We start from the raw sequence: 72,089 nt of genomic DNA on the forward strand, positions 1-72,089 counted from the left end.
CCTGGAGGTCTTGTACTTGTGAAAGGTTCCTACACAGCCCTCTTACCTTTGCCACACACTCTTTCACTATGCATTGCAACTTGATATGGAAGAAAAGCCAGGATGTCAGCAACGGAATCACAGGTTTGATATATTTTTATTTCAAATGTCTGTTACTTACCTATTTTCAAATATCTTCATCTTACTCACTCACAATTTAGTGGTCACACAACAGAAATTATACTTTTGTTATCCTTTCATATTATTTGTATTTTTTTTTAAAATTATAATGAAACATAAATCGTTTCTGTTTTATTCACTTAAAATTCATTTATAATTGCTTTTATAATTGAAATATTTTCAGAAACATGCATCAATATCCCTTGTTCACCCCCCTTTTAAAAGCCACAATGACTTTGATGTACATCTCCATCAATATAACAGAAGCACATGTCAAATAAACAATATTTGCTTGTCCAGGAAATAGAATTGACCCATACTTTTTCTAAATGTAGGATACCTAAACATGTGTATGTGGTGGTAATAAGATGTAACAGTTATAAAAAAATTGTGCATATGTTTACCGATATTAGCTTAAAATACATTAACATGTTTTATTTAATTATTTTTCAAATTATTATGGCATACTGCTTTATACTTCAAGTTTGTCTCCTCCTTAACTTATCTTGGCCTCTATCAAACCTTTAGGAGCCGATTCCGATCCTGTAAAAAGGCTGTACGAATCGTTGTACGGAGCGTTTACACCGTACGACTCGTACCCGGTAAACTTTCCGTACAACCTAGGAAGTACGATTCATACAGAAAGCCTATTTCCGTACGTTTCGTAAAAACGCCCGTATGGGTCAAAAAAATCTACGATTCTGATCCGGAACAGCTTGTACGTGACATCCAGACGTATTCAGGCAGCGGATTCCGGCCCAGTAAATACGAATCGTCCCTACGTCACTCCGTACGAGTCAAACACAGCTAGAAAAGCAGAGTCCGACGCGAACCGCTACGCAACGGAGCCCTGGTACGTGACGTACATGCTATGAACCCCATCGTACGTGTCATCCCGGTCCTCTTGGCCTATGACCTGGTGCACCGCACCCGACGCACACGCCACAGAAGGTGAGAACAACACCCAGGGGCCAGGGGGGGGTGAGGTGCAGGAAACAAACCCTGTACTCAAAGCCAAACCTACAATATGGAGGCCATACATTACCACCAGGGTCTGGTCACTTGGGGGGGCATGGCCATCAACCCCTGCGTACCACAACAACGGAAGTGGACGTGTGTGGTGAGTTGCACACGTACCCCTATGGCACCATTAGAACAGTGGTACATACCATACACACGCAATGAATGCATGGGAACGGTGCGTACCACACGTACCCCTACAGCACAGTAGAACTGTGATACGGACCGTACACACGCAATGAATGCGTGGGTACGGTGCATGTCACACGTACCCCTACGGCACCATTAGAACAGTGATACGGACCGTACACACGCAATGAATGCGTGGGTACGGTGCGTGTCACACGTACCCCTACGGCACCATTAGAACTGTGATACGGACCGTACACATGCAATGAATACGTGGGTACGGTGCGTACCACATGTACCCCTATGGCACAGTAGAACTGTGATACGGACTGTACACACGCAATGAATGCGTGGGCACGGGGCGTGTCACACGTACCCCTACGGCACCATTAGAACAGTGATACGGACCATACACACGCATGAATGCGTGGGTACGGTGCGGACCACACGTACCCCTACGGCATAGTAGAACTGTTATACCGACCGGACACACGCAATGAATGCGTGGGTACGTTGCGTACCACACGTACCCCTACGGCACAGTAGAACTGTAATACGGACCGTACACACGCAATGAATGCGTGGGTACGGTGCGTGTCACATGTACCCCTATGGCACCCTTAGAACAGTGATACAGACCGTACACACGCAATGAATGCGTGGGTACGGTGCGTACCACACGTACCCCTATGGCACAGTAGAACTGTGATACGGACCGTACACACGCAATGAATGCGTGGATACGGTGCGTGTCACACGTACCCCGTTATGGCACCAGTATATTTGGGATACGAGGCGTACACACGCCAGGAATGTGGGCTTAGAGGACTGGCCTGGCATGTTACCTTCATATTGGTGTGTGTGTAGGTCCAGGCCAGCAGTGTACTGCTCCAAGGGGGTGCATGGGTGGCTGCATATGACTCCCAGTAGTGGACAGAGATATGAGGGGTGGGTGCATATGACTACCAGCAGTGGCCTGCAATATGAGGGGTGGGTGCATATGACTCCCAGCAGTGTCCAGACATATGAGGGGTGGGTGCATATGACTACCAGCAGTATCCATACATATGAGGGGTGGGTGCAGAGGACTCCCAGCAGTGTCCAGACATATGAGGGGTGGGTGCAAATGACTACCAGCAGTGGCCTGCAATATGAGGGGTGGGTGCATATGACTCCCAGCAGTGGACAGACATATGAGGGGTGGGTGCATATGACTGCCAGCAGTGTCCAGACATTTGAGGGGTGGGTGCATATTACTCCCAGCAGTGTCCAGACATATGAGGGGTGGCTGCATATGACTCCCAGCAGTGGACAGAGATATGAGGGGTGGGTGCATTTGACTACCAGCAGTGGCCTGTAATATGAGGGGTGGGTGCATATGACTCCCAGCAGTGTCCAGACATATGAGGGGTGGCTGCATATGACTCCCAGCAGTGTCCAGACATATGAGGGGTGGGAGCATATGACTCCTAGCAGTGTCCAGACATATGAGGGGTGGGTCCAGAGGACTACCAGCAGTGGCCTGCAATATGAGGGGTGGGTGCATATGACTACCAGCAGTGTCCAGAAATATGAGGGGTGGGTGCATATGACACCCAGCAGTATCCAGACATATGCGGGGTGGGTGCAGAGGACTCCCAGCAGTGTACACACATATGAGGGGTGGGTGCAGAGGACTCCCAGGAGTGTCCAGACATATGAGGGGTGGGTGCATATGTCTCCCTGCAGTGTCCAGACATATGAGGGGTGGGTGCAGAGGACTCCCAGCAGTGGACAGAGATATGGGGGGGTGTACATCATCATCAGATGACCACACCTACATGGTGGTATGGACGCATCCCTAACTTTGGACTATGATTTTAGTGCTATTACAACACATCACTGACAGCAGTGTCCCACTCCCAGGAGGATGGATGTCTTTCACACACTGCATGACACACCACATGTGGGTGTGAGGACATATAACACATGCATACCCACCCATGGTGGATGCAGCACAATACACACCCTGATTTCCTGTCAACAGACTGTATAGTCATGTAACTGCATACATAACTAAGATAGCCAAAGGGAACACACACTGTCACGCACATCCCAGGACTGATAGGAGTGTTCAGCTGCTGGTCCAGCCACCAAGATGTTGTCTCTCATGGAAGGAATAGGGTTCAATTCCAGCAGATACAATGCCCACAATTGTGAGTCAGGTGCCCAAATACCCTGCATAACAAGTACCATTTGTGTGGTAGGCCGTCATTACACACATGCATAGTGCTGAAAAGGGCCAATTTGTCCCTGAAGGCATTCCTACATACCCAAAACACAAGTACAGTGACTAGCAAGGATGGCACAGACGATTCAGCAGGAGACATCGGTGAGCAGGAATGGCCATTGTTGAAGGGATCCGTCACCAACAAAGGAAATGTGGACACAGGTCAGCACAACAATTGTGCAACTGTTTGCAGGGAAGATGTCAGGTGCCACAGAGGAAGGAACACTCCTTGGGACAATGTCTCCAAACTAAATGAACACACACTACAAATGATTCTTTGCAGAGACATTGTGATGGCACACAGATACCATGGTCCACCTCATGACCATCATACAAAAAAAATTCTCAGAACCCTAACACATTACCAGAACACCAACTCCATGAGCCTCAGCACCAACATCAAGTACCTGTGTTGAAAGTAAAAGAAAAGGCTTTATTCAGCACCCAAAAAAATTGACTATGTACAAAGGCCAATGGCCAGTCCATTTCTCAAGTCCAAGGGTGGACGTAGAGGACCGCGTCCACCCCTACCTTGCCTGCACAAAGGAACCTCAAGGTTTGTCGACCGGGGGGGGCATCATCTATGGCAAGACCAGGCACCGCAGGGACATGAGGGGGATGGGTAGGTGTGGTGGGTGCAGGGGTGGACGTCTCCACCACAGGGGGTTGGGCAGCGCCAAAGGTGGAGGTGAGCTCGGCACTGCACACTGCTGCTAGGGCCTCCATCCTAACCCCTGCACCTGAAGATACCCCAAGGCCAACGGAGGGTGTGGTGGGCGAGGGATAGGGTGCAGTGCTCTTGGGGGAGGGGGTGGACATGGTGGGGGACTCATCTCCCATGCCCGGGGACTTCCTCTCCCGCTTGTAGGGTGGTGGCTCAGTGGGGGCGAGGCCCAGCTCAACCATATAGGTCTCCTTGGGTGAGAGTTTGGCAGGGGAGCTAAGGGGAGTGGTTTTGGAGGAACAGGGTTGTGAGGACTGCGGACTGCGACTGTGGCTGCGTGTATGTCGTCTGCCCCAGACCCTGTGGGTCTGCCTACATCCCCCTGAGTGTGCGTGCCAGGAGGTGTGCGCTGTGCCTTACTTGGGGGTGTGCTGGATGTGTCTGGTGGGGTGCGTGCCCGTGACTGTCTGGGTGTGCGTTGGGCAGGCATGGGAGAGGGCAGTGTGGATGGGTCCGGGGTGGGGGGGACGGAGCGCTGCAGGAGAGAAACTGCTGCCGTCAGGGAAGAGTCCATGGACCACAGAAACCTGCGTTGGTCAGACATCGTTGCTGACATGCCCTCCATGAACGACACTATCTGTGTGAGCAGTTTAGTGTGTCCATGGAGGACATTCAGCACCGATGCCTGCCCAACCTGCAACTGCTGCAGTATGTCCACAGACTCTTCACTGAGGGCAGCAGGGGTGACAGGGGCAGGGGGTGCGGTGCCTGGGCCGAAGGAGACATGGTGGGACTCTGCACGGACAGAAGGGACGGGAGCAACTGGGGGGGCGGAGATGGTAATGGAGGAGGCGGGGACAGATGTGGGGATGATGCCAGTTGGTGTTGCAGCCTTCGCCTCCTCAGCGAGGTCAGCCTCGGACCCATCGGTGTCGTAGCTGCTCTCGCCTCCAGGCAGGTCCTCCGACTGACTCCCCTCACCCTCCGTGCCACTGGCTCCTTCTGACTCCCCAGCACTGATGGCACTGTCGCTGGGTCCCACCTCCAGGTCCATGCAGGTGTCTCCCTCGGTTGCGGATGATGATGCTGTGGGCAAGGAGAAGAAACCGAAATGCATCAGTCACCTGTATACATCTGACACATGAGCACAAGAACAATTGGTCACAGTGCATATCAGGCAATGCATCATGAGTAACAGCTAGATTACTCCGCACATATGTAAGCCCTGTAATGCCCAGTTGGTAGACCCACTATGCCACTTGGACACCAGGAAAAAAAGAACACAAAAGGCCACAACTTGAATGAGAAATACACTGAGAAGCTAGTGTCTGTGAACCGGTGAGCACAGCAATACAATGAAGTCATGCCACCTCTTGTTTACCCTGAAAGAAACAGCAGTGGTGCACCCAACGTAAACTGACACACCTCAATACTCAAGGTGTCACCACACTCAGAGACCTGTAAGTACTTTGGAACACAAAAAGAAAAAATTTTGCTACCTTGGGACTCACAATACTTTACACAATCTACATGTTTTGAATGTGCCAATTCGCCATTTCGTGAAAAGAACACTCATGTGCCTGCATGAAATATGTTGCACAAGGCAGTGCACACAAAAGTACATTTACATTGTCATTGAAGAAGCTGGCACCTTTTCTAAGAAGCCACTGTTAGAAATTAATGGTGTTGCAGAAAGTACATATACATGGGCCCAGGGAGGTCTTGATGTCTTGAGACTCGTCAGTTTGTATCACCAACAACAAAGGAGTCTCACAAAATCAAGAGCACTGTGGGAACATGTATATGGAGAATCCGCAACACCATTTAATTCTAACAGTGGCTTCTTAGAAAATGTGCCAGCGTGTTCCATGAAAGTGGAAATGTCGTTTGGTGTGCCCTTCCTTGGGAGACTTTTTTCATGCAGGCACATCAGTGTTCTTAACACAAATCATCAAATTTCCACATTTAAAACATGAAGAACTGTTGACAAGTGCTGTGAGTGCCAAGGTACAATTTTTTAAGAGTAACAACTTGAATTAGGTCAGCTGTCACATGGTCGTCCGTCACCTGATTACACAGTTGGCTACACATATGACCTACTGCCTGTCATCTGGAGTGGCACACATGTCTACACCCAGGACAATGCATAAGCTAATGGGCCTGCAATTGGGTTGAAAAAAAGCCTAGCTGTACTGTGGGGACACCCTCATGGCAAGCCAGAATGTACACTAGGGGTGGGCGGAATTTGCGAAATTCACTTTTGCAAATTATTGCGAAAATGTTAAAAATCTCCGCAAACACGCGGAAATATCGCGAAGATGCGGAAGTTTTTTTCACGCCCGTTCGCGGTATTTTCTGCGTGGTCGCGGCTCGCCAACTTACCCATGCGGTTGCTCGCGGGCACGGCCATCTTGTTTTCACTTGTCTCGCGGTGCATGATCGCGAGAAGAAAGACGTGATCGCGCGACGCATGACGTTACTGCGGGCGTGAACTGTCGCGAGACAGCGCAAATGGCTACCAACAATCCAACATCTCGTGGAGAACGCGACCGGATCGGGAAAACTTGTCGGCGAACGCGGAGATTCAGGTAAGGCGATCGTGCGCACGCGAGAATGTATTATTTTACAGCGCGAGCAAGAAAAAAATTATCATTAAGCTGCGGAAATTTTGACATTTTCGCGCTTTCCGCGGAACTCGAAAATGCCAAATTATCGCAATTTCCACGAACGGAACGAAATTTTGGCCCAGTTCTAATGTACACACAGATGTCAGCACACAAAGTCCAAACAGAGTTGCATCTGAACTACACACAGGTGCTAAAAATGTATGAGCAGGAATCATGTTTTTAAAAAACTGACACAGGCTGCAAAGCACGAACATTAAGCACTGGCCAGCATCACAGGGGCACTGCACAGTAATTCTTTGTACAGCCAAGTCTCACATACAAGTCAGACCTGGCAATGAAAAATCAGGGTTGCACATGTATGCCTCTCCCGCACACCCCACCCCATGCCTGAGTCAATGTGATTGATACAGATCAAGAAGTGACACCTCTTATTCAGGGTTACAATAACTGTGCTGGAAAAATAGCTTCATTTACACAACATCACCTTGTGGGGCTGGCAACACATATTGGTGACAAACAACCATCAACAGATTGTTGTGAATAGCCACACAGGCATTGCCCAGTGTGATTATGCACAAGCAAAATGGTGTATCCCTGTCCAGTGGACACATGTAGCACACATTTGCAAAATACTAACTAGGCCAGGGAACAATACCACAGAGGCAGACCTATGCTGAACCCACAGAGAATGTGCACAGTGTTGGATGACACACATGATGAGGAGGCCAGGGTGTCTCAGGGGACTGTAGTGGGCACACTGCTCCGTGGTCCTGGAATGAACTGACTGTACCATGTTCAACCGTCATGGCAATATGCATATCTCCCACTCATGCATAACATGTCTGAGGTCACAACACTGGTCATGCATGCTGCAAGGGTGTTCAGTTGAAAGCTCACACTCCTATGTTGAGAATCATCATCAGTGACAACAAATATGGACCCCCAACATAGTGAACAGGTCATGGCACAGGCAAGGTACCAACACAAGTCACAGACCACCCTCCCACATGATGCAGAAAGCAATGTGCATGTGAGAGGGAGGATCGAAGGGAAAAGTGAGGAGGCCGAATTCGATGAGCAATGGTGATTGAGTTTTATTCAAATGAAATTAATCGTTCCACAAAACAGGTCTAGGATGGTATGATGCCTTCTCTATTCGGGGATCGTCCTCGCTTTTTTCCGGCTGGTGATGGGTTCCTGGCATGGTCGGACTTCCTCCCCAGGTTGCCTCGGAAAGTAAAAAAGGAGAGAAGGCTGTAAGTTTCGCGGTTCACGCTTTTCTGATACGAACCCTTCACCAGTAACGAAAAAAACACCCGTTGTGAGGCACGACACAAAGATACAGGTGTGGTGGTTTTCTATAGATCAGGCGTGGAACAGGGATAAGGGAGTCAGGTTTACCCTGGCAGGTTTAGGAACATACACACTATCGAGGAGTAGACAGGGGATAATTGCAGAGGAGCTAAGCTAGCGGACAACAGTGCTCCTAATAACGCGGCTGGGTTGTGAAGGGGTACAAAGGGAGGTGCGTGCTATGACAACCGCTCTCACCCGAGGTTTCCATGCATTTGTAAAACCCGGTATTCGACTAGCTGGACCCCGCTTATCCCTTCCCTTTCCCGTGTCACATACCGCGTTGGCCGCAACTCTCCTGAGTTGCGGCAGCTTATCAGCGTCCTCCTGGGGGCGTCCACCACTCTTCGGACCAGGTCTCAGCTTCTCCGGCTTCGGGTGAGTCCTCCGAGTCGACGGCTGGCCTCGGTTCCTCGTCTCCTGTGATGGTGGTCGAGTGTTCCTCTACGCACTTCTCTTCCTCTCGGCGTGGCTGTTCTCTCTGCTCCGCTGGTTCCACACACCGTCGCTGTTCTTCCGGGTTCTCTTCATACTCGTCAGTTCCCGCCTCTCTCATATTCCATTGGCTCCTGCTCAGTCCGGGCGGGGTTCCTCCCTGCACACAAGAGTCAGTGGAAAGGATTAACTCATTCCCTCCCAGCCTTCGCGTGCCGTTGTCATTCTGTACAAGGGATGATAGGAAGGGTTTACCGGCTATGGAGGCCACCTCCTCACAGTGCACTTAGATTTACTGGCACCCTAGATGACCATGTGCAAATGTGATTACACACAGACCGGGGGACACATGTCAAGGAGGGGAAGGGATGAAAAAGAGCACCAGGTGACATTGGGGAACAGAAAATGCACTGCACATATTAACTCTGGGAGTGTATCCAGGCTACAGAGCACTTACAAAAGCTGGCGACACATAACACAACAAACAGCCATGTACCTACCTCCTCCTTGCTGCAGTCTCTCCTGTAACTGCCTATGGAGCTCTGGGAATACCACCGCCAGGACACGTCTAATGTGTCAGGCATCAGCGGCCGCCGTGGGGGCGAGGACAGTCGAGCCCCAGCTGGACCCGGGCGATCTGCCGGGTCCAGCACCGGATGTCCTGCCACCTCTTGCGGACCTTTGGCAGCTGCCGACTACGCTCCCCCTCAGATCTCACGGCCCTGACAATGTTCTTCCAGATCACCCCCTTCTCGTAGGCAGTTACCTGTCAGGATGACAAAGTGAGACAACATCAATACAACTGCTCCATGTCTCAGAGACACACATTTGAACATCATTGAAATGTTGAACAGGGCATAGGATGCAGACAGGAATTACATCATACACAATAAGAAATTGGCCTGTGTGCAAGCCCCAATGCACTACATGGCATTGAAAGTCAACAGGTTGGCATGAGGGGTGCGACACACTCACTGATCATGCCACACACTGTGCAGCACATGCAACAGCAGGCTGAAGGCCAGCACGTGCCAAGCAGTCACATGTCCCACTCCACTGACGCACCATCAGCATACTAGACAGGCACACCCAAGCACAGATCACTCGCCTGTCATTGACAACAGCGGATACAACCCTCACTCTGCACATGTGTAGGGGTGGGCGGAATTTGCAAAATTCACTTTCGCAAATTATCGCGAAAATGTTAAAAATCTCCTCAAACATGCGGAAATATCGCGAAGATGCGGAAGTTTTTTTCCCGCCCGTTCGTGGTATTTTTTGCGTGGCCGCGGCTCGCCAACTTACCCATGCGGTTGCTCACGGGCGCGGCCATCTTGTTTTCACTTGTCTCGCAGTGCATGATCGCAAGAAGAAAGACGTGATCGCACGACGAATGACGTTACTGCGGGCGCGAACTGTCGCGAGACAGCGCAAATGGCTACCAACAATTCAACATCTCGTGGAGAACGCGACCGGATCGGGAAAACTTGTCGGCGAACGCGGGGATTCAGGTAAGGTGATCGCGCGCACGCGAGAATGTATTATTTTACAGTGCGAGCAAGCAAAACATTTCCGGTAAAATGCGGATTGCGGAAATTTTGACATTTTCATGCTCTCCGCGGAACGCGAAAATTTCAAATTATTGCAATTTCCGTGAGCGGAACAGAATTTTAGCCCAGGCCTACACATGTGCCACTTGCCAGTGGGGTGTCACAGGTGTCATGCTAGCTCTGCAAGTCAGATACACAGCACGGCTTACTTGTCACATCAGATGGGTTGATCTGTTGCCTCCTCCATGCAGCTGTGGTGCAACACTTCACATAGACACTCACCCACATGACAAGGAACATTCACACACATCAATGTCCATGAGGTCGTACACATCATTTGGACACTCTCACCACAGGGCCACTCAACTCATACATATCTGTGGGTACAGTCACCTGTCACACCGGGGGGACCACTGAATCACCTCAGGACAATTGGAAAAAAATCCACCAAGGATTTGCCAGGCTGAAAGTGTCATGCACTATGCAGTGAAAGTCACAACAAGCACAATGCAAGTGAGGAGTGCACACAGGAACTACATCATGCTCTGCATGAGAGACATCAGCATGTCCCCCCTGGGACCCACTCTAAACAACATTGCATGTCTGTCCCACCTGGACACAGTATTGACAGTCACACAATAGGTGCATAGGCAAAGGTAGTGGACTCAGCACTCACCTGCTCCCCTGGTCTCCCATACAGCTTGGTGTACTGTGGGAGGAGGACGTCCAGCAAGGCCTCATTCTCCTCCTGGGTGAATGGCTGGGCCCTCTCCACAGTACGTGACATGGTCCAGAGGAAGCAGAGACAGCAGCAGTGTGGTTGACTGGAAAGTTGTGCAGGCAAGTGCCCTCTCATGGGTTCTGGCTGCCTTATATCTGTCTTGCTGAGGGGCATTCATTTAGAGGAGTACATAGTGATTGGTCAGACTCATTCGCATCCTACGTTTACTCCAATCCCTTTACACATACACCAATGACTTTAAACATACACCAATGGCAGCATTCGCATCGTTCAAATTTTGAGCATCATGTCAAGTCAACAACCACTTTGCAACATTGTATTTAGTGGCCAACTGACTGTTTTTTCCAGGACACATGATCGACACTTTTCAACTGAAAACTCTGTCTCCATGACAACCAGCATGCATTTAGGGCCTAATACTTGTCCCTTATGTGTCCCCTATGTAATTTTGAAATCAACACACAGGTACGGTGTGTTTCACACGTACCCCTACGGCACAAGTACAATGGTGAAACGAAGCGTACACACGCGATGATAGTGGGTGTACGGTGCGTTTCACATGTACCCCTATGGCACAAGTACAATGGTGAAACGAAGCGTACACACACGATGATAGCGGGTGTACAGTGCGTTTCACACGTACCCCTACGGCACAAGTACATTGGTGAAACGAAGCGTACACACGCCATGATAGCGGGTGTACGGTGCGTTTCACATGTACGGGTACGCACTAGTAGTACAGTGCTTTTGACACCTACGGGTACGCACTAATTCTTACGTGTGGGTACGCACTAGTAGTACAGTGCGTTTGACACCTACGGGTACGCACTACTTCACACGTATGGGTACGCACTAGTAGTACAGTGTGTTTGACACCTACGGGTTCGCACTAGTTCACACGTACGGGTACGAACTAGTAGTACAGTGCGTTTGACACCTACGGGTACGCACTAGTACACACGTACGGGTATGCATTTCACACGCTTACAATGGTAATACAGGCGCACACATGCCAGGAATGGAGGGCTACGAGTCGCACAAGGATCTCCATCAAGTACTTGTCATTGTATACTGTTATGTGCAGGCCCTAGGTGTGGCAGCCAGTGATATTGCACAGGTCATCTCATCTAGTTGCACAATTGATGTGTGATGACCTGTGGACACATGTCATGTGTGATGGGGCACTATGTGGCATACATCACCTTGACGCTTGCCATGTGTGTCTGTAGTCCAACTGTGTCATGCACAGCAGCAGTGGGATGGCACAGTCATCACCACCCGCACCTGTCTCCTGATGCTAGGGACAGGGACACTCTATCAACTGACATGTCACGATCTGCGTGCCCCTTTGTGACTATGTCAGGTGTGTGTCATGTGTTCCCATGAGCTTGATGTCAGTGTTCCGTCAACTGCATCTGCTGTTGGTGCATCCAACATGGGTCTGTTTGGAGATGGGCATGGGACACATCTACGCACACCATGCCACATGTGGATTCCCACCGCTGTAGGGTCTGTGTGCATCGGACATCATATTTTCCCAGTCATACATGTCTGCGTTGTCTCATTGGCTGTGTCTTTCTTTAGTCACGTGTACCCCTTCCTCGCAATGTGTTTGATATGTACATTTGACATTCCTTGTGACCTGTGCGTGTGCCTTGCAGTCAGCTGTGTGGATGAGATGACATCCTTCCAATGCAGCTATGTGGTTGTGTGTCACTCCGGTGATATCTGTGGATCTTCACTCAGACTGGCCACCAACTCATTTCAGGGCATGTCATGTAGACTTGCCAATCAACAGGTGTATCTGGCTTTTTGTAGGAGTGCCAGGAAGATGGCATATGTGTCCTGTATGTATTGCACACACCCAACTCCATAGTTACCTGATGTGTATCAGCAGTGTAGCATGTGCTATGTTCATTGACATTGATATTGGCAGACTCTCAATCTTCATTCTTACAAACAATGTCTTGCAGGGCACCGCCTGTCCCAAGAACAATGCCAGACTGGGGTGCCATGAGGGAACGTGCCTGCATCCGACGTTACTGACACCTCTCCGCAACCCAAGAACAGATGCAGATCACCGGTACAACATTGCACACGGGCAGACCAGGCGAGTGATTGAGAGGATGTTTGGACTCTTGAAGAGCCGATTCCGGTGCCTGGACAAGACAAGCGGGTCCCTCCCTTATGCCCCAGAGAAGGTCTGCCGAATCTTCCTCATGTGCTGCATGCTGCACAACACGGCAGTTGAGAAGGCAGTGCCACTCATCCTGGATCCGGATGAGCAGGAACATCCACCCATGGAGGATCAAGGGCTTGTTCACGAGGCTAGTGATGAGGAGGAGGAGGAGGATGATATCCGGAGTCAGCTCATACGCATCTTCTTCTCATAATGGTGAGTCACTGGGTATGAGTGTGCAAGCTTATAGCATTGAGTGGCATGTGTTGCAATGTGTGTGTCCAGCTGACTGAAGGCAAAGTGACTTTGATGTGTGTTCTGATGTGTCACTCGAGTGATGATGTCATGCCACACAGTTTTGCAGAGAGACTTTCTTTGAAATTTACATGTGTCCAACATTGTTCATGTTTTGTAAATGTCCATTTGTGCGGTGTGAATAGTTTTAGGTGACTTCTTGTGTGTCTGTCATTCCCAGGTTTTTGCGCATGTTGTCTTCTCGTGTCATCGTTGTCCTCCTGCCAATCCTCATGAGGATTACAACGTGTGCTGAATCAGCGTTCCATGCACGGACATGTGGAAATGTCAGTTTGGGTAAGGATTGCAGCAAAGCTTTTTGGTTGTGGTACAGGTTGGGAATGTGTGGGCCTGCTTCTGTGCATGTTGTGGTACCATGCATACATGTCTTCTCACCATGGAGCATATAACATGTAGCATCACTCCCATGACATGATAGTCACCCTTCTTGACTGTCATCTGTAGTGGAGTGTGGCATCTGATAAAGGCATCAATGTGTGTAAACCTTGCCTCTGAAACATTGCGGATGCTACGGGTGGACATAGTGTGGGACATCACAACAACAGGCTCTATGGGGAATTGCAGCCTCTCCGTGTGCAGCAGGATGTGTTTGTCTCATCCCCTTGACTTGTGTGCCAGTTCATTGGGATTGACATCATCCGTGTCGTGAAGGGGGGGTCCAGCGTATGTCCCACATGTTCTGTCAACTGACCTGTGAGTCTGTTCACATGGATGCATTTCCCTTTATGTGTGTATGTGGAATAAAGGTGTTTAGCACAATCCAAAGTGCCTCATCTCTGTCACTGCAGCTCTCTTGCCAGTTTGCATGCGTCATCTATGGCATACTTGTCAAATATTGAACATATGTATCGGCAACATGCATGCAGTTCTTCATGGCTAATAATATATATATTGTGCAGGAAGTCCCTGGTTGTGTATGTATTTGTGCAGGTTGCTCCCCACAACGGGACGTGAACACATGCTGATGGTGTGTCTCCTGTGCGCAGCTCCGCATTTTGTTGCCTGACCCTGTGAACGTCATTTTTGGTGACTGGTCATACATTTTCTCGTAGTGACCCATGAGTTACCTGACACTCCTTCCTTTACATACACCTGTTGCACTGTGCCTTTCTGACCTCCTTGTCTTTGTGTGCTACTTTTTGCCTAGTTTCTCACCCCTTCCCCCTGCTGCTGCGTCACCTGCGGCACCGCCCCACCGAGTGCCCTGATTCTGCAACCCACATGCCTCCAAAATGCTCCTCCCTTTCCCCCTCCACCCATTCTTAATGCAGCCAGCAGCTTGTCTGTGCCACTGTTGCACAGTGCACAAGCCTCTGGCCTTTGCATGACCCACGTCACACAACAGGCTCATGCTGCAGCCAACCTCCAGGCAATGTCCTCCGGACAATCATCCGCCTGCTATCAGGCAACCCCTAAGTGCACACACGACACCTTCGCATGCTGAGTGCAACTCCAACTGCCTACACAGCGCTGCCCAGGCTACCAGACCCTGTCATAACAACCAGGTCATGTGCCTCCTACTCCACACCCGCTCCGTACACCAGCACGCCATTGGACTCTGTTACCTCCTCAACACAACAGCCCCACACATCACCTTCATGACAGTAACTTGGACATAAGCATTATCAGCACACAACTTCTTCATTGCCATCTCAGACGGATACAAGATCCCCCGCAGGGACGGCACCAACAATCCCGGAGGATGAATTGTAATTTATTCACAAGTACACCCTCAGAGTCACAAATCCGGGTTTACAGCAACTCCCTGGCAACCCTCAGAGTAACACTCATCTACAGATATCCAGGCCTACATCCACAATTGCACTAAGCCATCAACACGTACATCTGCACGCATGCCCTCGCCTCCACAGGCTACATGTGGCTGGGGGCCAGTAACTTCTGGCTGGAGGAGAACCACACCATCATCCATCATTGGTCCATCAACATTTTAATCGACCCTGCTACCGATCCCCCAAAGATGCTTGATGTAAGTCACCACAGACAAGCTGTGTGGGACACTCAAAACAACACCAACGCAACACCCTGAAACCTCACGCACTGGATCAGCAACTGATCCAACAATCTTGCCACATTGACGGACTTTGCTGTGAAGCACAACAACAGTTAAGGCACCTGGGACAAGGCAGACCTACTGGACTCCTACAGACCTAGCCGGACTCTTGTGCACACCTTGCAACACAAAGAGCCATCATTTACCTTACAGGCCTGGAAAAGACCACACACAGACATCACCATATCATCAGCAAGGACAAGTGGAGATCCTTCAGATAGTGCAGAGACACCAAAACACACGACATCAAGGAGCTCATCAGCATTGTGAGTGAACTGACAGCAGATCTCCATCCAAGACACCCCACCCTTGCAAGGCAAATCACATCCCTTGCAATTTTGTACCACTGCTAGCTCATGGCCATAAACAACAGCCTTGGCACACAGAGGCAGACAGCACTATTATCCGCAGGACAAACCCCCCTCAGGTTCTGGACTCCCATCAGCAGCAATTAAACCACCTGGCTCATGTGCACCATCCACCCTGGCTCTCCATCAGGCCCCTTCCCACACAACATCTCAACCACATCATTCCCCATCCTTGAAGCCCACGTCCAGCGCGTCCTGAATGTCTCCTTTGAGTTAGCCACATTCCATGGGTGCTGGAGGCATGCAGAGACCCAGGCCCTTCTTAAACAATGGAGGGCAGTACCGCAGGATCTCATGGTACATCACCCTGCTTCCCTACCCAGCAAAGTATCATCCGGAAGACACTCAACAAGCAACTGACAAATTTCCTCCACACAACCAGCTGCAGGCAACTGGCACCAGACCATATTCCACAGTAATCACACCACTGCAACCGTCATCATTGCCACCACCAACAACAACTTTGCCCAGCTCAACAATGGTGAGCCCACCCCCCTTGACCTCTCAACGGCATTGTACACCATGTGCTACCACACTGTCAGCCCACACATCTCCAACACTGGTATCCAGAGGAGGGCCCAGGATTAAATCAGAAAGTAGCTCACCAGCAAGGCCCAGGGACTCTGCCTCCACCCTGCAGCATGTAGTAAACTGGGGTCAGCGTGATGATCTTCAATGTCTCCATGACCCCCCTCTCCACAATTACATGCGGACACGACCTCATCATCATCTCGTATGCCATTGACACCCAGCTGCTCCTCAAACTCACCAAAGAGCCAGCCATTGCCAGATCCAAACTTCAAGAAGGCATGACATCTGTTGACGAATGGCTGAACATCAGCCACCTAAGGCTGGACTTGGACAGGACTGAGGTCATCATCTGAGGATTGTCCCCTTACGGCTGGGTCAACTCCTTGTGTCCCACTGGTCTGGGCACCGCACCAGCACCCAGTGGCCAAGCACGCAAGCTGGTGTTCATCATGGACCCATCGCTCACAATTACCATGCAACTCACCACCATCTGTACCTCATGCTGCAACACCCACCGCATGCTGTAAATGATACACAGATAGATCCACTCCAAGGCAAGACAGACCGTCCCCCAGGTCCACAACACCAGCCGGATCAACTACAGCAGCGGCCTCTACGTAGAACAACAGCAAAACTGCAGGAGAACTTGTCCGCATCAGCACACCTCATCTTCAACATCCCCAGCCACATCACCGTCCACCTGAGATAGCCAGAATGGCTCACTGTCTGCTGCAGGATCACCTTCAGACTCCTTAACCAAACTCAGGAGGCAGTCCACAATCCCAGACCCAAAACAAACCTTGGACGTCTGTCATCCAACATCCCGTTGGACCATCTCCATGCTGCCCACCTTGCCCTGGCCACCATTCATCACATCCACATAAAAACTGCATGCAGGAGATAGTTCTCCCACCTCGCCAAACCGACCTGGGACTCCCTCCCCGGGCACATCAACATGGCCCATGACCTCTACACCTTCATGATACTCTTCCAAATTGGTCTGTCTGAGCAGTATTGCAAGCCCCCCCTCAGCAGCTTGAGGCCATCATGGGTGAGTATTGGGCTCCATGTCTTTTTTTGGGTGATACATTGAGACACATGTGTGTCCTTGACCGGACTCAGATCCAAGTGTATGGATGGCTGGAGTTAGTTCCACACTCAGGCATACTTTGACATATCCCCACACATATGTTGTGGACTCATGCTAAATGACTGCAACATAAAATTTCACGTATTAATTATTTAATTATAGCTCTATGGCGTTATTTGTGCACTGAAAAAGGTGCAATGCAGGGACCATAGAATCCAAAGTTCACAGGGGGAGATGGGATCCTTGCCATTTGAAGTCATCAGAGTCCAGACCACAGTGTTTGGCATCATTAGTCAGACTGTGACCAGCAGGTCCATGTGGCAGATGATGTCAGTCAATGAGGTGATGCTGACACACATGAAGGCCAGGTGACCTGGGAGATGTGGATGTGCCGCTGCCTCTCACGGTCTTTTCCGTGGACGACCCACCTTCCTCCGGGGACCCTCAGATGCAGGCCTTGACGATGCTTGGGACGCTCCGTCGGACGAATCCTCCTCCTCCTCCTCCCTCCCTGTGGTTGGTGGTGGTCTTCGCCTGGTGGAACAGGGAGGGTTGGCCATGTTGTCGGCGATCCGACGGAGTGAATGGCTTATGTCCCTTTGCACCACCAGGAGCTCAGCCAGTCTTGCCTCCATCCGTCCTTGGTGTTCTTGTTGACTGGCGTGTTGCTAGGCCTGTTGGTTCTTGATCTCTGTGAGGGTCAGCACTACCTGGCTGAACTCCCTGGTGTCACGCCGGTATGCCTCCATGATGTTGTGTATGTGTGACATACCGTTCCCTTCACCTGGCTGGTCAGGTTCTCTCCTCCTCCTGCCTCCACTCCCACCACCCCTGCCCACACGAGCCTGGCCTGCCGTTGTGGGCACATCTGGTCTAAGGGACCCCTGAGGGATGGCAGTGGCAGTGTTGTCTGCCTCCTCCTGGGTGCCCGGAGCTCCTTGTCCCTCCTGGTCAGACTGGCTCAGTTGTTCACTACGGGCAGGGCTCCTCGGTGTCTCCTGGGATGTGGCAGGAATTGGGGTGGTGGTTGGCACAGATGGTCCTGAACCAGGTTCTTCAGGGGCTTGGACACCCGAGGGTCCAGGTCGATCGGGGTCATCTGCGGAATGTTGAGAGGCATTGCTGCCGGTGGGATCAGGTTCCTCCCGGCCCAGGGACTGTGAATCTTCACCCCTATTGTTGGGGGTAGATTCATCACGTTGCCCTGTGTGTGAGAGACATACAATGTTAATGCTGTTTCATGCAACATGCATGTATCATACACATTCAAGTTGGCACTGTTCCTCCAGGTAGTTGTATGTGCCTAGCATTCTCCTCAATGTTCACTTGTGGATGGGTATATTGCGGGGGACAGATTGATATGTTCTCCTGAGTCTTTGACATGTAGATTTTTGGCTTGGATGCTTCTTTGGCTATGTATTGGTGTTGTTGTGTTACATGTCCATTGTGACAGTGGGTAAATCCATTGCCTGTCCCGGGGGTGTCTGCTTGTGTAAGGGGTGTGTGTGACAGGGCCTGCTGGTGGGTGTAGTGTGATTTGGCAGTGGGGCTCCCAGGTGATGTAGCTGTCCCCCGATGGAGCATGCTGCCATGACAGTGAGTGTGAGTTCCTGTCCTAGATATCTGACCTTGTTGACTTGGTGTTTGTGTTTGCACTGGTCACAGGAGGGCCTTGTGCTGCCTACATCCAGGCCGAGTGTGACCTATCTTGTCAGTACTTTCCCAATCCCTGTGCATTGCGCATGGTGCATGGGTATGTACCTGGGCAATATGGGATGAGGGCAATTGTGTCTGATTTGGAGTTCAACAATGTGCTTTGTGCCACCCACCCACCCAGCATACCGGACATCCATTCTTGGGTTGCTGCTTCATGTAGCATGGGACATAGCATGGCCTTGCTTTCTCAATGGAGCATACACATGTTAGTGGCATTAGCGTTATTTTTGACTGTGGTTGTGGCCAGTGAGGGCTTGGGTGTAGTTGCGTGCATTTGGTGTAGTTGGGGTGTGGATGCCATTACCCCCTTGTTACCTCAGTTGGTTGTGTACTCACCAGGCTCTGGAAGTCCTTGCAGTCCATGTACTCCCACCGGCGGAAACAGGGCCATCACCTTCTCCTCCCAGGGATGGAAATGTACTGGTCTGCGGGGCGCACCACCTCCAGTGATGTTGCTCTGGGCGTAGTCATCATTCATTTTGCGCTTGACCGCCCTCCGCAGATCAAACCACCTGGCTTGGCATTCATTCCTGGTCCTTCTGATGGGTGCAACAGCATTCACCCTATCGACGATCATCTGCCACAGGCGTGATTTTTCAGCTATGCTGGTCTGTCTGACCAATGTTCCAAACAGCTGTGGCTCGACTCTGATGACTTCATTGACAAGGATGTCCAGCTCCTCCCTTGTGAACTTTGGATTCTTGTCTGTGGGCATGGTGTGGGGTGAGGGTGTGGATGGTTGTGGGTGTGTGGGTCTGAATGTGACGGTGTGGGTGTGATGTGAAGAGGGGGTATATGTGAAGGAGGTTGTGTGAAGGTGTATATGTTAAGGTGGATGGGTGCAGTTGTTGGTGTGTGCTCTCTAGCTGCAGTGAGTCTGTTGCAAAGGCTCATGGTTTGTGTGTGGTCGCCCTTTTTATTGGTCCATTTGTGGGTGGGCCTCAGTTTGAATTTTTGGTGGGTGTGTTATAAGGGGTGGTTGTGAGTTTTCCCCTCTGTTTGCCTGTTTGGATGTGTCCAGGTCAGTCATTTTCATTTTTAGTGCACAGTAGACGTGTTTTGTGGTGTTGTGCGAGTCGAATAGACCCTCCTTGTGCTGTTTTACAGTGTCCGTGGTTCTGTACGGTACAGGGGTACGAGTCGTACAGGCACACACCCCCATGCGCTGTGTATGTGCGGTGCGTACACAGACATTGCTATGTACGGTGCATACACCGCCACTGCTATGTATGGTGCGTACACTGCCATTGCATATGTACGGTGCGTACACCGCCATTGCTATGTACGGTGCGTACACCGCCATTGCGTATGTACGGTGCGTACAAGGCCATTGCATATGTAAGGTGCATACACCGTCATTGCTATGTACGGTGCATACACCGCCATTGCGTATGTATGGTGCGTACACCGCCATTGCTATGAACAGTGCGTACACCGCCATTGCTATGTACGGTGCGTACACCGCCATTGCGTATGTACGGTGCGTACACTGACATTGCTATGTATGGTGCGTACTACTACATTGGTGTATACAACAACATTGCGTATGTACGGTGCGTACACTGCCATTGCGTATGTACGGTGCGTAATACAACATTGGTGCGTACAACAACATTGCGTATGTACGGTGCGTACACCGACATTGCATATGTTCAAGTCATTCCCCGTGTACGGGACATTTCCGTATGATTTGTACCGATCGGGCCGATCCGTATGTACTTTTTCCCATACGAATCGCACTTCACGGGTCGGACTTGACTTGTACCATTCGTACGGAAAAAAATACGGATACGAGTCGTACGGGAAAAAAAAATACAGGATCGGAATCGACCCCTTAATATTTTTTTTATTTCATTTTTCACGTAAGAAATGTAAATACAACCAGGGAGCAATTTATGAGAGCCTTGCATCATGTTTGCACAATGCAAAGTGGTATATGTATGATGCAAGGCTCTGAGTCAGATTTAGGAAGCCACGCAAAGCTACATTGCGTGGCATTGAGTGGCCTCATTAATCTTGAGCAGTCTTGAGTAATGCAACAAAGCAAAAATCACTGCGTCCCCATACTCTGAGTAAGGGAGGCGTTCAATGGGCATGGCGGTAGGTGTTCCCTTGCAACTCCCATAGGCTTTTATCCATTCTCAGATTTACAAGGACTTGTAAACCTGAAAATGTGTCAAAATCTTACACCTCCCCAGGGCAGGATAAATCGATGTCAAAAATATCTACATCCTATACGTATAACTGTAAGTACAATAATATCTGAGCAAAATATCAATGTCATAAATATAGTTGTACAAAATATCGTTTTTTATATATACATATAAAATACATTAATAAATATTAAATATATTATAGAATAAAATAGATTTAAAAAAATAGATTTATTATACATTTTAACAAATATAACAAAGGTAACAAATAAGCTTAATTGAAAAAGTTAAACACCTATATAATAATGAATGCATATATTTATATACACTGAAAAAACCATAGGTTTCAGGGGCGTTATAGTTAGCTGGACATTTCCCTCATACAAAACCCTAGAAATTCCCCTGTTATAGTTAGTTCAGCTAACTATAACTCGCGCCCCCGCAATGCACTGCTGATGACGTCACATATTACATCACTCATGACATGGTCAGTGACATCACTGATGACATCACTGATGACATCTCAAATGACATCACTGATGACATCACTGATGACGTCATCCATGTGATAAATTAGTGCATCTTCTCACACCCTAATATAACCTTTGATACACAGACTCAAAATTTCAAACGGCCATTTTGACAACCATAGATACTCCAATACCAATAACTACACACCCACTCATTGACTTTTAGGTCTACATACATGTTCACTCACTCACCTGTACAGTCACTCATGCTTACAGTCACTCTGTGCATTTATACACCTATATAGACACTCACACACCGCCAATCATCCATTGAGGCACTGACACATCTAGTCAGTCATGCAAATAATTAATCACAGTCCAATTTACTCACATATACAGGTAAACACACTCAAGTTCACTTACGCATAAAAATACTAACAAATTCTGTGTCTTCCTGCAGAAAAACAAACAGCACATGACACAGATATCATTGCTCTCACATATTGATAGTTATATACTCTTACACACATATACACTGCGTTTCACATATGTAGTTACTGACAAATGTACAACTGAGATATACATTCAATCACTAACACACCCATACATACACTCACCCAACCATACAGTCCATCACAGATGCACTCTTAAAACCATGCACCCACTGAATCACCCACTCACACATCTAGTCACAGAGTCACACACACCCTACCCACACAAACACTCAGGCACCCATACAGATACTCAGACAACCAATCAATAACCCATATAGACACTCATATAGCTATTCACAAAACCATGCAGCCACTAATACACCAACACACAGACACATACAGACATTCACACAGTTTAGTCACTAGTCTGCAGTAAGATACATTTAATGACTCACTTATAGAGTCAGTTACACACCTAGAAAATCATCCATTCACACACTTGTACACCCACTTATTTTTCAAAAGGCCTTTCCCTATATATATTAAACATATTAAAACTGTTCAGAAACACATACTCAATGGATGATGTCATCAGTGATGTCATTTGAGATGTCATCAGTGATGTCATCAGTGATGTCACTGACCATGTCATGAGTGATGTAATATGTGATGTCATCAGCAGTGCATTGCGGGGGCGCATGTTATATTTAGCTGAACTAACTATAACAGGGGAATTGCTAGGGTTTTGAACGAGGGAAATGTCCAGCTAACTATAACGCCCCTGAAACCTATGGTTTTTTCAGTGAATTTCTAAGGTTTTTTAAATGCTAATTCCTAACTACAACGTGCCTGAAACCTATGTTTTTTTCAGTGAATTTCAAAGGTTTTTTAAATGCTAATTCCTATCTATAACTTATTTCTAAAGATATCATGAAAAGCATTCTTTTTTAAAAGTAGGGTGCACATTAGTTTTGTGGAAAAGCTTCTTTGTGATTGGTTAAGAAAAAGCAGTTTCAACGTGGAGTACATATCATAGGATAAAATTCGCTCAGCTAAACCACACCTGCTACTTGCATTTGGAAGGCACTGTTGGAACTTAAAACAATTGTGAACTTTTAACCTGCACGTGTCGTTAAATGTTCAAGAAAATGTTGCAAAAAAATATCGTTAAGTTTTAAAAAATTGATGAACTTTTAACCTGCACGTGTTGTAGAATGTTATAGAAAGTGTGTTGATAGAATACGTTGCACTTCTGACTTCTATGTGTTGTTGAATATTAAAAAAACGGTTCATATGGAAAATTAAAAAGAAACCAATAGAGAAGTTTTGAAACCTAAAAGAATGAAGGAACTATTCTAATTTATTCTTTACATGTATTTATGTGTGCAGCAACAAAATTATAGACACAACAGCACTAGGAAGAGGAAGAAGCAGGGAGTGGGGGAGGGGGGAGATGGGCAGAATGGCACACATGCACAATTAAGTACAACACACATATAGACTAACAATGGCCAAAATGAAACACACCAACAAGGAGCACAAGTCACACAACCCACCAACATCACACCACTAAACGAGCATAGAAGTGAAAACCACGCTGCATTCATACAGGATGTGTGCAAAGGCCAGTCGTTTGTGTTGTGGGATGTCTGCGACCGTGGTCATCATGGATGAGATGCCCAGCATGTGGCACATGGTCGAGTTCACTGCGTGTTATATTGCCAAACGGCTGCTCCTCCCTCCCACGAGCCCCCACACTTTTGTACGGTGCGCTGTTGTATCTCATGCACTCGTACGGCACACCATTGTAATGCCTATTTGCGCATGTCCTGTTACATTCCAACTACACCATCACAGTGCCGTTTGGAGGTGGTGCATGCCACTTTACAACATCGACTGCTGCAGCTCTTGTAGCAGGCCACACCAGAACACAGAGACACACTTACTGCACTTCCTGTACACGGACATGTCCGAGACACCCCGTTCCCCTTGCCGGATAGGCACACCCCTGCACTGACCCGTGACCCCAAACCAGCACACGCCAGTTGTGCATGCAGGAGGATGCGTGCGTAGCTACACGTCCAGGCTCACTGCCAACGCTGAGGTGACAGCACACTGTGATGTTGCAGGGCTCGTGACGATCATGCTAAGACAATGACTACAGGGACACACTTACTAAGATGTGGGTTTGGGGGGCATTGGCGGTCCTGGAGTTGTTGAGATGAGTCTTCTGGTCCTCATGGGTATCCCTGTATCATGCTCATTGACTGTATGGCACCTGTGGGTGTTCTGGTGTGGCTCTTGGCTGTGTTCCCTTTCATGGTGCAGGTAGTTGTCCTGCTTAACACCAGCAGAAAGCAGGTTTAAAATCCCTGGTGCTAACGTGTGTTATCGCCGGAATTTGTTTCGCATTGCAATTGGAGTAAAAGTTGTGATGTGATTTTTTTCGTGTGCAGAACAATATACGAACTGAGCAGTGTATCTCGTCAAGATCCAGCACCTGACGCACTATTCCCAATCAATATAAATACAATGAGATTTCTTAATAGATTCTGTGTGTACACTGTAAGTACAGTCAATACCTCAATACAATTCAATACAGGATTTTAGTATTTAGAATAAATCGGAAAGGTGCACCTCGTGTCTTTTTGCACGAGAACGGCTACTCTCCATTTCATTATCAGCACTTTAACGGAAGTAAAGTTGAGATAAATCTAACACACTATTCACCAGTATTCCAGCGATAAGTGCTCCAATATTTAACACCATGGTGGACTCCATCAAATAACAGTAATAAGAACAAGAAAGAGCAGTTAAGAGAACAACCAAACACGTTATTATTATTTTTTTCAAACTTTATTTTTTATAATCATAAATAAGTAAACGATAAACTATTTTCAAACTTTATTTTTTTATTAACATATATATGAATGATAAACTAATAAACAAAATGTAACAACAATAATACAAAACAACAAGGCGGAACACTCCTGTGGACACCATGGATGTCGACGACAGACCTGGAAAATCAGAAAGATTGTTAAAAAAAACATGGTATTCTCAACAAAATACCACAAGAAACAAATCACAGATATATAAAATGCATACAGCTGACAAAACTTTATAAGTTTAACTTACAAAAACTGTAAATGTTGCAGCTTTAAAATATTTACCGAATTTGAGGAATTTTTTATGCAGAAGGCACCACGCCCACGTTTTTCTTCAGTGGTGAGGACATTTTTAACTTTTCCCAAGGGGCAAACAAAGACCAATGCCACCTTGATCATGCACAAGATTTTCAAAACAGTTCTGTTTCGAGGGGTTCCTAACAAAAAATACTCATGCGGAATGGCAAGTATGATGAAACACCTAAGGACCCTTCATCCGAACAATCTTGCACGAGAAGAGTGCAAACAGATGAGAAACACTCCTATTCTGTATCTGTAAAAAAGAATCACAAATAAATGTATATTAATTAGGGGTGGGCGGAATTTGCGGAATTAACCTTCGCAAATTATCGCGAGAATGTTTAAAATTATCGCAAACAAGCAGAAATATCGCGAAGATGCGGAAGTTTTTTTCCGGCACGTTCGCGAGATTTTCTGCATGGTTGCGGGTCGCCAACTTACCCATGTGGTTGCTTGCGGGCGCGGCCATCTTGTTTTGAGTTGTTCTCGCGGTGCATGATCGCGAGAAGAAAGACGTGATCGCGCGACGCATGACGTCACTGCGGGCGCGAACTGTCGCGAGACAGCGCAAATGGCTAAAAACAATACAACATCTCATGGAGAACGCGACCGGATCAAGAAAACTTGTCAGCGAACGCAGGGATTCAGGTAAGGCGATCGCGCGCGCGCGAGAATGTATCATTTTACAGCGCGAGCAAGAAACAAATTATCGCCAAGCTGCGGAAACCGGAATTTTTGACATTTTCGCGCTCTCCGCGGAACGCAAAAATGTCAAATTATCGCAATTTCCGCGAACGGAACGAAATTTTTGCCCAGGCCTAATATTAATAACTTTCAAAATTATACTATTCCATTACTGTACAACCACATTTTATATAAATACTGACTAAGACACTAGGGGCCTTATGTAGGTGGCCTGGCATTTACCACTTCATAAATACCGAATCATACCGATTCGATATTTATGAAGTGGTAAATGCTATGTAGGTATTCCTGCGGTAAAAATTACCGATTCGTAGAAATTCGGTAATTACCGAATCGGTATTTACCGATTCGGTAATGAGGCATACCTTCCCATTGATTGAATCAATGGGAAGGTATGCCTCATTACCGAATCGGTAAATACCGATTCGGTAATGGGGGGAACACAATCAAGGGTGGCAGGGTGTCAAATTGACACCCTGTTGCACCCCTGATTCCTGCATGTGTGCACATGTGGCACACATACATGCCCTAAGGGCATGTATGTCTGCCACATTGCACACTTCTAAGCGCTTGAAAATGCATTTACAGAGCCATTCTTCATTTACCACCAACTATTAGTTGGTGGTAAATACCGACTCCACACGACACCCACACACTCCCCCTACATATCATTACAGGATTCGGTATTTACCGAATCGGTAAAATTACCGAATCGGTAATTTTACCGATTCGGTAAATTACCGAATCCTGTAATGTGCCCTCTACATTGCAAAAGCCTAAATACCGGTCGGTAACGGTATAATTACTGAAAATCGGCCGTTACCGGCCGGTATTGGGCTACCTACATGAGGCCGTATGTCCCTGAACCTCAAGTGTGACGATGCATAGTGCATACTAGTTTGAAGCAGTTCATGCCCTAAAGCTTACCTCACTAAAACTCTACATGCTAACTGACTAAATGATTACAGTACTATAAGGATACACACTGGGTGAGTGACAGGGTGTTTGCCAGAAGAGTATGAATACTAACTAGGGAATTGAAGGTGTGAAACACAACTGTGTAGGTGATTAGACGACTGCATCCATACTGCATAGGCATTTAAAGCAGTCCATGTGCTAAGGCCTGGCTCACTGCATGACTACTTGGGTACTGACTGAATGATTAGAGTACAGAAAGGAGAGTGCCTAGGAGAATTTATAAGTGCTAGGCTTTTCGCACAGGGAATGGATTAGTTCTTGGTACTGAATGGGTCACTAGAGGAGTGCAAAGGCAGTGACAAGTGCTGGACTGTATGGATACTGACTAGGAAATTGAAAGTGTGAAAGACAAGTGTCTAGGTGGTTAGAAGACTGCATGCATAGTGCATAGGGGTTTGAAACAGTCCATGTGCTAAGGCCTGGCTCAGTGCATGAATACTTAGGCACTGACTGAATGATTAGAGTACTGCAAAGATAGTATCTTGGTGAATTTATAAGTGTTTGGGTTTTAGCACAGTGAATGGATCAGTACATGGTGCTGAATGGGTCACTAGAGGACTGCAAAGGGAGTGGCAGGGTGTTTCCTGGAAGTGTATGGATACTGACTGGGGAATTGAAGGTGTGAAAGGCAAGTGTCTAGGTGGTTAGACCACTGCATGCATAGTGGATAGGGGTTTGAAGCAGTCCATATACTAAGGCCTGGGTCACTGGATCAGTACTTGGGTACTGACTGAATGATTAGAGTACTGCAAGGAGTGTGCCTGGGTGAATTTATAAGTGGTTGGGTTTTGGCGCAGTGAATGGATAAGTACATGATGCTGAATGGGTCACTAGAGGAGTGCAACGGGAGTGACAGGGTGTTTGCTGGAAGTGAATGGATACTGACTGGGGAATTGAAGGTGTGAAAGACAAGTGTGTAGGTGGTTAGAGGACTGCATGCATAGTGGAAAGGGGTTTGAAGAAGTCCATGTGCTAAGACCTGGCTCAGTGCATGAATACTTAGGCAGTGACTGAATCATTAGAGTACTTGAAAGAGAGTGTCTTTGTGAATTTATAAGTGTTTGGGTTTTGGCACAGTGAATGGATTAGTACATGCTGTTGAATGGGTCTCTAGAGGACTGCAAAGGAAGTGACAGGGTGTTTCCTGGAAGTGTATGGATACTGACTAGGGAATTGAAGGTGTAAAAGACAAATATATAGTATGTTAGAACACTACATGCATACTGCATAGACATTTGAAGCAATATATTTGGTACTTAGAAACTGACTAAATAATCACACTACTTCTAGGACAGTGCTTAGGTAAAACTTTTAAATTTTCAGTTCTGCCACAGTGAACAGAATAGTACATGGTACTGCACCTTAGTGTCAAACCCTGACTCATTTTATCAATGCTTAAGCAAAGACTACCTTCTAATGCTAAAAAACTTGACAAAATGACCGGTTTTAAAACAGTTATCTGTCAGCAAATACACGATGTTACCAAATGCTTCTCTCACAATCCTTACCCAAATGCACACAGACTCACAGTGTGATTTTAGACAAGCAACACTATCCTAGGAGTTTACTAAAACTCATTCACTAGTCTGGAAGAGTTAATGGTACTGCACACAATCTACATATTTCACGACTGCAATTTACTGTCCATGCCTGACTCATGTAATGAAAGCATAAGACATAACTGTCTTCTAATGCTACTAAAACTTGACAACATGACATGTTATAAAACAGTTATCTGTCAGCAATCCAAGATTTTCCAAACACTTCTCTCACAGTCGTTCCCAAATGCACACAGACTCACAGTGTGATTCTAGACAAACAACACTATCCCTAGCAGCTTACCAAAACTCATTCACTACAGTGGAAGTGGTAAGGGAACTGCACACAATCTACATATTTCACGACTGCACTTTAGTGTCAATGCCTGACTCATTTAATCAAAGCATAAGCAAAGACTGGCTTCTAATGCTACTAAAACTTGACAACATGACCGGTTTTAAAACAGTTATCTGTCAGCAAATACACGATGTTACCAAGGGGCATATTATCAAGCCAGGCGAAAAAATTATCGCCGCTTTAGCGGCAGAAAAGTGCCGCTAAAATGGCGATAATGTGCTTGATAATATGCTCTATGGAATTCCAATTGAAGCTCATGTTCGATGTCCTTCACATCTAACATGGGCTTCAATTGGAATTCCATAGAGCATATTATCAAGCCCATTATCGCCGTTTTAGCAGCAGTTTTCTGCCGCTAAAGCAGCGATACTTTTATCGCCTGGCTTGATAATATGCCCCCAAATGCTTCTCTCACAATCCTTACCCAAATGCACACAGACTCAAAGAGTGATTTTAGACAAGCAACACTATCCTAGGAGTTTACCAAAACTCTTTCACTAGTCTGGAAGAGTTAATGGTACTGCACACAATCTACATATTTAAGTACAGCACATCAGTGTCAAAGCATGACTCATTTATTCAACGCATAAGCAAAGACTGGATTCTAATGCTACTAAAACTTCATAACATGAAAGGTTTTAAAACAGTTATCTGTCAGCAAATACACGATGTTACCAAACACTTCTCTCACAGTGGTTTCCAAATGCACACAGACTCACAGTGTCATTCTAGACAATCACCACTATCCCTAGGAGTTTACCAAAAATCATTCACTACTGTGGAAGTGGTAAGGGAACTGCACTCAATCTTCATATTTCAGGACTGCACTTTTGTGTCAATGCCTGACTCATTTAATCAATGCATAAGCAATGACTGGCTTCTAATGCTACTAAAACTTGACAACATAACAGGTTTTAAAATAGTTATCTGTCAGCAAATACATGATGTTACCAAATGCTTCTCTCACAGTGGTTCCCAAATGCACACAGATTCACAGTGTGATTCTAGACAACAACCACTATACCTAGGAGTTTACCAAAAATCATTCACTACTGTGAAAGTGGTAAGGGAACTGCACACAATCTTCATATTTCAGGAATGCACTTTTGTGTCAAAGCCTGACTCATTTAATCAAAGCATAAGCAAAGACTGGCTTCTAATGCTACTAAAACTTGACAACATGACCAGTTTTAAAACAGTTATCTGTCAGCAAATACACGATGTTATCAAATGCTTCTCTCACAATCCTTACCCAAATGCACACAGACTCACAGTGTGATTTTAGACAATCAACACTATCCTAGGAGTTTACCAAAACTCATTCACTAGTCTAGAAGAGTTAATGGTACTGAACACAATCTACTTATTTAAGTACAGCACATCAGTGTCAAAGCATGACTGGATGCTAATGCTACTAAAACTTCACAACATGACAGGTTTTTAAAAAGTTATCTGTCAGCAAATACATGATGTCACCAAATGCTTCTCTCACACTGATCCCAAATACACACTAACTCACACTGTGATTCTAGACAAGCACCACTATCCCTAGGAGTTTACCAAAACTCATTCACTACAGTGCAACTGGTAACGGAACTGCACACAATCTACATATTTCAGGACTGCACTCTTCTGTCAAAGCCTGACTCATTTAATCAAATCATAAGCCATAACTGTCTTCTAATGCTACTAAAACTTCACAACAAATACACGATGTTACCAAATGCTTCTCTCACAGTGGTTCTCAAATGCACACAGACTCACTGTGTGATTCAAGACAAACAACACTATCCCTTGCACTATACCAAAACACATTTCTTCATCTAGAAGTAGTACTACATTTTAGTATAGAAACATAACATAACTAATTTCACAAATTCATAAACAATGACTGGTTTCTAATTCTACCAAAATATAAAAACAACACAGTTATCTGTCTGCAAACACATGAAAAACACAAATGCTTATCACAAAATGGTTTCTACATGCACACACACTGTCAATAAGATTGTAGAGAAAAAAAGTACTCCCTACACTTTAGCGGGAGAAATACATTAGTCTGAATAAAATCAAAATAGTCTACATACATCCCCTCACAATTAAATAACTCATTTTTCAAGTTCTTTTGTAGATTAAGAAGTATATCAGTCACTGACCATATTTTCTCTTTTACAGAATCTCTGCACTGTGCACCTCTCAGCAAAAACAAAGAATGGAAAAGTTTCCCTTTCATTTTCCACACATATTCATGTAAACATCAAATCACAATCCTTCACACATAAACTCAAAAGCAAGCACACATTTCTATTGGTTAAACATTTCAACCCTTTCCAACTGAAATACATTTCAACCCTTCCCCCAATCTGCCTTCTGCCTGTTACCATAGAAACAGCTCATGGAACACTGCACTGAGATCACAGGTTCAGCACACAATGTTACTAAACAAGACAGGAAGTGTGCTTGACTTTTCAACATATGAGCTTATCATATATAATGTTCCTTACGATCTGTTTTTGTTAACCAATAAGAATCATACCTTTAAAAAACAGAAATATACACCCTACCTTTCAGTGTAGAAAGTAGTCATACAACCAATGATTTCTTGTCTTTTTCCCCAAAAACATTGCCGTGGATCCGTGCACCCAACGTGTGAGAATCCGTGCACCCAACACGATAGGATGCGCGCACCGTGTGTGCATTTCGCCTTTTTTTTGTTTTTTTTAAAAAGGGGGCCCCAGAGGGTCCATCTGGGACCCCCTAAGCACCTCTAGAGGGTCAGAGTATTTCCACTCTGCCTCCTTTATATGTTTTACACACTTATTTCCCTTGCTTCTTCAGCCTCGCTTCTACAGAGGCAGAAAATGGCCACCAACAGTTCCTGGTTTCGAATGTAGAGAGACACTCGACAGCCAATTAGCATTCAGCGCGCGATCGGGAGGGTGCGCGCTCGGTTCGGGGAGGGTGAGCTTACGGTGCGTGTAGGGTGCGCGGATCCTCCGCGGCCATAGATATTTACGTACTTTTAACTCTAATTTCCTCAGGAACTACTGAACGGATTCACACCATATATGCAAAAGGCACGAGTCCGAACTGAGGACTACCTCTTTGCCAAATTTGGTGTCATTCCGTTCAGCGGTTCGGGCTGTAGCTGCGACAACAGATCCTATGGGAAATTGCATGGGGAAAATGCGTTTTGGGACCCCCCTTTTTTCTCAGCCCCCGCTTGATGAATCACCACGAAACTTTCAGGGTAGGAGCGGAGCGGAGCTGGCCAAAAGTTACTTTACTTTAAAACAATTAATAAACTAATAATTGTAATGTATTTTAAATTAAATAAAAAATTTAACAAAAATATATATGTGTGAGTATACATATACAAAAAACATAAAATTTATTTAGAAAAACATTCTATTGTAAATTAAAACATTAAACTATTTAAACATCGTTAAACTTATATTTTCCATGCCAGTCAGTGCAACAGTAGGGAAAGTGTTGGCTAGCGGAGGTGTACTATTTATTATTTCCACTCCAATGAGTGCAACAGTAGACAAAGGGGGATATTCACTTTATTTCAGCCAAAGTAGCGATAAACATATCGCCCCAATCATAAGCTGGTGTAAACAGCCCACATCACCAGTTTACCCACGACAGCAGCCGCAAAAAACATCACCACCGATGACCCCCGCAACTATCGCTAATGATATGCTGAGTATGCGTTCCCGTGCAAAAAGCCACAAGAACACCACTCCACAACATTCACAACGACCAGCCAGAACTCCGATAAGCACACAAAAAAGGCGATACGGCGCGTTAGCAGCAGGAAAATAACACCTGCTCTGACCTGGTGCAAAGTCGGACCACAGCCTGCACCACAAAAGGGAGAACAGCCCACAGCCACATCGGAAGGGCAACAGATGCACCCAGGCAACTGAACATGAAGCCCGGAGTGTCGAAAGGGCAACAACACCCGTCACCACCACCCCCAGGACCCCCTCACCGGCACCCCCTCCGACAAAGGACATGCCACTTCAGCTATACCTAAACACGTCCAAAATAATCCGTTGATGTCCCACAATCACAACTGGTGACATGCATGTGTCGTCACAAAAATGAGCATCACACATTCACTTTCGAAGCATCAAATGAAACTTTATTAACATGAACACTGAAACGAAATGAAGACACATGGCAGCTCCCCTCGGGACAATCCGTAGGTCACAGCCTGTAAGACAAAAATCATGAAGAGAAGGTGTGTCCTGCGCACATCTAAGGTCACAGAGAGAGCGAAGGAGAGAGAGAGGAAGAGAGGGAGCGAGAGAGATAAGAAGAGAGGGGGAGAGAGGGAGAGCGAGAGAGAGAAGATAGGGGGAGAGAGAGAGAGAGAGAGAGAAGACGAGAGGCGGAGAGAGAGAGAGAGAGTTAGAGAGAGAAGAAGAGAGGGAGAGAGATAGAGAGAAGAAGAGAGGGGGAGAGAGAGAGAGAGAGAGAGAAGAATAAGAGAGGGGGAGAAAGAGAGAGCGAGAAGAAGAGAGGGGGAGAGAGAGAGAGTGCCGCCCCTGCGCACCCAGGCCACACTGCTCACCTGCTGCCACCGGTGTGTCTCCAACCACTTGCCGGTATGTATAGCAGTACACAAGGTCACACATCTGAGACAGACCCATCATCTGAGACAGAGTCCAGATACATGATTGGCACAGTACACACAGTTGCACAAGACAAGATCACCTGCTTGCCCATGCACACCCAGGCTAAGGCACCCCAGCCCCTCCCACTGCCCATCAGAGCATGCCTGCCCATGCACACCCAGGCAGAGACACTCCAGCTCCTCCCGCCACCCATCGGAGCATGCCTACCCATGCACACCCAGACATCACTGCTCACCTTCCGCCACTGGTGTGTAGACAGGAGGTCCCACCACGTGCCGCTGCAAACCACAAGCCTGGGGCCCGCAGACATGGCACCCTCAACACCATGCAGCCCCGCTCCGCTGGCCACCAGGTCTCACGTTTGGTTCTGGGTCTTGATTACTCCATGGCATAGGACATACCAGTGCACCCAGCATCATCGCAGGCTGCACACACGCTCAGCCCAATGGGTGCCACTAACTCTGGGATCCCGGAAGCGACGCCACATGGCGGTAAAAAGCAAAACCGAAGGGGCTGATGAATGGAGTGTCGAACATTGCAAGGACTCACCCCCAGTCAACTGATCTGGGTTTAATCCATCATCATTCTTTAGCTCACTCCGCCACCCCAGTTCAGACATGGCCATATGCAAATCAGTCTGACCCTGTGCCTCATGGGAACAGTCCAACCTGAACTGCTAAGCCATGTCTTCCCTGGACCGGAAACAAGCATCCTGGGACCGGTTTCTGGCTAATGAGCTGTCATCAGCCAGGCTAGCTTGAATCCAGTGACAAAGTTAGCAAGGGACCCACGTCTGGGCATACCCTGCCAACTTAGGGCGAACAAAGCAAAACCAAAGGGAATGATGGACGGAGTGTTGAACATTACAAGCACTCACCTCCAGTCAATTGATCTGGGTTTAAACCATCATCATTCTTTAGCTCACTCCGCCACCCCAGTTCAGACATGGCCATATGCAAACCATTCTGACCCTCTTTCTCATGGGAACAGTCCAGCCCGAACTGCCAAGCCATGTCTTCCCTGGACTGGAAACAAGCATCCTGGGACCGGCTTCTGGCTAATCAGCTGTCATCAGCCAGGCTAGCTTGAATCCAGTGGCAAAGTGAGCAAGGGACCACGTGGCAGTAGGCCTGCACTGCCCGCTGGCTCTGGCCTACACTGCGGTCCAGCAGGGCACACAAAACCTGAGTGGTGCGGACCGCCGGGATGGGGCATCATCACAGGCTACAAACCCGCTCAGCAGCTTAAGGTGCCACTGACTCAGTGCACCCAAAGTCACCGTCCTGTGGCGGGGTGTCTATGCTGGCCACAATGCTTCGGGTGCCACTAACCCTGTGCAACGCCAGTCAGTGCCACGTGGTGGTAGGCCCATCACGGCCACAAGGCCTCAGGTGCCACTAACCCTCTGAAATGCCAGTCAGCGCCATGTGGTAGTAGGCCATGACGGCCGCAAGGCCTCGGGTGCCACTAACCCTGTGCGCAACAACTGTACAAACCTGCCCTCAGGGAGTGGCTATGACATGTTAACAACTAGACCAGTAACCTGCACAACACCAGCATGTATGCCTGCAACGGGTAGCAATGAGGGCCTCCCCTCAGAGCATAAGCGGAGTGGTCTGGCCTGCCGTATGCCAGACCAACGCAGAGCCTGCAAAAATGACTTGTGGGCTCTGTTCGTGGTTCAGTCCATGTCCGGACATGGAAGTGACTGATGCATGTGTCCCTGTTTTAGTGTTCACGGGACCCAGTACACAATATGCAATGTTGCACCCTCTGACTGGCATCCCACAGGATGAGCATCATTGATGCAAGGGAAATCACTGTCCCTATATTCATCCACATATTCATACATGAATGATGAAAGACATGACACAGCAGTGCATCCCTGGATGTTTATTGCACATCCAGTGCAGTTCTGCAGCTGGAGTGGTACAGGGCAATGCCGAGCACACTACAGACTATGGGCCCACGTGGGGCCAGCCAGAGTTCATCCGGAAATAACAAGTACTGCGGAAGAGGAAGGGTACAGTCCGCAGTCTGGTCGCCGTGTCATTGGTCATCAAACAGGATATGGCAGTCCAAGTCACTTTCTAAGGTGAGTGTATTGGAGTGTATCGGGGGTTAGTGGATGGTCATGTGGCCGTGTGCGGCACCAAGCAGAAACAGGCCAGGTGGCGGGAATAAATGCTAGTGTCTCCTGAACACCAACCCATCCACGTCCTCTTCCCCAGATGTGTGCTCTGCCCTACCTGTGTGTATTGTAGTACCGGCTGAGGCACTGTGTGCCACTGACACATCAGGTGCTGGAGTGGATACGTCTGCTGCACTGTGAGGTAATGGCACACCAGGGAGCAGAGATGTGGATGGTGTGGGGGCAGCAGCATTCATCTGTGCCATGCCTTGTGGCAGAAATGCCATGATGATGATCTGCAGGGCATGTTAGATCCCAGCTACATTTCGCTGATGTACAGTGGTAGCTGCCATCCTTTCCGCCTCCATCCGCACCATGTCCTCCATGAGCCTCTGCATGTGTGCCAGCTCACGGCTGGTATCGCTGGTGCCCCTCTGAGTGGACAGGTGCTCTTCTCTCCACATCAGGACTCCAGCGATGTCAGTCAGGACTCGTTGGAGACCATGGGGCGGGCCTAGACACCCATGGATGTTTTCAAGTTTGGTGGCCATGAGGTCGAACCCCATCCGCACCTGCTCAGCTATCTCCCATTGGGCCTCCAGCACATGGCTTTGGAAGGCTGTGGGTTGTTCCTGGGGGTCTTGGGAGACTGCTGGGGCCATGGGTGCCTCCTGCTGGGTGGTTTGGGTGGTGGGTGGGGTCTCTTCAATGCAGCTGGTCAGCCCTGATCCTGGAGGTGAGTCGTGGATGATGTCTAGGAGGGCTTGTGCATTGGTGCTGGGGTTGTTGTCCTCCTTGTCATCAGTGAAGAGTGGCTGGGACTGCTCTGCCGGGGGTGTTGATGGTGGCCCTGCAATGTGAAGAGGAGATGGTGTATTGAAATGTGTCCACATGTATGTAGCTGCATGGTACATGTTGACATTTAGACAGCATGGCATCGTACATTGTGACAGTCTATAGATCTGGGCGATGACCCAGAGTCATAGAGGGTGTGCACTTTGCTCGGCTTGATTGTGTATGTGTGTCATCGTGGTCATCTCCACCTGTCCCCCAGTACCTGGTGGTCACTCACCCGGTTGTGTCCTGTCGAGAAGTGTCCGGTCCCCCGACTCCGGCCACAGTATCCACACTGATGACTGTCAACACCAGCTCCTCCATGTCATCCAGCACAAGCTGTGGCGCTGGGCCCCCACCTCCAGTCTGCATTGCTGCCTTCTGGTTGGCTGCGAGTTTCTCCTTGATCTTTCTCTTGATGTCATTCCATTGCCTCTTGACCTCGTCCATTGTCCTCTTGTGCTCTCTGATGGCATTTACCTTGTCCATGATGTCCCGCCATATTCCAGTGTTGGTGCCCAACGATGACACGTTGGAGGTAATGAACAGTTGTAGATGGTGTTACATCACCTCAGTGACTATGATCTTGTTCTCCTGCGGACTGAACTTCGTCTTCCTCTTCTTCTTGTCCTTGCCCTTCCCTGTCCCCGAGGTCCCGGGCTGGTCGTCCAGGGTGCTTGTGGTGTTGCGCTCGTCCTCTGCGCCTGCTCTGGCTGCCTCCATGGTGCTTGGGTGTTGGTCAGTTTGTGTTTGGGTGTTTTTTCTACTTTTATGGTGATTTTTCCCGCCTGAGGGGAAGGGGGTTGCAGGCCTGGCGCTGCTTATCTCTGATTTCCTCATCGCGCTTTGGCCCATCACAGGATTTTTTGTGTTGTGGTTTGTGTTTTTATCTCCATCGATGTGGTTGTATCGCGGCCATTGTCCGCGGTTTAGGCAGACTATCGCCTTGTTGTGAATTCCCCGTTGTCACTGGGTTATTTTCCCGCAATGGGCTGCGATGTTGAGAGTTGCGTTAAACTACTCTTGCGGTAGTGTTCTTGTGAATATACCCCAAAGTGTTGGATGGCAGAGGGGGAAACAGTATGGAAAGTGTTCGATAGCGGAGGGATAAAACTTACTATTCCCACTAAGTCAGTGCAACGAAAGTGTTGGATTACAGAGGGGTAACATTTACTATTCTCACTCCAGTCTCTTCAAAATTAAAAACAAACCAAATATCATCAACAGAATACAAATATTTAAATATGTAAAAAATATATTTGATATTAAAAATACAAAAAACATATTATAATGTTAAATACATATCACATATCACAAAGACCTGAACTTCCACCTCGAGAACAACGACACCAACCCCACCACCTTGATCGACAACCTAGCCAACCTCGGACTCAGACAACTCGTCACAGCACCCACCCACTCTGCCGGCCACACGCTCGACCCCATCTTCTCCGCAAGCCCCCACGTCTCCTTCAACCACACCACGAACTCCACTGGACCAACCATCGCTGCATCCACTTCACCTTACGGAAGCCCACCACGCACCACCGCTCCCAACAGATGCCTCGCCACTGCTAGAGAAAAGTCACCGAAGACCAGCTAACCACCACCCTTGCCCAGAGCCCATTCCCCGAGCCCACAGACTCCGACACCACCGCCCACAACCTCAGACAGTGGATCAACGACTGTGCCAACACCCTCGCCCCGTTCAAGAAACCCTCCAACATTCACACCAGCAAGAAAGCCAGCTGGTTCATTGAAGACCTCCAGGCCTCAAAACAAACCTGCCATAAGTTAGATAAGAACTGGCTCCATGAACGAACACCGGACAGCTAAGCAGCCCACAAGAACGCCACCCACAGACACCAACACCTCATCAGATCGGCCAAAAGGGCCTCCTTCAAAGACCGCCTAGACAACAACGCACACAACAGCAAAGAGCTCTTCAACATTGTGAAGGAACTCTCCAACCCCAGCTCCAACACCAACGACATCCCACCTTCGCAAGACCTGTGTGACTCGCTGGCCACCTTCTTCCATCGCAAGATCGCAGACATCCACGACAGCTTCAACGCCACAACCGCCGCGACAACCACTGAGACCTCCGCCCCCACAACCACCATCCACACCAACCGTCTGCTCTACTGGACCAACATCAATGACGACGACATCATCAAGATCATGAACACAATCCACTTCGGATCTCCGTCAGACCCTTGCACACACCAGATCTTCAACAAAGCCAGCACCGTCATCGCACCCTATCTCCGGAAAGCCATCAACATCTCCTTCGAGACAGCAACCTTCTCGGAGAGCTGGAAGCATGGCGAGATCAACGCCTTACTCAAGAAACCCAAGGCGGACCTCAAGAACTTCTTGCCCATCTCCCTGCTCCCATTCCCGGTGTAGGTCATTGAGAATACCGTCAACAAACAACTGACCCACTACCTCGAGGAGAACAGCATCCTGGACCGGTCCCAGTCCGGGTTCCGCAGCAACCACAGCACCGAAACTGCCCTCATCTCCGCCACCAATGACATCAGGACCCTGCTAGACAATGGAGAAACCGCGGCCCTCATTCTCCTGGACCTGGCATCCGCCTTCGACAAGGTCTGCCACCCCACACTACGAACATGCCTCCACGACACCGGGATCCAAGAGAAGACCCTGGACTGGACCACCACCTTCCTCTCAGGCAGAACACAGAGTGTCCACCTCCCCCCTTCTGCTCTGAAGCCACTGAGATCATCTGCGGCGTACCCCAGGGCTCATCCCTCAGCCCAACGCTGTTCAACTTCTACATGGCACTGCTCGCCCACGTCGCCCGACAGCACGACCTCAACATCATCTCAAACGTCGATCCATGAAGGAATGAAGGCCGTCGCCGAATGGATGTGGATCAGCCGACTGAAGCTGAACTAGGACAAGACAGTGGTCCTCATCCTCGGATCCACCCCTTTGGCCTGGAACAACTCCTGGGGGCCGACCGCACTGGGAAAAGCTCCAACACCCACCCACCGACCCCCCACGCAACCTAGGGGTCACCCTCGACTCCACCCTCTCCATGACCAAGCAGGTCAATGCCGTCTCTTCCTCCTGCTTCAACACCCTCCGGATGCTCCGCAAGATCTACAAGTGGATCCCCGCTGAAACGAGAAGAGCGGTCACCCAAACCCTCGTCAGCAGCAGGTTGGACTACGGAAACACCCTCTACGCGGGAGCCTCGGCCAAACTCCTGAAATGGCTTCAACGCATCCAGAATGCCTCTGCACGCCTAATCCTCAACATCCCTCACCGCAGCCACATCACACCCCACCTGAGAGACCTGCACTGGATCCCCATCAACAAGAGGATAACCTTCAAGCTCCTCACTCACGCACAAAAGACACTCCACAACACCGGACCAGCGTACCTCAACAGATGACTCAGCCTCTACACCCCCACCCGCCAGCTTCGCTCTGCCGACCTCGCACTCGGCACAGTCCCCCGCATCCAAAGAGTGACCTCCGGTGGCAAATCGTTCTCCCACCTCGTCGCCATGACCTGGAACACCCTTCCCATCCACCTACGGCAGACCCAAGACCTGCTGACCTTCAGAAGACTCCTCAAGACCTGGCTTTTCGAGCAGTAGCAGCATTCCCCAACCCCCAGCACCTTGAGACCCTCACGGGTAAGTAGTGCGCTTTACAAATGCTATGATTGATTGATTGACAAATACTATATTAATGAAAATAAAAAATTAATTTAATACACATATATATCAGCACGTGGGGACAGGACAGGAGTTCTGTGCTTTCCTGCTTTTTCACTTTGATGTAGGGCAATGCAGCCAGGTGACAGCCCTATGCCAGAACCCAATAAACGAGGCATGTGTGCTTTGAAGCAATATTTTATATTTCTATTTTGCAGAATTGTTTAAATATCAACAACTTACATTTCATACCAATCTCATAACAAAAGGAAATGCATCTTAATCAGATATAACATAAAGTATAACTATTTAGAAACATGTTAACACTGTTCTTCTTGCTTCTGATTATGCATTGTGGTGAAGGTCCTCATAAGAGTTGACGTTGCTCAGGTACCTGAAAGAAGTTTGTAGGGGAGGTTGGATCTTTTTGATTGGTTTACTGGTTGCTGGGCTGGATATGGTTTGTTGTGATGATTGTGTGTTCTTATGAGGGAGTATGTGAGTGTGCTGTGATGTGATGTGTTCGGTGGTGGCTCTGGGTAGGTGTTTGGATGATGGTGTTGTTTGTATTTTAGCTTGATATTTCTGTGGGATGTGGGTTTTTTGAGTGCATGCTTGGGTGAAGAAGTGCTTTTAATTGCTTGCTTGGGCGAGAGTGTGGATTTTTTAGGTTGTTTGGGTTTGTGTGATTTGTGAGGTGTGTGCTGATGTATGTGTTATTCTGTGTATGTGGTGCTGGTGTCTGTGGAAGTGGGTGTATTGGTGGAAATTTGGGTTGGTTGCTGGAGTGTGGTAGATTCTGTGTGGTGCTGGTGTCTGTGGTGGTGACATGGTTTGTGATGTTTAGTGGGTTGTTTTAGAGTCTGGGTATGATGCTGGTGTCTGTCATGGTTGTGTAGATGTGTGTGTGTGCAAGTGTTGTGCTTTGTTCTGGGATTGTGGTGCTCAGGGAGAGGAGGTTGCTGGTAGAATTATGGTGGGAGTAAGGGTGTGGGTAGAGGAATGGTGCAGAGATGGTAGGCAGCTGGTGGTAGGTGGGAGGAAGTTCTGCCAGTAGTCACTCTCCTTTGACTGCCCTATGCCAAAGTGAAAGAGCAGGAATATTTAAACAATATGGTTCATTCCTGTCCTTTCTCCCTGTGCTGGCCTCGTTTCTTCAGCCTAACAAAAACATAGACACCCTTGCACCATGGTATGAGTGCCTCTGTTGCATGCAAGATTTTTTCTGTGCACGATGGGGTATCGTTTTGCACAGAAACAATCAAGGAAGATGTGCAGAATTCAGACTGCAGAACACATAGAAAGAGGAAACAATTAGGAGAAATACACATATTTCTCCTTGTTATGCCTCACCTCAGGGTTTTTATTGATTTTTCTGCTTCTCAAGGTTTCACTTCGTAAATCTGGGCAGCGTCAAATTTCATGGGTGCTGCGTGGGAAAACCCAGCACAATGCCCATGGAATGCCTCCACGATGCAGAGTAAGGTGATGCAGTGATTTGCACTGGGTTGCCTTACTCGTTATTTATGAGGCCACTCAAAGCCAAGCAGGGTAGCTTTGTTTGTCTTCATAAATCAAAATGAGAGCCCTGTGTCACGCATGTACCACATTATGTGGTGCAAAAGTGATGCAGGACTCTTATAAATAATATCCAAAGACTCTCTGTATGGCACACTCAGCAGAGTGTATGCCTTCCAGTAAAGTAACTAACCAGATGTATTGTTGGCTTATTCCCTGAATAGCACATACCACATAACAGTGCAGTCTGCCATACAGGGAGGCTTTGTAACAGATTCACAACCTTCTCAGAAAGCACTGATGTGCAGACAGGGACAGAAGCTAAGGTGCTGGCGCGAAGGAGACTCCAGCCCTTTTAGGATCTGAGTGGTGGTCAACGCTGGAGGAAGTAGAAGGATCTGGTGGTGGTGGACAGGATTTTACGTCTTCCAGATATTATTGGGTCCACCGCAAGTTGGGGACTAGTCTGATTATATGTTGACCTCCTGTCTGTCGGGCTACTTACTTTTCCACAGGAACGTGATGCAAATGATGAAGAGTCCTCAACTTCACCAAGTGATCAAATGCACCCAACTGGGTCAAAGTCCAAACAATAACCCGTGGAAGAAGGGAAGAAAACAAGGGAAAACATTCACATGTTCCACATGGCATCCCAATCTGAGATAAGGTCACTGTAAAAAATAACAGGGGAAAATTAAACTTAATATACACCCATGAATCTTTATAATCGCTAGTCTAGTATGTATATCTAATTATGTATATATCGGATTATTTCCCTTCTTCTGTGATTTTCTAATACGTCTTGAGCAAAGATGAGTCTGGAGCATAGCAAAAACCTGGATAGAGAAAATAAATGCAAGAAACATACATAATGGACAGTCATAGTTTGTTTGTATGTCATATATTAAGTGAATGTAGTAATGGAACCCACCAAATGTTTTATGGGAACTGCTCCATATGTGTCTTAGTTAACAAAATAACTGAAATTCCCTTGACTGCAGGTAATTCATCCTTTTAGGTAATCTCACTAGCTTCAGGAATCAAGAATGAACAAGGAATTAAAAAAAATCTAACCTTCATCAACTTGGAGCCCAATTCAGATAAGTAACTTCAATAACATTGAATATATATAATGAAGGATTTAATACAATCCTAAATCACTATGGCAGTTTTCAGTTTTTCTTTCTTGTATTTTTCAGGAGGTGGACTAAGGCCTGAAGCCTACAGCAAAGGAGAAAATACTTTGACTCTTCTCAGCCAAAACAAAGCCTACAGCAAAGAGGCGACATCCATCAGGAAATGAAAAGTTGTAGGAATCGAGTAAATCGAAGTGGAAGATGCCGCGAGGACGCCGTGATGAAAGAAACCCGACGGGAGAGAGCAACGCAGCCCGGAAGCCAGGTGAGTGCACCAGAAGCAAAATCTGTGTCCCGAAGCTAGAACGCAAAGCTTTCTTGCCAGGGAGCGGCTTGCTTAAATGCCCTGCGGCCTGCTCCTGTGCATGTGCAGGGCAGAGTCAGCCATTGTTGTAGTCTGATAGCCACTCGCGCTCTGCATTCCTGACACTGTCCCGCCCCACCACCCACCTTGACACTGGGTCATTCAGTGTCAGTGTTGCCACCATCTGACCAGCCAACATCCTGTTCCCCAGTGTCTTGGCCAGCATTTCCTTCACTTGCTTTGGTGGTGGCTTAAATGACAAAGAAGAGTAATATTCACATGTTTTGCTATGTGTCTTTGTCATCTTTAAAATACTTAGCAGATGTTGTTTATGGGTCACTCTGTCACTAAAGTGATGGTGATTCTGTTTATCATTTGCAAGAACATTTTGTTCTATGGCAGTTGCATTATGTGAAACATATTTGTCAATATGGGCCTCATTATGGGCCTCTTTCACTATATTTACTATATTTCAATGCACAGCCGGCCTTCCAGCTGCACTGCAGTGCATCAAAATAAAAGGGCAGTAATGTGCCATATCTACAAGATGTGGCGCATTCCGGTCCTTTTCCCCGGCGCTGGTGCCGAAATAACAGCTGTGTGCCAAAGCAATATATACTTATTTAAGAAATATATAAATATTGTTGAGTTTTAATTTCTTAATATACATGCTGTTTTAGTTTCATATTAATAAATCTTGAGTGGACACATATTTAAATATTTCTTGTAAAAAGGTAATTATATGAAACATAAAAAATTCTTTTTTCATAATTATTTTACAGCTCATTAATTGATCTACACATAGGTGCCGATTCCGATCCTGGAAAAACCGGGTACGAACCGTCGGTCGGAGCGTTTTCTCCGTCCGACTCGTACCCTGGAAAAAAACCCTACAAACTTGCAAGTACGATTCGTACGGAAACACCATTTCCGTACGAGTCGGACAAAACACCGACCGACAGTAAAATACATGCGAATGTGATTCGGGACACCGCGGACGTGACGTCCGGACGGAGTTAGGCATGTTTTTACGTACTAGCAAGTACGATTCGTACCGACAGCAGTCCGGACGGCAATATTTTTACGGCACCCAAAAAGTGCCGGAAAAGGTAAGTACGCCGCAATGCGAGCGGTATAGGGGGCTCGGAACACGCCGCCCCCCCAGCCCCGTATGTACGCGCCGTCCCCCCCCAGCCCCCATGTATGTACGAGACGTACCCCCACCCGTGTATGTACACCCGTGTATGTACGAGACGTACCCCCACCCGTGAATGTACACCCGTGTATGTACACCCGTGTATGTACGAGACGTACCCCCACCTGTGAATGTACACCCGTGTATGTACGAGATGTACCCCCACCCGTGTATGTACACCCGTGTATATACACCCGTGTATGTACGAGACGTACCGCCACCCGTGAATGTACACCCGTGAATGTACACCCGTGTATGTACGAGACGTACCCCCACCCGTGTATGTACACCCGTGTATGTACACCCGTGTATGTACGAGACGTACCCCCACCCGTGAATGTACACCCGTGAATGTACACCCATGTATGTACGAGACGTACCCCCACCCGTGAATGTACACCCGTGTATGTACGAGACGTACCCCCACCCGTGTATGTACACCTGTTTATGTACACCCATGTATGTACACCCGTGTATGTACGAGACGTACCCCCACCCGTGAATGTACACCCGTATGTATACCCGTGTATGTACGAGACGTACCCCCACCCGTGAATGTACACCCGTGTATGTACGAGACATTCCCCCACCCGTGAATGTACACCCGTGAATGTACACCTGTGTATGTACGAGACGTACCCCCACCCGTGTATGTACACCCGTGTATGTAAACCCGTGTATGTACGAGACGTACCCCCACCCGTGTATGTACGGTGCGGACCCCCAGCGCTACGCTGATGCTTCTCCAAGAGTGGCTTCTAGTACTGGGTGCAATAATAACAAAAGACAAAATGGGTCACTTGGCCGCTGTTTGTACAGTGACATACAGCAACAATCAGGGTTCAGTGGGCCTCTCAGCCGTGGAAAGCTATGCATCTGCACAGCAGTAATTGTTGCATTTTCTATTAGTGGTACCAGCTCGCTGTTTTCATGCACTGTGCATGAGCTAATGCTATTACCAGTGATGGAGCAGGGTTTTCCGTAAATAAAACCTGCTCGGATTAAACTTCCCATTGTGTGCAAATCATTAACAAGTTTTGAAATTAGCCGATAAAGTGTTACTAGATAATTTAGATGTGGGAAAATTACAATGGGTATAAGTAGACCATAAATGATTCCTGTATGTAAAGCTATAAAAACTGCACAATTAGATTTCTCACAAGCAAATTTGAAAAGAGAACACATGTTTGATTTAACATTTTAACTGCACAACATTAATTACATAGAATAATAGTTCAAAATGAATTGTGTTTATTAATTGATTATTGAAGATTGAAATAAATAATGAAAATGGAGCTTTTATTTTGAACCCATAACTGAACTAGTTTATTCCTCCTAGAGAAAAACTGCACGCTTTGGAAGGAAATCTTCAAGCTGACGTAGGGTTAATTGTGCTTTAAAATGTAGAAATGCAGAAAATTGTGTGCTTTTCATTATAGATGACCATGGTGTTTTTCCCTTGTCGAATGGCTGCTACGTGTTTCAGCTGAGCTTCCTAATGTCTGAAGCAAAGTATTTGTTTGTGGATAACTGTGCAAGAAATGTGTTGACCTGTATTTGAAAGTGTGCCTGTCGAGGAAGAAGAAGAATTTGATTTCCTCTGCTTAAGGACGATGATGGCGGCATGAAACAAAACAATGACGTTTTGAGATAGAAAAACGACAGAAGTGGTGTGACCTGACACCCTATGCTTTTTAGGAAATTAAATAAAGACTTTTGCTGATTTTGAAACAAGAATGGGCCTAGACTCATAAATTTTAGTGTATAACTATTATTGCTAGAGTCCATGTTTTTAGGCTTAGTTAGGAGAGTAGAGAGACAAGGCATTTGTGTGAGCTGTTCCTTATTGAGATCCTTTAGCTGACGCTGTCTGTAAGCTGACATGGTTCACTGATAGAATATCGACCCCCAAAATATCCCCATACACAAACATTGAGTTATAAATATCGACGTCAAAAATATCAACATCCTATATTTATAATGGTAAGTACAAAAATATTGAAAAAAATATCGATGTAAAAAACTATAGTTGTACAAAATATCGATTTGAATATATGTATAAAAAATAATATTAAATATATTAAATAATAAAATTAATGTCATTTTTTTATTAGATATATGCATTTAACACATATAACAAATGCAATAAAAAAATAAACATACATATAGAACATTTAATATGTAGATATTTACTTTAAAACAATTAATAAACTATTATTTTTAATGTATTTTATAATTGTCTATATATGAAAATTTACAAATATAGAATATGCTGGTTTTCAAGCCGTCATAGAAGGAGAGACTTTCTTATGAGAGTACATACAGCATTTTGTTACTTGAATCGTGCTTATTGGACTCTCTCCTTCTCTTTGACCCTTTAGTATTAGCAACCTATATTGTTACGGATGCTATTTCTTTCCGTTGAGGTTCAACTAGACTTTAAGTGCCTGTCACTGCCACTTTTCAGCTTTATACAGAAGAGCCCTGACGAAGTTCCCTCTGGCAAAAATCAGGAACGAAACGCATTGGCTGTGTGCCAGTTTTAAAGATTAATTCAAATAAAAAAAAATCATTTTGGAACAGACTTTGATTTGTGCGTCTTGACTTCACAACGAGTGCACCTTCTGCATTTTCTCGAAAAATCAGCGATCTCTGACACCTCTGGACGGCGGGTGTGGGAAGCGATTGCACCACTTTTACATTTATTGCACATGTGGACTGGATGTGCAGGACCTTGGTCTGCCGTTTGCTCTTTTTCTGTTAATATCTGGCATCCGCTGCATGCAGCTTCTTTTTGATTCAAGGGATTGAATGGACTCCGGCCCGCCCTGTGGTGCATGCCTGAACCCTGGACCTCTGTGTGATGCAGCTTGTCACTGACGAGGAGACAGGTTCACTGCAACTCTGTCTCACGGACCAGCCGGCATACGCGCAACGAGGCTGGAGCGTTGAAGGGGACCGGAGGAAGATCGGTGATATTTTCAAAGCAAAGACTCACAATTTGAACACTCCGCACCGTTCCAGTACAATACCCTATACTTATAGGGGTTATTATATTCAGTCACTACCTAGCAACACTCACCCGTTTCTACAGCATTCTGGGAGCTGTAGTTGTGGCAGAACTGCAGTGGAGCTGCAAACATGTGACCTTGGTTCAGCGGACTTCCGCCAATGGTAGTGCTTCTGGACATTTAAAGGTGGGGGTGGAGTTACCCTTTGCAAACAGCAGCATCTGAGGAAGGCCGAAGGGCTGAAATGCATTATGCACACGCTGTCATGAAATAAAGATCTTCTAACGTTCTCCCCCGAGTGGCCTCTACCTGTTCTTAACGGAGTGGGCGTTCTTTGGATGTGTTCGCGCCAGCCATAGGTGCGTGGGAGGCCCCGTTCCGACAAGAGGCCGGAGCTTCACTGGCATCCGCTGCGTGCAGCTTCTTTTTGATTCAAGGGATTGAATGGACTCCGGCCCGCCCTGTGGTGCATGCCTGAACCCTGGACCTCTGTGTGATGCAGCTTGTCACTGACGAGGAGACAGGTTCACTGCAACTCTGTCTCACGGACCAGCCGGCATACGCGCAACGAGGCTGGAGCGTTGAAGGGGACCGGAGGAAGATCAGTGATATTTTCAAAGCAAAGACTCACAATTTGAACACTCCGCACCGTTCCAGTACAATACCCTATACTTATAGGGGTTATTATATTCAGTCACTACCTAGCAACACTCACCCGTTTCTACAGCATTCTGGGAGCTGTAGTTGTGGCAGAACTGCAGTGGAGTTGCAAACATGTGACCTTGGTTCAGCGGACTTCCGCCAATGGTAGTGCTTCTGGACATTTAAAGGTGGGGGTGGAGTTACCCTTTGCAAACAGCAGCATCTGAGGAAGGCCGAAGGGCTGAAATGCATTATGCACACGCTGTCATGAAATAAAGATCTTCTAACGTTCTCCCCCGAGTGGCCTCTACCTGTTCTTAACGGAGTGGGCGTTCTTTGGATGTGTTCGCGCCAGCCAGAGGTGCGTGGGAGGTCCCGTTCCGACAAGAGGCCGGAGCTTCACTGGCATCCGCTGCGTGCAGCTTCTTTTTGATTCAAGGGATTGAATGGACTCCGGCCCGCCCTGTGGTGCATGCCTGAACCCTGGACCTCTGTGTGATGCAGCTTGTCACTGACGAGGAAACAGGTTCACTGAAACTCTGTCTCACGGACCAGCCGGCATACGCGCAACAAGGCTGGAGCGTTGAAGGGGACCGGAGGAAGATCGGTGATATTTTCAAAGCAAAGACTCACAATTTGAACACTCCGCACCGTTCCAGTACAATACCCTATACTTATAGGGGTTATTATATTCAGTCACTACCTAGCAACACTCACCCGTTTCTACAGCATTCTGGGAGCTGTAGTTGTGGCAGAACTGCAGTGGAGTTGCAAACATGTGACCTTGGTTCAGCGGACTTCCGCCAATGGTAGTGCTTCTGGACATTTAAAGGTGGGGGTGGAGTTACCCTTTGCAAACAGCAGCATCTGAGGAAGGCCGAAGTGCTGAAATGCATTATGCACACGCTGTCATGAAATAAAGATCTTCTAACGTTCTCCCCCGAGTGGCCTCTACCTGTTCTTAACGGAGTGGGCGTTCTTTGGATATATATATATATATATACAACAAGGAAGCGCTCCTTCTGGACTCCTACGGACCAGTGGAGAGTGGCGTGCACACCGGCGGAGCTCACCGGCTATTGAAATCACACTGAAAAACTCAAAATCCGCGCGCTCTCAGGAATGCAAGACTCTGTACCTGTAAATGTTCACCAGGATCCCAACGAACGAAGACGGTGAGCCAAACAAGGGCACAGACTCCAGTTAAAGATGCATTAGAGAAGATTTATTGTCTTAGCATGTCAAGATGACGCATTTCGACCACTAGCCTATATATATATATATACATACACACAATAACATAAAATCTAGTCCGGGGCCCAGAAGATGGAGCGAGCACACGTCATGACCTTGACTCTACGATACAATGAGCATTGATCTCCGCTCGTCCCCCAAGGAAGTAATGACTCTGTAAAACAAGTTATAGGAACTATAGACCAGTAACCATCCAGTGACTAAATAGCTCACTGCAAAGAAGGGTAAGTGCAAATCTTGCCTCTGCACATCACCAACCAGATACGTGCCTTAATCTGATCCTGAAGAAAGCCCTCGGACCCGACAGGGCACCGTAAGGGCTGAAACATGTTGACCACTCACGTTTTCACAATAGGTGTTATAGAACAATAGCCCTTCTAGACACACACCACCTCTTTATTTTAACCTCGCCCCATCTCCAATAGAATAAAGACTCATTTTGGAGAGATGGAGGTAATTTTGAATTCACTTTGCTTTCATTTCTGATCACTACTATATAAACAGTTGGTCCCTCTCCAGGTGGAGGAAAGCATACAATAAGACTCCATGATGATGCTTTTCACGTAGTGGCAAAAGTGTATACCCAAGGTATACCGCTCAGTTAAGCTGTACGTGAATGAGGGTTTTTATAAGACGGTCAGTACCGAAGACCCAGGTAAAACTACAGGACAAGTGATCCATTCCCCTTTGATTAATTGCGTGACAATTTACCTCAGATTTGAAATAGGTTTAGGGCTTTTTCGGTCCTGCCCAAACCCGCTCAAAACCCATATTGGACTTCGGCAAAGAAGTATTTATCTGCCTCCCAGTCTTCTAATTTTGCTAGAATTAACACGCCCAATATTTTCGCTGAAGAGTCTAACAGAGAAAAGGGCCTATAATTTGGGGGGAATTTCTTTCTTCTTTCTTAAAAATAGGGACTAGTATAGATTCTCTCCAGGTCCCTCCTTAACTACTGCTTTAAACACATGTGTTACGGGGGGGAAGAGGGGGTAAAAATCAAGATGTTTAAAATGCTCAACTGGGACCCAATCATGTCCTGGTGCTTTCCCCGTTGCAGAGCTTAATATCGCTTTACGTATTTCTGCTAACGTGATATTTTCACTAAAGTGTAAAAGATCTGGTACTGAAGCAAAGACATCAGTTGTGGCTGAGGGTAAGTAGTTGTGTAAATCTTTACTTGCTGATTACTTAAAACCATTGCAAAATAAATAAATGAATCATTACAAATGTTTCTTTTCTTTAAAAGTCTACGTGAGACCTGGGGCCAGATGAACGACCCTACCAATTTGCTAGTCCCAAATTGTGTCATTTTGCGACTCGCAAATTGGAATGTACAACAGTGTCTTCAACACTGTTTGAGATTTCAAATTGCATGCCTCATTAATATTCATAAGGCAGGTGTAATTTGGGACCCCATTAGAAATGTCTAGCACTCCCAGAAATGGTGGCCTGCTGGGGTCAGCAGACCACCATGTCTGTGACTGGTTTTTCAATAAAGCTGTTTTTTTAAATGGAGCCTGTTTTCCTTACAAGCAAACAGGCTGCATTTAAAAAAGAATAATTAAACTGTTCTGTTTCATTTTTTAAGGGCAGGGATTGGTCTTTGTTGAAGGTCTCCTTGACCTTTTAATAGATTTGGAGACAGTGTTTCAGTGCCAAATCTGGACAAAGCAGACTTCATTTTGCACATATCCTTCATCCTCATTTTTTTATTTTTATTTTTTTATTTTTTTAAATCTGTTTTTATTGGCATTTTAGTAAACAAATACATACGCAGTTGTTGCATCTTTTCTGCAGTGTGTAGCGACATTAGGTTATGTGCGTCACTGGACATCAATATACATTTAATCCATCAGTGAGGTACCAAAAGCTGTTTTCAACATAGTACTTTAAGCTAAGGTTACTTATGGTGCAGCCTTTACCCACAATTAATACATCTAGTATATATGCACATGGTGCGGTGTTGGTTATGCTTAAATAGTCAATTCGATGCAGATAGATTGGTTAAGCTGTTCATGTGACAAGAACTGTGTACATGGGGTGTTGAACTTGGAGTAGGGTTGGAATGCTCATGCAGGTTGGAGTATGTAGAATGCTGTATTTATGCCTCTGAGGGTGCCTCTTAGTGATGCCATTGCCATAAGGTTATGATGTGCAAGAGCATCAAAGCAGTAACGTTTAGCTTGTGGCACATGATCTGTTGCAGAAGCGTGGTCTATAAGTGAGGGTCGCGTGCGCGGTGTTGGCTGTTTAGGTCAGGTGTCTGAAGGGACTGAGTTGGCAGGTCTGTAGATTGCTGTAGCGTTGCCAGGATCGCATCCCAGTTTTCAGCTATAGGTACTTTCCTGAGACCCACTATTTCTTCCCGCTTGATCGCTATGCCTTCTGCTCTGGCCCACGTATTGGTGGAACGTTTCCAAGCCTGCACCTGTGCGGGATCTGACGCTTTCCATCTTTTTGTAATTAGTCGTTTGGCTGTGGCTATGCCCAAATCTAAGAACCGGGAGGTGACCTTAGTATTGCGCGTCCTACGAAAGACATGTAGCAGATATGTTTGCCACTCAAAGGGTAGCTATCTTTCTGTACAGGCACGGAGTGTATCTGCCACTTCTCTCCAGTAGGTGCTGAGATTGGGACAGCCCCAGAGCATATGCACCAGGTCTGCATCAAGAGTCGCGCAGCGGGGACAGGCAGAGTCAGCTCGATGGAAGTATCTATTAATGTTAGCTGGCGTTAAGCATGCACGTTGCGTAATGAAGTATTGTATTTGCCTAAGTCGCATATTTCGTGGGATATGAGTCGGGCTGTCCAATATATGTGCCCAGGTTTTGTCTGAGAGTTGGCATCCCAGGTCATGCTCCCACTTGCGTCTGAGGGGATCTAGGCTGACTGCCGCATGATGATGTAGTGAAGCAGCAAACCAACGTACCAGGTGTCTGCCTCATCCCATGACATGGAGATATTGTATAGTGAGGTGCATTTGTGGACAGTGCCTAGCTCTCCCCACTTCTCTGTAAGGGTGGCCACCAGTGAGCAATGTAGGAGGAATTGTCCTGTGGGGAGGTCCTCGTTTGCTGCCAGTGTCGCATAAGGAATCAGTGAGCCCTCGTGATAGAGATCACCTAAGGTCCGTATCCCAGCTTCGTGCCAATGATACCAGTCAGCGGCTGTGCACATCGCCGGTCCTCTAGGGGTGGCTTCCAAAGGGAAGGCAGGGGCATAAGGTGCGGCATGTCTTGATGTCTTGTTAGGTAGAGGCTCCGTCGATAACACCTATATGCCACATTCAAATATAAGGGTTCCGGGGGCCTGTGCGTGTACCAGGATGGAAGAGTGTGAGGATCTGTAGTAGAGTGTATGGTGGACGGGTGGATTCAGTGTCACTGCAGTGTCGGTCTGCAAACCATCTGGCGATCCACTGGAGTTAAGCCGCAAGGTAGTAGTGTTCAAAGCAGGAAGCCGCTAGACCCGCCCTGATCTGTGGGCAAATATAGTTTTTTGATCGCTACCCTGTGCCGGCTGGGGCCCCAGATAAAGTCCCTGATTGTCTGTTCTAGCTGGGTAAAGAAGGAGGCTGGTACATAGTTAGGTAGGTTGACAAAGTAGTACAGGAACCTTGGTAAGGCCACCATTTTCACCAGTGCCACTCTGCCCGTGACTGCCAGTGGGAGTGTGCTCCAGAATCGCATCTGAGCGCGAATGGCTGTTAGTGCCCTGCCTAGATTGCCGTCAAAGAGGTCCTGCGGCTGCCGATAGACTCGTATTCCTAAGTATCGAAACGTGTCTGCGCTCCATTGCACTCGCACCCCGTTGAGTACAAATCCTGGATCGGAGACTCCGGCTCCAAAGGCATACAGTTTGGATTTAGTGGCATTAACCTTTAGCCCGGATATAGTTGCCAATTCTCCCTGTACACGAGCTAGGCCCTCCGGGATCCGACTGATGTCCCTTCAGTATATCAACAGGTCGTCGGCGTATAACGACTCTGTGTGTACCTCGTCGCCTAGTGGGATGCCATCCTGTAGTTGGGTTCTCAAGGACTCGGCAAGTGGCTCCATCGCCAGCGCGAAGAGGAGAGGGGACAACGGACAGCCCTGCCTCATGCCCCGTTGCACTGGGATGGCCTCAGAAATGTAGGAGCCCACCCTCACTCTCATCACAGGGTTCATGTAAAGTAGTTGGATCAGCTGCAGAAACGTGGGGCCTAACTGGTACCGCTCAAGGGTCGCAAACATGTAGTCCCACTCGAGGGAGTCGAAAGCCTTTTCAAGGTCAAGTACAAGGCAGCCTGCCCACGGCCATTCGCATGTGGAGTAGGTCGCTACCCGAAAGAAGCGGCGTAGGCTAAGTGAGGTGCTACAGGACGGTACAAAGCCGTTTTGATCTGCGTGCACCAAAGAGGGGACTGCTTGCGCAACTCTGTCCGCTAGAACTTTAGCCAGTATTTTGTAATCAGAGTTGAGGATGGCGAGGGGTCTGTACGAGTCCATGCCGGTGTGGTCTCTGTCAGGTTTAGGCAACGAGATGAGGTGTGCCTCACAAAGTGAGGGGAAAAGATGCCCTGCATCTACCGAGGCTGCAAAAAGAGCATGCAAGTGCGGCACTAATGTTACTTGATACGCTTTATAATATTCTGCCGGGAAGCCATCAGGCCCCGGGGTTTTGCCCATTGCCAGCGACGAGATTGCCTCCCTGATTTCCTCTAAGTATATCCTAGCATCTAGGAGCTCTGCGTGTTCTGGCGATGTCTCGGGCAGCTGTATCCGGTCGACGAAGGATGTGAGGACATATGTGTCTTGAATCTTGTGGGACTGGTATAGTTGCTTATAGTGTTGTGTCAGAGCTGTGTGAATTTCGCGCTGTGTATGTACTAATAGGCCAGTATCGGCCCGCAGGGCACTTACTGGCGCATGGGTATGTTCCTGCCTGATGAGCCAGGCTAAGAGTCGCCCTGCGCGGTCAGCAGTGGCATGCATGCGGGCTGTGTGCGCTGCGTAGTTATGGCAGCGGAGGGGATCCAGCAGGTCGGAGTCTTCTGTGCGTAATGCCTCTAAACGATGGTGGTCTCTACCCCTTTCCTCGCCGTGTGCCTCATATCATAGTAGTTGTGTTTCTATTTTAGTTAGGTCATGTTGCAAGGTCTTACGTATGTTCCAGGTCGTGCCCAGACAGTGTCCATGCACTGTGACCTTGAAGGCCTCCCACTCCACTAACTCGTCCCCGGCGGTACCCTCATTAAGTTCAAAGTAATCAAGGATGGCCGTGCCCAGCGACAAGCGAAAGGGCCGATCCTCAAGTGCCGCCGTTTGCAATCTCCAGACGGGGGTGGGGGGGCACCCAGATTCCCAGTTAAGCTGTAAGAGTTGGGGGTTGTGATCTGAGTGCGTGCGGCCTAAGTACTCGGTATGGTGTATCAGCGGGAGCAGTGTTGGAGACCCCACAATCCTATCTAATCACACGTGCAACTTGTGTACCGCCGAGTAATACGAGTAGATCCGAGTATCAGAATTAGTGGCACGCCATATGTCTATTAGGGCCCAGTAAGTCAGCCAGTCTGCGAGGGCCCGCGCGTTGGACGCTGCGGTGGTCCTGGTGAGAGGCGGAAATGATCTGTCCAGTTCGACATCTAACACTGAGTTAAAGTCTCCTCCGATGAGCCAAGGAACCCCATTCCAATTGACAAGTTTCCCTGTGAGGGTGACTAAAAAGGCAGACTGGTTGACATTGGGGTCATAGACGGAACCCAGGAGAATCGGCTGACCGTTGAGTCTCCCGCTAACAAATGCATATCTGCCCTCCGGGTCAACTAGAGTCTGTTCACCTACAAATGGGACTCCAGCTCTCACCCAGATAAGTACACCCCGCGCATGGGCCGAGTAGATTGTGCCGTATACCTGGCCCCTCCATCTAACTCGCAGTCGCCCTAGCTCTGTATGCGACATGTGTGTCTCTTGGAGGAACGCAATGTCAACAGCTCTGCGTGTGGGTGTGTGTATACCTCGCAAATTCCATGTGATTATATTAACTTGTACCATGGTATAATTGTTTGGCAGACAAGACTGAGCAGGAAGGGCAGGGCATATTGATGTGTGTGGCGTGTCCTTTTATCCCAACCCAGCAACATTAAAAACAGGGGGGAAGATGGAAAACAAGCTAACTTGCGCTGAATTGTGGGGGCAAGCACTGAAGTGATGCTCGTCCAAACTGTGAGGCCCAACCAGGGGCTAAAGATAGAGAGGAAAAATGAAATGGTCAAGTGACGTCTCGTGTGGGTACTGATGGCATGCATATGGTGTGTGTTGAGTTTCCCCTTGGTGTCAGTGTGTAACACAGTATACCCTGTGCCAATAGGTGACGCTGAGCAGTGTGAGCAGTGTGAGCGATGAGTCGCCCGAGCTGCAGAGGTAGCCGCTTGCTGCGATGTGCACAGGACGTGTGATGGCCCCCACAGCCTGTAGGGGGTAAGTGACCAACTAGAGTGTCAAGCATAGAACAATACAGTGCTGGCACTGCAGATACTTGCGGTTAATGTGTCCGAGCTGCAAGTGTACATTAAGTCATATAATTTTGTCCGCCGTTTGTGGGGTGACCTCTGGTATTGGACAGTCTTTGGGTCCGTCCAGCCTGGATGACGTGGAGTCGCCAGTGTCAGAGAGCCTCGATGGACTGTGAAGGCAAGCAGGGCTGGAGCTTGCTGGTCCCAGCAACACCACCATGTGAATTGCCTCTTGTCGCTCAACCTGTCTCTGTGCCAAGTTGGGGGAGGTGGAGGCCGTCATGGCTCCTGTCCGGGATCTGTTCCGCCTGCTGCGTCGACGTTGTCCCCTGTCCAACATCCTTGGTTCGTCGCCCCCAGGAGGCCTTGGCCCTGACAATAGGCCCGATTCCTCCAGCCAGTCCTAGGTGTCTGAGGGGGAGTCAAAGAAGCGCGCTGTTCCATTCACGACCACCCGCAATTTGGCTGGAAAAAGGAGTGAGTAGATGAGACCCAGCTAACGCAACTGTTTCTCCACCGCAGTGTACGCACTTCTGCGGCGTTGCACTTGTGCAGTGAAGTCCGGGAAGAACATGGTGCGGCTATTGTCTACTGTTATATCTGCCAGCTTGTGGGTTTCCCGGAGAATTGAGTCTCTGTCTCTGTAGTTGAGGACTTTGAACAGGAAGGGGCGAGGGCGGGCGCCTGGCGGTGGTTTCTGTGCAGGGACTCAGTGAGCTCTTTCAATTGCAAATTGGGCAGATAGTGTACCATCCGGGAGCAGCTCCTTAATCCAGGTTTCGGCGAATACTTCTGGGTTTCGCTCCTCCTTGCCCTCCGGCAGACCCACCACATGGATGTTATTGCGGCAGGAGCGCCCTTCTGCATCCTCCACCTTGTCTTCTAGGTCATGTACCCGGTCAACAAGGTCTTGTAAGGTGGCCGCATGGATTTGAGTGATTAGTTTCAGTTCCGCAATTGACCGCTCCTGTGAGCACACTCTGTCTCCGAGCTTCTGGTGGTCAGCACACAGCAAGTTAAAGTCTGATGTGACTTTATCAATTTTGGACTCAAGCGAGGCGCGGGTCTGGTCCAATGAGGATCCTATCTTTTCAACTGCAGCCAGCACCGAGTCTAGCTTGGTAGCTAGAGCAGCGTGCAGCGTTTCAGCTGCTGTTCCTCCTAGTGTCGTTGACTGATCCGCACTATTGCTGCGCACATTGAGGTGCTGGTTGGTGGCGGGTAGGCAACCTATCACCAGCTGTTACGCCGTTGGCATCCGGTATGCGGCTGTATGGGCAGACCCAGATGCCCGTCTTTTCCGTGTATGTGTCCTTCTAGTGTGGCGTGATATCTTCTGCGGTGAACCTCAGTGTTCTCTAGTGGTCGGGCGCGTCCCCCGCAGGTCCCTGGTGAATTTAGCGCGCTCAGCTCTTCTCTATCTCATGACGCAGGCTCTGCCCAAGATTAACTGACAACCATTCCCAGCAGCTCGACGTGTGGAGGGGGACAGGTCTGCCGCGTCAGCCAGAGGAGCCCGGTATCTGGTGCCTGGCGCAGTCACCTTCACCCCAGTTGCATCAGCCCAGGAGGAGGGAAGAGGAGAGGTTTGGGCGAGGTGCGCGTCTCAATGCTGATACGGCTGCCACGTAGTACAACTCTGTGGCGCGACTACTGCTATGTGGCCGCGAGGTGACCAGCTGTCACGGGTGGCTGGAGGTACAGCACCAGGAGTCCGATCTGTGCTTGGGGTTGCGTCAGGGTTAAATAGGGTCTGTCTCATGTAGTGTCCCCTCGTGCCGACAGGCAGCGGGAGGACCAACCGTCCAAATGGGCACGTAGTCCTGCTCGCGCCAGTGGTCTGTCCCCTGAGCGCCTCTTCCGCAGCGTGGCAGCGAGTAATGCAATCTTCTGCCGTTCTGCGCAGATGTTAAGGCCTGGCGTGTTCATCAATCACCCTCCAGTGAGGACCCGCTGTCCACGTACGGACTCAGTTTTCCCCCCTTGATGTGGCGCAGGTGGTGGAGAGCAATCACCATGAGCAATTCGAGTTGGGAGAAGGGTGGGAGGGGGTGCAGCCCCAGCACCTCACCGGCAGCTAGGGGACGAGGCGGTAAAGCAGAGCAAAGCGAGGTGACCCCCTGAAGGCGGAGCAGTGTTGAGGAAAAGCAGCAGGCAGAACTTCCAAAAGGTCTCCAAATGACGCAGTGACTGTTCAATCCCTCCCGCGGGCAGCAGGCGAGGTCCCCAGCTCGACCGTTCGCCCAGTCACGGCCTAGGCCCGATCCGGCCCCCGGGCCCGAGACACAGCAAGGCCGCCCTGCTCCCCCTCAGTGTTAGGCGGCAAAGACGGAGTCCCCCTGCCCTCACGCACATAGGATTTGTCCAGGGGGGAGGCTCTCTGGGGAAGAAATCTCCAGGAACTCCCTGTCACCTGCGTCGGTCGCTCCTCTCAGCACAGGGGGTCTTGGGCGCACATCACAAGCGTGGCCGCCAGTCCGCCATCCCCGGGAACTGCGTCTCCGTCCAGAAAGGTCGTGCAGGCAGTGGCAGGCTGAAAGGGGAAAAGCCTGTGATCCAGCAGCGTGTCCGTCAGCCTTCCCGCCGTCTTGGCGGCAACCAAAGTAGCGTGTAGGGCAGCCAGCAGCTGGTAGGTTGCGCGGGCAGGTCTCTATGCGAATCGGCTGAGGGGTGCAGCGTTGGCGGGCTCAAAAGGTGGGGGCCAACTAGCCCAAGGCACAGTACCTCATAGAGGACGTAAATGCGCGACACGCATCTGTAGGCCTCAGCGCGTCACCTCCAGAAGGCCTATCCTGCCAGGCCGCACCGAATGATCACCTCGTCTCAGCCAGTCAGGGCCGGAGGCCTGCGCACAGTTGCAGCAGCTACACCACCGCCGAGAGAGCCAGGCGCAGCTCCGCAGCAGAGAGGCCCGACAGCGTGGGGTTGCAGATCAGAGGCCCCGCCTGCGGCAGCAGCAACACACTGCCCGAAGGACGTCTCACTGGCGAGGTCCGTAACTCCGGCCAGCAGCAGCCTGCCCACATGAAACAGGGTGCACGGGCGACGCGCTGTGACATAAGCCCATCTCCGCGGCTCGAGTGTGCCTGAGCAGCGGGGAATAATCAGGTTTAGCAGGATAATTAGGGGTTCTCCAGCGGAGCTCTAGCGACTAGTGTCCGCCATGTTAGGTAGGCTGGCCACGCCCCCCCCCATATCCTTCATCCTCATAAGAGGTACCCAAATCCCCTGGCTTGAGGATGGCTCTGGTGATTGTCTTGTGAGCCACAGATTGAGCCCCCCCATCCTCACCAGTCCCAGCAGCTTATCTTACACAATGGGCTGTGCACTAGACCCTCCAACACTGTTGGTGAATCCTACATCCTGAGACTCATGCGTACACCTATGACACTGCAGGATACAATCTGCACGTTCAAAACTGAATAAATATTTTGCGGCACACACTACAGCCTGAGGAGCTAGATGCAGACTTGCTGTTAATGACATTCTCCAAAGAATACCATGTACAAGTACAGATTGAGAGTTTTGTGCAGCGCTGCCCGGCCACACATGGTGACTGTATCCTACATTGTTGTTGGTCCATGCTTCTCTCCAAACCAAGAAGGATTTTGTCTACAAATGTTTCAATGATGACTGTGTCACAACCACTTCTAGGTTGCTGAAGTGGGAGGCACAAAAATCAGTACTGAGTGGCTGGGTCTGTGGAGTAGTGTGTTGGCTGGGCCAATATCCTCTGGGCTTCACTCTACACAGATGCATAACAATGTCGTACTTTTGTAAGTATATTGGAGTTCTGTTACCCTGCAGTGTTTCAGTTTGTGTTGTGGTGGGCTCATGCATTTAGTTTGTGATACGTATGTGTTTTTGTGGCAATTCCTGTTCCACTGTCGACTGTGTGTTTCTCCTAGTATTTAGAGGCTAAGTGTACCTATCTCATGATAGCATTCCCTCATTGGTCAGAAACAACAAGCTATGTATGCATGGTTGGATTGGGATCACAATGATGCTCTGGCACTCTGAGAGTAATTGGCACACATTTCGTGATCATCATTTTCATTGTAGCCTCAATGCTTTTACCATTCAAGGGAGGTTTAAAAAAGGCACACTGCTGCTGATCCAGGGGGTAGTTTAGACTAGGCCTGGGCAAAAATTTCGTTCCGTTCGCGGAAATTGCGATAATTTGACATTTTTGCGTTCCGCGGAGAGCGCGAAAATGTCAAAAATTCCGGTTTCCGCAGCTTGGCGATAATTTGTTTCTTGCTCGCGCTGTAAAATGATACATTCTCGCGCGCGCGCGATCGCCTTACCTGAATCCCTGCGTTCGCCGACAAGTTTTCTTGATCCGGTCGCGTTCTCCATGAGATGTTGTATTGTTTTTAGCCATTTGCGCTGTCTCGCGACAGTTCGCGCCCGCAGTGACGTCATGCGTCGCGCGATCACGTCTTTCTTCTCGCGATCATGCACCGCGAGAACAACTCAAAACAAGATGGCCGCGCCCGCAAGCAGCCACATGGGTAAGTTGGCGACCCGCAACCATGCAGAAAATCGCGCGAACATGCCGGAAAAAAACTTCCGCATCTTCGCGATATTTCTGCTTGTTTGCGATAATTTTAAACATTCTCGCGATAATTTGCGAAGGTTAATTCCGCAAATTCCGCCCACCCCTAGTTTAGACTGGCCAAATGAGACTTGCCTCCCTGCAAGGCCCCTACATACAACACAACCTCCCGGCACCTGCCGTACCCTGAAAGTCATGGGCAGGTGGGGGAGATGACAATGCTTCTGGCAAGGCACGTGAGACAGGGTGCCAAGGTGAGTATGCTTCAAAGTCTGGCCAGAGCCTCAATGTGCAGCAAAGCTGGAGAGTGAACAAAATACTGGCACCACATTGCAGTGGCCTGGTTGGGACTGGGGAAGTGAGTCAGTTTCTTGCTGTGGTCTACAAAGGCCCCCAAACCCTGGCCCCCAGGTGACCCTGGTGCACCGGCCCATCGACCAATGCCTGATTGTCCACATAGCCAATCCAGGCCTATACAGAACACTTTCTGATTGGACCCAACATGCATAGGGCTCAATGGGCTTCAGCCCCCCTGCTGTGTGTGTCAGCCCAGGCTAAGACAGCTTCCTCACACACACATACAGTCCTTGAGCTGCTGTGGGTGGCTGGTATGTTGTCTTTGCGCATCAGCACCAGAGTATTCAATAGGTTTTTAACCCACTGACCGCACGCAAATTTGGCCGCGGTGCTGGCGAAATAATGAGTGCGTGGGGTTCGGACAACCCCTGGCCGTTCTCTGCATATGCCCACTGTGACGGTGGTCGGCCGGGGGCCGTCCGACGCATAGAACGGGTTAAGGGGCATTTAGTAGATGGTGATGTTTGTTTGTTTTTCAACAGTCCCTAGAGCCCCAACATTTCCACTCTGCCCATTCCTTAAAGTTGCCGGCTACTTTTGCTGCCACAGTGTGAGAATGCATTTCCTTCAAAATAAACTTTGGCTTTGTTTTTTGGGAATTTTCTCCAGCTTGTACACACACTGTATATATTGAGGCACTTTGCATTATCACCAGTTACATTGCTCAATTACACATTGCTGGTAGTGTTAGCCCTCAAACCCCCAAATTAGCTCTACATTTCTGGGGGGTATTTGCGCCCAACCCACAAATTGGCTTAACAGTTCTGGGGGTATTTGCCCCCAAACCCCCAAATTGGATCTACGTTGCTGGGGAGTATTTGCCCCCCAACCCCCAAATTGGCTAAACATTTGTGGTGGTATTTGCCTCCCAACACCCAAATTGACTAAACATTGCTGGGCGTATTAGTTCCCCAAACCCCAAATTGGATCAACATTGCTTGGAGTATTAGCCCTCCAACACCCCAAATCGTCTCTACATTGCTGGGGGGTATTTCCCCCAAACCCCAAATTGGCTCAACATTGCTGGGGGTATTAGCCCCCAACCTCCAAATTGGCTCAACATTGCTGGGGGTATTTGCCTCCCAATCCCCAAATTGGCTCTACAGTGCTGGGGGTATTTGCCCCCAAACCCCAAATTGGTTCTACATTGCTGGGGGTATTTTTTCCTCCAACCCCCAAATTGACTCTAGACTGCTTGGGGTATTAGCCCCCTAACCCCAAATTGGCTGTACATTGCTGGGGGTATTTGCCCCCCAACCCCCAAATTGACTCTAGATTGTTGGAGCTAATAGCCCCCAAGCCACAAATTGGCTTTACATTGCTGGTCGTGTTGGCCCCCCACACCCCAAATAGGCTGAACATTGATGGCAGTGTTAGCCACTGCTTTCTCTAGTGTTGTCTTTTGTGGGCTAGTTGCATTCTTCTGTAGGGGTAGGTGTCTAACTGACCGTCTGCGATGACTGCATAGGTTGGGGTTGTAGTATTCATCATAGACATACAGTAGAGGCAGGAGATGCACAATGGGATCCATATCTGCACAGTCTTGGTCTCATGAATCATGTTGTGTCATGAATCGTACTTCAAATACTCCCCTTACGACTGCTCTGGCGCGTTGGTTGTTGCGACCGATTCGGCACATCGAAAGTACACATTGTACTTGGCTGCTATGAAATGGACCTCGGAAGTAGCTCCAAACGGCTCCATTGGAGGGTTGGGAAGGCAGTTTGTTGTTAATATACATCTGGAATCGAGGTAACTGAATCGGTCACTAACTAATGGGTTTTAGGCATCAGTGGGGCATATTCTCAAGAATGTACAACTTTGCGTATCGCAGTCTATCGTGGGAAAACAACGCTGTGTTAACGTAGTATTCTCAACCCAGGGGCACCATGCGATAGTCCCACGATTACACGTCAAATGACCATGTTACAATCAAAGCCGACACAGAAAAAATGCGAAACACGAACATGGAAAAAGTTGCGATGAGGCCAGTCGCAATACAAAAATCATCAAAAACCATCCCCAGGCCTGCAATTCCCAATCGTCATGTGGGAAAATTCACTATAAAAGTAGAATACAAACATACAAACAAAAGACAAGAAACAGCGAAGCACAATGAAGGTAGCCGGAGCAAGTACAGAGGATAACCAGGACCCCACAAGCACCCCGGAGGATCAGCCTGGGACCTCGGGGTCAGGGAAGGGCAAGGACAAGAAGAGTAGGAAGAAGCGGTTCAGTCCACAGGAAAACAGGATCCTAATAACGGAGGTGGTGGAACAACATCAGCTACTGTTCGTCACCTCCACTGTGTCACTGGCAACTAAAAATGGAATATGGCAGACCATCGTGGACAAGGTGAAGGCAGTCAGAGTGCTGAAGAGGTCAATGGAAGAGGTCAAGAGGTGCTGGAATGATGTGAAGTGCAAAACCAAGCAGAAACTCGCAAACAACCGGAAAGCAGCAATGCAGACTGGAGGTGGAAGTCCTGCGCCACAGGAGGAACTAGACGAGATGGAGGAAATGGTGTCCACAGTCATCAGTGGGGAGACGGTGGCAGGAGTTGGGGACCTGGACACTGCTCAACATGACCGGACACAACAGCAACAGGGTGAGTAACAACCAGGGACTGGGGGGACGGGGGAGATGGGCACAATGGCACACATGCACAATTAAGCATGGCACATCTGCGGACAAAGCGGTACAAAAGGGGGTGGTGATGGACGGAGCATCAGAAAGAACCAATCAAACACTCACACCCAGTCAACAGATCTGGGTTTGATCCATCACTGTTCTTTAGCCCCTGAGGTGTCCCTGCCACACAGTGCTGAAAACATAACACCACCGCCCACATGTGAGGCACATGCAACAGCAGAAGAAGAAGATGCGGATGAATCTGCCTTTGTGGTCAGAAGGATGCAGTAGCATTCATCTCCGCCATGTGGCCTGTTTCTGCTTGGTACTGCCCTCTGCATCATCACCTTCCACTGTCCCCCGATGCACTCTGCGACACTCACCTTGGAACTCAACATGGACTGCCATATTCTGTTTGCTCACCAATGACACAGCTATCAGACTGTGGACTGAATTCCTCCTCTTCTGATGTACATGTCATTCCCTGAAGAACTCTGGCTGGCCCTCCACAGGCCAACACTGTAAAGTGTGGTCTGCATGGCATTGTACTGCTCCATTTGCAACACTCCACTGAATGTGCAATAAACATTCATATTCCCACAGATGTGTCATGTCTATGATCTTTCAAGTGAGGAAGTATGGATGAATGTAGGGTCAGTGATTTCCCCTTACGTCCATGTTGCTCATGTTGTGGGACTTGGGTCACAGGCTGACACATTGGCGATTGCGGTACGGGTTGCGCCAACACTACTATGGAGACATACGCATTTGTTACTTCCTTGTCCAGCCAAGGACGAGACCATGCCCAGAGCCCCGGGGTCATTTTTCACACAATTACGCTGGACTGGCATATGCCAGGACAGCCCACTCTGCTTACGTTCACGGGGGGACGACAACGCTACATGTCCCAGGTCTTCCCTGTCAGGATCTGCTGCTCACAGGTCTAGTTTTCAGCATGCCACAACCACTCCCTCAAGACTGGTTTTCACCCACATCACACACATCCAGCACAGGCATCAGAGGACATGTGACCCTGCCAATAAGAAGGGCCTGGCGAACATGCTGGATGCCATTTGCACTCTCTAACTGGGTGTCACTGTGTGGTTATAATTTATGCATGAGGGCCTAGGGCCCTTTCAGCTCACATTTCCCAGTGCCGGGGGTGACATGATGGCATCCGCAGCACAAGACCCAATCATAAAGGGTCCATGGCTTGTGATGCACAGACTTGGTGGCACCGGATGCACTGTGGCAGGCACAGGCACACCACCATGGGACGGTGTCTTTCGGTGCACTGATGTAGGGGCACCTAAAGTGCTGAGCGGGTGTGCAGCCTGTGATGATGTACCGTCCTGGTGGTACAGACTGGTAGGATTAGTGTGAGCCCTGCTGGACCACAGTGTAGGCCTGAGCAAGCGGGCAGTGCGGGCCTACCGCCATGTGGCATCGCCTCGCAGTTCACAGAGTTAGTGGCACCTCAAGAGCTGAGCGGGTGTGCAGTATAGCCTTCTTGGGATGGGATCCCATGGCCCGTTTGGGCTGGGGAAAGGGGACCAAACAACCCCTCCCCAAATGGTAATGTATTTGTCCCTTGGGGATGGTTTCCCAAAGGCCTGTAAAGGCTCATGGAGGGGGACCCTGCCTCATGTCCCCATATAACATATCTGTTTACCCCCGGGGATAGGGTGCCTGAGGATAATAGTGGCTTGGCGAGGAAAACTGTGTGCCCTCTCACCCCTTGTTAAAAACAAAGGGCTCATTGCATATGCTCTGGGCCTAAGTAACAGGCAATCTGAGGGGGGCTGTAACACCCTTTAAAATTACTTCAGCCTAAAGTGGTGTCTTGTGTGTTGCATAGGGTTGTACTTTCGGTATGGAGAAGGAAACTCCTCGGTTACATCACAAAAATATTTTAGAAGGAAGCTCTCTGATTTATAGTGTATTAGACCTCTGCTGCCCTTAGGGAAAGAAAAACCGAGTGTGGTAAGAATAAGTCAATATGCGTCATTGAAATCCATAATTTTTCTATAAAATGTATGGCCCATCCAAAAGGCAAAAGTGTTTTAGGCAGGGCTTTGGAAATTAAATGGGCTTGGAAAATGTGCGGAAGTTATCTTGGTTATCATGTATATATAGCTGTCACAAAAGTGCACACCATACATCACGGTCCATAAATACAAGACAGCATGTCACTGGGCATGCAAAGTAGATAAAAAGGGAAACATCTAAAACCAGCTCTGCGTTTTAACAAAAAGGTATCTAGGCACACATTTATAAATATATATGTCATATGATACCGTCCCTCGGAAAAATATTTTACCATTTGACTTTTCAAAGCAAACCAAGTAGTCACTATATTCCATCAACGTATTATATTCATGTTCACATATAATTTCCTGATTTGTCTTCTTTATTTTGCAAAAAATCATATCATATTTCATTAAACATGGCATCAAACAATTGAATAGAAAATATGAAACAAGACATCTAATGGAGAAAGATACATAACATTAAAACCATTAATAAAAACACCTGTCCAGGCACATTTCTAATTTATACTCTGAGGGCCTGACTCACAAGAGTAATTTATACTTTTGAATAACTTTACTACTTTTTGCTTATTCACAAAATCAGTGTCCGCTCCTTATAACTAACTAATCTAAACAAACAGTGGTAAGTCCAGCACCAAGAATGGTCACACACTTCAAAACTCTAGAAAATAATGGAGGTAGGGAATTAAAATAATACCCTAAAGGTAATCATGTTAAAATAAATTAAATGATTTGTAATATTTTAAAATATAAATAAATACAAGTTTAACTAGTATATAAATAAGCATATTTTTAATTTAATTATGATATATTGTGATACAATAATGTTATAAATAATATAACAATATGTCAAATAATTTTAGTTAATCACATACACCACTTTTGATAATTACTAATCCATAGTAAAAATATTTTTTTTTAGGTGGGAATTCATTTCTATAATTTAACTTCAGAGAAATAATTTAAATTCCGTGTGATATAATTTTATTAATTATAGATTTAATTCAAAATTGAATTAATAATGCTTTAGTATTTTTCATGCTGCTGTATATTTAAGATAATTATAAAAATTAACTTGCATAAACATGTATTATGAAAATATTTGTTATATTTATTTTTTAGTTAAATATATGTTTATTATTGTTCCTTATATTTTATCATAGAGAGACTCCGCAATCAGAATAGTTACCAACAACTCTCAACTGTATATATCAATTAGCTTCATTTTAATATTAATCTTAATTCCATGCCAATATTTGCAATCTATATTATCATTCCTATCCATAAATCAACTAGGTCTCTGTTCACATTTGGTTTTCTCTTCAACCAGATTTCCGCATCAACAGAATTTGACCAGAAACATTGTAAAAAGCACATATATCTCTGTATGTACTTCAAATAAATTTAGGGTAAGACATGATAACATCCAAGTATCTAAGAATGGAGTCTTCTTTCTCCATCAATTTTAGACGTCACAAATAATTTCAGAAAAAATGTAACCCCTACAAAAAAGTGTAATGTCACCTATTTGTATGGCTCAAGACTAGTACACTCACCAATCGTTCTTTGCATACAATAAAGCACCATAAACAACTATAAGCCCATACCAAAAATTCTCCTTATGGTTGCAACAGTTAAATATGACTTATCCTTATAAGGAGAAGATAAATATTCCGTTTTTCTCCTCTAGTACTCTTTACCCGAGTAAAACATTTTAATTCATTTCATTTCATTAGTCTTTATTATCGATGTATTTCATCATAAAAGACAGTTACAATAAAGAAAAATACAAACAGAATGTATAATAAAAACAAATCCAGGAAATCACAATAAAATATGATCATATAAACAGATTTCGGTAACCTAATGCCTCCTGTTTCTAATAAACCAAACCCAGGCCAAAAATTTAGCGACAGCAATTGCGACACGTTCACTTGAGTCAAAACGCAGAATTTTAAGTGCTTCTGACCCTTGTCTTGTTCCCAAAGTACGACATAAAGGTTTGAGCCATTTAGCCCGGGGGGCAGTGTAGGCAGGGCAAACAAAAAAGATGTGACCAACAGAATCAACACAGTCAATACACCAGTTACAGGAATCACAAGATACACCCTTCCATTTTTTTGTAAATGAATTAGTCGGAAGAGTGCCAACTCTAAATTGGTGGTAGAGTTTCCTGTCTCGGGGCCTGGTGATGGTATCCCAATAGGCTTCAAGAAGAGGGTTTTTTTTTTTATCTAAAAACCTGCCTGTCAGGGACTCAGCAGAAGCAGAAGATAGATGTTTTTGCAGCACCATTGACCAATAAAGGCCTTTAAAATCTTTTTTGGAGGGGAAAGGGTTGTTAGCCGGGTCGGTCCACAAAATTCCCAACCCCATAGAATCCAAGAGTTGTCTAAGCTGCCTGAACCAGGAAATGTTACCAGCTCCCAAGACGGATCGAACATCAAGAAATGCCTTAGCGTAAGGGCCTAACTCGGGGACTGTCCATAGTCTCCTCCAGAAGGCCAGTGGCTTGAACCTAGCAATGTCATCAAAAGAATGACAGCCAAGATCCAACAGGAGCGGTTTCACTGGGGTAGAAGAAGGAAGGCCCGTAAGCATTCTGAAAAATTTATGTTGTGCTTTAACCAGGGCAGAAAGATCGGCAAAACCCCAAAGTTCGGCGCCATAAAGGATCGCCAAATTAATCCTTACATTAAAGATTTTAATGGGGGGGCCTATCATTTTCGACTGGGATTGCTTTTGTTCTTTAACTAGGCAACCAGAAAGCTGGGCAAATTTAAGAGTAAGAACATCAATTTGCGGCCTCCAGTCCAACTTGTTTTCAAATACTACCCCCAGATAGGTCATGACATTAGTTCGTTCGAGCAGGTCGTTATTCATGGAAACATGGCCCTTCACACATCTCCCTTTATTAAAGACCATATATTTGGTTTTAGAAACATTAACTGACAGGTCAAAATCAGAGCAGAAGTTAGTAAATACATTTAAAGTCACCTTTCTTCCACACAAATATGTGGTGCCAAAACAGAACTTTCCTCACACAAATCCAATGGACCACCCTACACAGATGTGGCTCCTCATCTCAGGGCCCCATTAATCGAGGCATTTCTTTCCTACAAATGATCATGCAAAAGGAGAGCGATTATTCATTTGTCTCCTTTCACTCTCATTTTTCTTTTTTTTTTAAATATTAATCACTCCAATATGTCAATTCTTTCTGGGATTAATGCAAATCTTTTCTATCACCAAACTTCTAATGTCATCTTCTGTATATCTAATGGTAAAATAAATAATTATGGAAAGCATCAGATGATGAGTACAGTGATGAAGATGGACAATGCAAGGTTAGAAGAAAAAGAATGTGTATAATTTTGAATTAGGTATGCTTTTGTCTCGTCTGGCTAATCTTGAAAATGTTTGACAGCAATGAAGAACTTTTTCATGGGGCATTATGGTGTACTTTGCTTGCTGTCATTATGGTTGATTTTAATGCCAAGATATGGTCTGGTCCAGACCCAGGACTGTCAGTACAGAAACACTACATGTCCAGTGGGATCCCAGATGCCAAGGGCATGGATGGAAGGATTGATTCTCAGGGGAGGTGTTTCACAGATTATATCAGCTCACTTGGATTCATTAGGAAGGTGTAGACCATTGATTATTAATCATAACTTAGGGCCCAATTACAACTTTGGCAATGTGGGAGTGGGGCTGCCACTACGTCTCCGCACTCCCACACTGCCAAAACCGCGTGAGCTCCACTTGCCAGTTTACGAGTTTTCTGGCACGCATTTCTTTGGCAGTACCATGGCGGTGCCTCTGAAAAATGGTACCTCAATGGGAGTATCAAAGGCAGTTCTGGCACGGCATGGGCTTTGCAGTCTATGCCATGCAGGAACTGGGATACATGCACACAGGGAGGCTCAACATGTGTCCCCCTGCATACACCCCACAATGCTGAGGCAACAAGAGGCCCTGTAGAGTCCCCTTTGTTTCCTCTCCGCCACAGTCTTCATGCTGGGCTCACCACAATGAAACCCGTGAAACTCCTAATATACTTGGCAGTGTGCAGTAGTACCACCAAGCATATTGCGGTCTCAAAGACCGCCGCAACAATGCCAGGGATCTGTGATCCCCGGCGGGTGCGGCAGTCCTTTGGCAGACCGACCGTTCACCTTATAATAGGGTGGTCGGATTGCCAGGGCAGCGGTGTTCACACTGCCACCATGGCTACGGCAGTCCATCGGATCACCGTAGTCATAATTAGGCCCCTAGTTGAAACAATTTTCCCTTGATGAGAAGGCGGTCAAACTTCCATGGCCTGGACTTTGAAGTGCTTATTGGACTTCCTCTAATTAAGATGCTCCTGCTTTGATTCCAAGGATTGTGAGTGAAGTTGTTGGAAAGAGGTAGATCTACAACATATATGACCTACCTCGATGTTCAAACAGGTATGGAAGAGGCACTAGAAGGTTTTGATGATATACATAAATGTATCCTGAACTACCTGTGATGCCATGACTGCCATAGACTGACGCCAATTGCAGAAAATGGCATAACAAGGTTTGTGAAAAAGTCAAAAGGGATCTCTGCGCAACAGTTAATGTGTTTCTATAGTGCCAAGAACTTTCCTTCTCAGATAAGAGAGCATGCTATAAAAATGCAATAGGCTATGTTAGTGCTCCAGAAATTATTTGAGGGACGTGTACAACAAACTTGATAGGACAGTTTTTTGGAAACTGATATTCAGAAGTTTTAATGGTAATCATATTGAACAATGCCTTACTGGTGGTTGTTCCCACCAGCCATGGGCTAAACATTTTAGCAATCTGTATGGGAAGGGTGGCCCAGTTGCTTCTTGTTTGTCATCAATTATGAAGTGTCCATACAACTTACATTTTTCATTGGAAGTGAATTGGTGCTAATCCAAAGAATAAGGGTCTCATTTAGAGCTTCATGGATTTCTTAAAACATTAAAATATGACAGAAATCCCATCTGTTGTATTACAAGTGCTATAATACCATCCTGTAACACACTTGCGATATGGTGGAGAACAGGAACATCTCATTTGCCAAACTCTATAACAAGACCAAAGTCTCCAGTCTGGGATGGGGAACTCATCGACATTTGCGAACACTACAATGATGTGCGAGCCCCCCGCTCACTTTACCAAAGAGAGGTGTCCCGTATTGGTTGGGTAAAGTTAAATAATGTTTATTAAGTTTTTAAAAAAATTCGTTAAAATATTGTTATGTTAAATATTGTAAATTAAGTTTATATTTTTATTTTAAATGTAGAACAAAAGTAAATAGCTACAACACTTTTCTCTTTAATTTTGAATTAAAGATTGAATTAATTTAAGCATATTGAAACAACAAAAAAAGTTTTTCCTTCAGTTTAAGTTTTAAAACAATTCTCGCATAAAGTAAAAAAATATTTGTATTCTGCAATAATAATTATGAAATATTATATATAGAATGAATTAAAATCACTTCAATTATATTTTAATTTAAAAAATGTTAATTATAAACATTCAAACACGTATGTTAAGAAATGTTATAATTATATAATACTTATGATTGACTTTGATATATATTTTTAACATTAAAATAAATATATTTATTTATATTTTAAAAGATTTTAAATAATGTAATTTATTTTAGCATTATTTACTATGGGGTTTATTTAAAGTCCCAGTCTCCATTGTTTTCTTTGGGAGGGTGTTGCAGTGTCTGTGGTTGGGCCAGGTTTTGTGCTGGACTTACTACTACTACTTTTTGGCAGTCATAAATTTGGCTCCACATCCTTTTTCCTGGGGTGGAGACGTGCACGTCTACATTTTTGAGTACCGTTACACTCAGTTTTTGTGAATACCCAAACTAGTAAAGTTACTAAAAATTGTAAGAATGAATTATAAATCTAAATTATTCGCAAGCGTGAGTCAATTTTGTGGCAAGCCCCGTAAATATGTATTTTATATGAATCCTTTAGTTTGGAAAACAGCTTTGCAAAATCTATGGTTCTTTCCATTTCTTGTCCCTCCCGCAGCTGTAAACCAATTCCTATCAACAACCATGTACTTGAGACAGTGGATTTTCCCTTATTTAGGGGTTATCTTTAAAACTAAGGTAAAACGGACTCACAGTGTTTCAGGCTGGAACAGTAAAATCAGTAGTGTTAATGGTGGACTCCATCCTTCTATCAGGTAGGGCACCTCCTATATTCTCTCTGTGTTAAAATGTACCAGGCAACAATCAGTGGTGGTAGCCACATATGGGGCAAGAATATTGCTCATTGAAATGTATGAATCTTTTAGTCCCTGAGGAACAGTTTCCTAGAAAGGATTCCGTACTCTGGACTTCATCTTTGGCCTGTCACAAAGAGACCAGCAATGGTAACTAAGGTCATTATTGCAATTATAGTAAAGTCCCTCTATATGCCAATGTAATCTCTTGACTAAGTTACAGAAAACTGTTACACAGGTAAGGGTTGCAAGTGCCATGGTTGTTCCTCCTATGAATTTGAAAAAGGATTTCAAGTTAATTGACGCAAGGTACAGGTTGCAGGTAATTACAGAGTAGGAAT

This window comes from Triturus cristatus, chromosome 12, assembly GCF_964204655.1.
Source record: "Triturus cristatus chromosome 12, aTriCri1.1, whole genome shotgun sequence".
NCBI lineage: Eukaryota > Metazoa > Chordata > Amphibia > Caudata > Salamandridae > Triturus > Triturus cristatus.